Source organism: Humulus lupulus, chromosome 2 (genome assembly GCF_963169125.1).
Source record: "Humulus lupulus chromosome 2, drHumLupu1.1, whole genome shotgun sequence".
NCBI classification, from domain to species: Eukaryota; Viridiplantae; Streptophyta; class Magnoliopsida; order Rosales; family Cannabaceae; genus Humulus; species Humulus lupulus.
The window spans coordinates 257552663-257624751 of NC_084794.1; the positions used below are offsets into that span (position 1 = coordinate 257552663).

General features: G+C 36.2%; 3 protein-coding genes, 1 long non-coding RNA gene and 1 other non-coding gene across 7 annotated transcripts; 3 read left to right on the plus strand and 2 right to left on the minus strand.

Moving 5' to 3' along the window:
• Positions 1 to 15969: 15969 nt before the first annotated feature.
• On the plus strand, positions 15970 to 17683 carry LOC133816656 (transcription factor MUTE). The gene is made up of 3 exons (XM_062249031.1): positions 15970 to 16122; positions 16203 to 16637; positions 17398 to 17683. The coding sequence occupies exons 1-3, from the start codon at positions 16027 to 16029 to the stop codon at positions 17497 to 17499; spliced, it is 633 nt and encodes a 210-aa protein (XP_062105015.1). The 5' UTR covers positions 15970 to 16026; the 3' UTR covers positions 17500 to 17683.
• Positions 17684 to 22197: 4514 nt separating this feature from the next.
• On the minus strand, positions 22198 to 28167 carry LOC133819265 (uncharacterized). 3 transcript variants are annotated; one of them, XR_009886295.1, is made up of 6 exons: positions 27536 to 28167; positions 27364 to 27434; positions 23848 to 24030; positions 23551 to 23759; positions 22799 to 23087; positions 22198 to 22411 (listed from the first exon to the last, which is right to left on the minus strand). It is a non-coding gene; the product is annotated as an uncharacterized LOC133819265 (long non-coding RNA). The 3 variants fall into 3 exon arrangements; XR_009886297.1 differs by lacking the exons at positions 27364 to 27434; positions 27536 to 28167 and adding an exon at positions 25223 to 26481; XR_009886296.1 differs by lacking the exons at positions 27364 to 27434; positions 27536 to 28167 and adding an exon at positions 25223 to 26480 and having other exon boundaries at positions 23848 to 24026.
• A 2120-nt stretch (positions 28168 to 30287) lies between these two features.
• LOC133815411 (uncharacterized) lies at positions 30288 to 35371 on the plus strand. The gene is made up of 4 exons (XM_062248255.1): positions 30288 to 30482; positions 30660 to 32239; positions 34698 to 34804; positions 35181 to 35371. Exons 1-4 carry the CDS (start codon positions 30288 to 30290, stop codon positions 35369 to 35371), a joined length of 2073 nt encoding a protein of 690 aa, XP_062104239.1.
• A 21288-nt stretch (positions 35372 to 56659) lies between these two features.
• Positions 56660 to 56766, plus strand: LOC133820103 (small nucleolar RNA R71). The gene has a single exon (XR_009886536.1). It is a non-coding gene; the product is annotated as a small nucleolar RNA R71 (small nucleolar RNA).
• Positions 56767 to 69258: 12492 nt separating this feature from the next.
• On the minus strand, positions 69259 to 69918 carry LOC133815412 (secreted RxLR effector protein 161-like). The gene has a single exon (XM_062248256.1). The coding sequence runs from the start codon at positions 69916 to 69918 to the stop codon at positions 69259 to 69261; it is 660 nt and encodes a 219-aa protein (XP_062104240.1).
• Positions 69919 to 72089: the final 2171 nt, after the last annotated feature.

Here is a 72089-nt window from a genome sequence, read left to right on the forward strand (position 1 = left end):
GATCCTCAGAGTGTCTGGTCACGATCGTCCTCGGGTCATGTCGAGCTAGCATGAAGCTGGCAGAAGTTCAATTAATATTGGTTTCATCGTCACCTTGGCCAAAGGTGTTGGATATTTCCCCTGACTGAGCCCGACCTGGGTCATCACTTAGACTTCCCTAAGAATGGAGTCTATGCACCAATGACGCGACCTCCTCTTCCTCCTAGACCTTCTCTACAATGGCAAGGTCCGTCTTTTTAGGAGGACCCCAAGGTCGGAATGCCAAAGATTGGCCATCCCCGATCATTTTTCAAGCCAACATGTTGGCATATGTTATTATCACTCACTAGTCTTTTTCCTCGGTAGGGACGGAGGCAAGCTTCTGGTATTGGTCATTCTGGATGATAGAAGCTTCAGACCTCTTATATATAGCTACATAAACAAATAACACGATAAGAATGGTGAATATTGTGAAGCAGACAAAAATTTACAAAACCTTCAAGGTAAAAATACTTACGAGGTCGGTTGAAGTATTTGTAATCGCAAGTCGTGAACCCATTCGACATGAAGAATAGGTCCTTGAAATCGCTCAGGTGACTAGGGAGATCAATGATGCTGACGGTCTTAGGAAACTGGGTGAGGTAGTAGAATCCATCACCTCCAGTTTTAGTGTTAGGATTGGCCTTGAGGCGCCTCTAGGGTGGGGTCTTTCTATTCATTATTAAGAAATAAATATTTTAGCCTCGCGAGGAGGCGATACATGTTTGAGGGGAGCTAAAATGGGGCACACTTTACGTAATTTAGAAAATTCGAAAAGTACGTGCTAAGTGGAAGGAAAGCCCCCGCCTTCAGATGCTTGTCACTTCGAGCCCCAAAGTTGTCTTCTAAAGGAGTACAACTTCACTCTCCTTTAAATGTTGGGCGATCATAGAATTCTGAGTCCGTTTGGATGCCATGCCCCCTCATTATGCCATTAGTATGGGGCATGGAGGTTATCTTGGACACAATTTGCTCGGCCTTGTAAAAGCTGTATGCGATGACCTCGACCTCATTTTCCACCACTGGCCCAAAGTGGGGAATAGGGCTCCCGCGACCTTCTAGCCTTAAGAAGAAGAACTAGCTACATTCTTTGATTGACTCATTTTTATAATGTGATTTAGCTCACTTGGGCATAGTACAGTACTAACTATTAATGGGAGACCTAAATATAACTCTGGGATAAGGGTCAAAAGTATCAATTGAATTGGTCGTACTTAATAACCAGAGGTGGGTAACTCGACCTGACATTGGAATCAAATCCTACGACCTGGAATTCCTATAAGGTAAAATTCTACGAGCTAATACAGGTGTGGAACCCATGTACGTGAATCCAAGCGTGCCCCTAATTCACACTATCTAATCTCGGGAATCATTGTCACCTGAAAAATTGCGTTTTGGAAAGCGGGTAAGTGGTTTTAATGCAAAATCGCCTTGAAAATGTGGCCCCTAAGCTACTTAGTTTTAGGGTTAGAAACCCTAAACTTCGCCTAATTTGTTCTTGATTCAAACCCCCAAAACCCAAAAAATACCTAGAAAACTTGCGTATTTCGTTACTCTCACAATATACTTAACTAAATAACCCTATACTCTCCTTATAACCTATCATTATCTACTTAAAACTCTCGATAGAATCAGTATGCAAGAAAAAGTACCAACAGAGAAGCATTAAAAAAAGAAAGTATATAGCGAAAAAATATATATAAATTTGCAGCAAAGGATGAGAAGTTACTTACGATTATGATCGAAAGGTGAAAATTGAAGGATTGAGGGGACTGGGATGATGAAACCAAAGAGGAATCACCATAAAGTTTCTAAAATAGCTCCAGAGAAATGAGAGAGAAAATTAGTTTTTGGCAAATGATACAAATGTGGTAAGGATTGATTGAGGAGGCTTATATATAGGCTAAGCCAGGGGGTGATCAGGATCCGTTTGATCAAAGAAATTGTAGATCGAAATGCTAAAATTAAATAGACAAAACGACTGAAAAAAGGTGAAAAGACAACTGTATTTGTACTCGAAACTCAAACAGACGCCTATAGAAATCAGACACATGTTCAATACTCGAGAGGGTAAGTGGGCACATTTCCCATGCAGAAGTAGAAAAGCCTCTAGTGTGTTTGTCAGAAATAGGGATGACATCATACACGAGTAGAGGCTTGAGGGGAAAATGTTGTGACCTGAAAAACACGAGCTGAAGTGTCTTGTTCGCGGTATAGTAGGCAAGCATTTAATGAAGATTGTTCAGTCCTGAGAATTTAGTACATGTTCCCAAACGAGTAGCTCGAGTAGAGCCCATCTCAATTAGACATTAAGGAGATCACCTAACTGAGTCTACTAGATATCAAGGAGGTTGCTTAGACAAATCCTTAGATCGCATAAATCACATCTCAAGCATCTCAATGTTCAGGTCACATAGCCTAGAAACCTCTAGCTCACGAAGGGTGCATTCAACTCGCTGTAAACCCTTGGAATGCACATGCTTGAATTCCCGAAGACCCGGGAACGTTATTTGCATAATCATTATGTTGTAACCATTGTAACCCCTACTTGATAAACGTATAATATCAAGCAGTTAGTGTCTTTATTACATTTATTGATACGTTAGGAAAATTACTCAAGCTCGTATGTTACACTAATGTAAAATGGTCAACTAAATCTGTTCGCTGAACCTCTATAAATAGAGAGGTAATGGACATAATAAGGGAATGAATCTTTGTATACAAATATTCTACCAAAATTGTCATAACAATTTTCTTAGAGAATCAACACGCAATAATACATACTTGTGGACTAAGTGAATTTTAACCATTGAACCACGTAAATCATTGATGCTTTTCATTTATGGTTTAAATTAAGCCTAATTCTTATTCACGAATTTCTTAATTCACTGTTGGTGGAGACCACGCTAGGGGGTATAATCTAGCTATGAAGATACCGAGGTAGGGGTGTTTCTAGCCAACCTTAAAAAAAGATTCGACCTCATATGTTCAGAAGTGTGATAAGTGTTAGCATTTCTCTACAATAGCTTGGGCTCCATTTTGTCGAGCTTACCATGACCTCCTCTCCTTGACCATTTGTCATTTAGATTAGACTTAGTTAGTTGTTAGTTAAGTAACCAGTCACTGTTAATTACCATTTGTAACCAGCTGACTATTTTATGTCTTAGCCATTATTACCATTAGGATTCTTTTGTTCATTGTACTTGTACATAAAAGGGGTCCTCAGTCATATTGTAATGGTTAACTGATTCACATTGTTTCAGATACTCTCTAATAAGAACTAATTCAGTTTTATTCCTAGTGTGAGTTTACATACATCGGTGTGCTTGTGCGTGTTAGTGTTCTGTAGCAACTAAGAGCCTTGAGTTGTGGTGTTCTTGAGAGCTTCTTGCGGTGTGTGAGATCGAAGGCATTGACACAAATCTATAAAAGGAAATAAATATAATGATACTCTCATTAAGATATTAAAGGTTAAAAATATAAGCAAAATTGAGTACTTCCCAATGAGAGGAGAACATAAATATAGAATAGGTCACTAAGCCTCTACAATTTCTTCAAACAAACCAAAAGCAAATGGACGAACTTAGCTTTGAGTTGGTGTTATATGTATCATATCTCAAAGTGTCGCATCAGTAAATCGAATCATTTCTATAGTTTATAATTTTTTTTGCAATGGGTTCCTCCCATAATCCAATTTTAACATAGAAAGATTGTGTTCCTCTCCTATAACCGGTTTAGAATTAAAAGTCAATGGATCACTCAGTAAAACTAACATAAAATAGATACATTAGCATATAAATACAAACAATGTAAACTTCAAGAATTTTTGAAACAATAAAAGAAAATGAAATTAAGTGGGACATACCTGAATCTATAGGAGCCACAGTCCAAATATTAATATCTCATTTTCTGGAATAAATGAGTTATAACATGTTGACCGCCTTTTTTGCTATCAACTTAACAACATAACTTAAAGAAAATAATGAAGATAAACACCAAAGTTTTACGTGGTTCAGGTTATAAGACAACACTAATCCACGAGTCTGTAGTATTAGAGTTCTTGAAGCTTGAGATGACAAGCTTCAATGAGGGTTTCTCAGGCAGCGTATATATTGCTCTGAGTACAAAAGTTGCGAACCATTTTACAATGTTATCCAGGCCATATTTATAGGGGCTGAAGGTCATTAATATCATTAATTACAAATATTCCCCAATTATTTGGAGAGTTAATAAATCACTCAAATATATAAACTTTAAGCACATGGTGAATCAAAAATACCAAACAAAGTCATAGTGCATATAAGATTATCCTAACCTTCCTAAGAATGTTAGCCTATTATGCTAGACATTTTCATAAAATTCTAGAGAGAAAATATGAGAAATGAGACTAAAATTTGGTAGAGTTTTTCTACCTAAAAAATTACATTCCAAATGTGAAAGAAGATTCCCTATTTATAGAAGAAGCAAATGACTAAAAAGAAATTAAATTACAAATGGGGTTTACAAAATAAATCTGAAATATTAATAATAAAATATGATTTTGAAAAATCAAATCTTATTATTAATATTAACCTAGCTATTTTGGTGAATGATCACTTTGTCATTTTTCTAAAACACCACAAAATGTGAGCTTTAAAGCTTAAAATGGGAGGTTCAAGGCCCAAAGAGCACACAAAGTGGGCTAGAAAGAGGCTGGTGGCAGCTAGACCATTGACCTAGTCGTGGCCAATAGAGAAGCACCACTTGGACGACTGAAGCTAAAGGAAATGCTTGATTTGACCGGATCAACGCCGGTGGAGCGCGGGTCAGTAGGTGGGCACGCGGGCGGGTCAGCAGGCTGGGCTCGGGTCACTCACAGGTCAGAAGGGTTGGGCTGTTGGACGTGTGGCGCGAGCTGGATCCACCATTTGGCGCTGGGAAAGAGGGAGGAGGAGGAGGATGGCACGGGCCCAAGCCTTTGGATTGGGCTTCTTCTTTAAAAAATGCCACCCTTTTCTTTCTTTCTTTCTTCTTTTTTTTTTCTTTGTTTCAAAGTACCAAAAATACCAATTAAATCCTACAAAATAAAACAAATTAAATTAAGATTAAATATTTTTATTTATAAATTAAATCATATTAATTCCATGAAAATATTAATTAAAACTTAATTTATTTTGACTATTAAAATCAATAAATGTGTATTTTTGGGCACTAATCAGACAACGTATATATTGCTCTGAGTACAAAAGTTGTGAATCCTTTTACAATGTTATCCAAACACTATTTATAGGGGCTGACACTCATTAATATCGTTAATTACAAATATTCCCCAATTATTTGGAGAGTCAATTGCTATTTAACCACTCTGAATGTTCTAATAACGATTATGGTCCAATGTGTATCGCAGGGGGCCCAATTCGTAGGTTGCAACTCATTGACTTTACAGGAGACACGCTTCTGACACTGCCAGAGTGTGGCTGCACGTTTTCCCATGTCAGGCGGCGTTGTGGGAAATACCAATTGTCGAGTGTACGAACTCAGTGCTACTACTCGAGGCACCCAAAAAGCTGTCAGACAATCTTGTGGTGGCCCAACGCTATAGTGATTGACACCTGGCACCCTTTCCAACCCGAGGAAAAAGCTCCTAGACCTGGAGGACTATCAGATCAAGAAGATGGGAGGACCTCTAGGGTGGTCCTCGGAACGTGGCCTCACTTGGAAACATCCACGCTTAAAATAGGGAACTTGACTTGATGGGAGGATACTACACTCCGAGGAGCTTTGAACAAACTTTAAAGAGCTTCACCATCGTCTCGAGGAGCCTAATTATTTCTCTAATGACTGCCACATGTCCAAAGATGAAATCACGGACAACATTTTCCCCCTAAGTCTTCATTTGTCCTCGGACAGTGGAGACATTGTTAGAGATGAGTAATTTCTAGGGTCCTCAAGAGGTGACTCTTGAGCTCTTCATGGCGTCATACTCAAAAACTGTGAAACCACGTGTTGAGTCCTTATTGTTGGGCCCATCAATCAGTGCAATTAATAAGGAGTCTATTCCACTCCAAGACGTCCAATCCATACCCGAAGTGTCCTTTCGCCCTATATCTGAGGTTGCCTTTTCCCATGCTAATAATCATGATCCGTGCCTTGATAATCATGACTGTTGGACCACGTTTGAGTGCCTACCCCGTAGGTGATCAACGGTCGGGGTGGAGTTGCTTGCACCCCAAGCTATTCAAGTATAAACCTCCAGAACTACCCTTCATATACTCACTTTGGTCATTTGAAATTAGAAAAATATCAAAGCTCTCAAACTCATCCCAAAGCTTCACCACTCCCAGAGCCTGAAACCCCTCACCAGCACCTGTGTCTTCGAAGACTTGGACGGCTGGAGAGAATCCTTGTTCTTCTAGTTGAACAACAAGAAGCATTTTCGGGTTCGCACACAACACAACACAACACAACACCTACAGGCGCTTCATATCAAGTAAGTAGTTTTGGCCTGTCCTTGTTTGTAGGTTATGGTTTGACCTCTTTTTAGTCTTTTGAAGCCCATTTTGACATTTAAAATGGTCAATATGGCTTGTTCCGCACATTATGCATTTTTTCATGCTTTTGGGCATTGGACCGGAATCTGGAAAATTTCCAAATTTTGGGGAGGTTCATGACCTTCAGTGGTGTTCTTCGACACAAATCTGTTAGTTCCAAGGACACCCCAGTCCCTTAGCATTCTTTCTCCTCTCTTCCCCGAGCAGTAGTCTTAGGGTCTCTCGTTTGTGACTATTTTTCTTCTGGTCAAGGCGCTAACTACTTGGTTTTGTTTCAAATGTGCGAAGTTCTACATCACCTCCACCAACAAGGATTCTACTACTTCGATCACGAGATATTGGAAATGGCTTAGGATGCAGGACGACTCCCCGAGAAGAGAAAGTAGAAGGTTGCGGAGGAGAGCAGGGCCCTCCTAGTGAGGGAAGACAATACTTCGGCAGCTCAGAGCCCCACTTGAGTTGGCATCTCGGAGGAACAGGCCAACATCGGTCCCCTACCAAGGGATGAAACCTATATCACCGATGGCTTCGAGGTAGAGGAGTTCCTGAGTAAGCTGAGTCACCACAGAGATCTTAACAAGATCCTCTCCTACCACAGAGTGGATACACAAGACATGCTGGTGTGCTTGTCCCGGGAGAACGAGAGGGCGCACGATAGCGTTCACGACCTTAGAGCGTGGACCACCTCTCACCTCCAGATGGGAGCTATTTTACCGCTCCACTAGTACTATGCCGGCTTCTTGAAGGTCATCGGCATAGCTCCCCTCCAGCTATTCCCGAATGCATATCGGGTGCTATCAGGGTTGTTCTAACTATGAGGAGGCAGAACTGGCCTGCCCCTTCTCCAGCAGAGATCCTTTATGTCTATAACTTTTGAGCCTGCCCGAAGAGGGATGACCATTGTGGTGCTCAAGCAAGATATATATATGTACACACCGCCACCGAAGCTCTCCAACTCATGGATGGTCCAGTTTCCCTTTTCCCTTACCTGCACCACATAGCACCCGTGAGCCAAGGCTCAACAAGAAAACTTAAACATGCTCAAAAGCAGTTAATAACATATTACAAAATCATAATTAGCATGCCTAGCAGTAATAACACTGCTCATGCATCCATTCAATCCAGATAAGTGACTATAGAGTCACACCAGGGCTTGTTGCCCTAGGATAAGTGACTGTAGAGTCACCATGGGGCCCATTGCCCTATCCTTAGAGCTGGCTAAGCGTACCTAACGCTTTGTTTTTTAAGTGACCATAGGGTCGGTCAAGTGTATACCACACTCTTGGACAGGCCTAACCATATTGGCCAGCGCTCAGCGCGCTGTTGCCACCCTTGACTTATAAGTCAAGCCTTTCAATCAGATAATACAGAGAATCATACAAATTTAACAATTGTTCATATACAGAAAATTCAAGCATGCTTAATCAAATAATCAAAGGCATAATCATAATCAAGTTGATTCATAGGGGCCCGAGCCCTAATCATAACTCGGGGTGCAGTTTTCTTACTTCTGGTCCAAGAACTGGCTAAATAAAAATGACCATCGAGCACGTTCCCCTTCTGAGCCCTAGGGATACCCTAGTCACAACCATAATAGAGAATATCCATCAATATCAAGTAAATAAAGGCTTTCGGAGCGAGTCTTAGCCTCTGGGACCTCAAATTCTACTAAGCCAGGTAGTAGAATCCTTCCCAAGCCCTTAGGTTTGAGTCCCCGCAACTCGAAACCTCACTTGGCTAATCTTTTCCATTAGTGGCGATGCACGCCACAAAGCAGAGAGTCCTGGACCTATTTTCACTAGACACGCGCCGCGACGCAACCCACTAAGTGCCGCGGTGCTATGGAGATTTAGAAGAATCCCAACGCCCCTGAGTTCATAAGGGCCGTGACACTCCAAGAACAGTGCTGCGACACAACCCTGCGAACCCAGATTTCCAACATTTTCCAGCTATTTCCTCCGAACCAAAACCCCTAAAATCAGTTCCCAAACCTCAACCAAACCCAGAATTGAGTTCTTAACTCATAACAACACATCAAAGGTAGCATATTAATATCAAAAACTAAACCAAAACCTCACCACATCTCAAAATCCCAACCTTGGGTTTAAAACTCAAGAACACCACAACCAAGCCATAAATTTACAACAAAATAGAGTATGGGATCTTACCTCAGCTGTGTAATTCGACCCCTAAGCTGCTCCTAATTAAATTCATAGCTCCGAGCCTTCAGTTCAAATCAAAATCCCCCAAAATTTAGAAAAAAAAAACTTATCTCCAACCTAGGGAAATAAAGGGAAAACGAGAGAGAGAGAGAGAAACGAGAATGTGGTTTGTTGATTTCTGAGGGTTTCTACTAGCCTAAGTCTATCCAAGGTCAGGGAAAAGACCAAAAATCCCATAGCCTTTACTTAGTTCTTTAATGCCCTCAAGGGAAAAAGGGTATTTTGCCACAATTTCCCCCAATCTCAATTAACACCTCATAGTTTCCCAAATAGTCACCAAGTAACTTCCCATTACCCAATAAATCCCAGTAATGTACTAAATTATCAAAATACTCCTAGGCTCTATTATATTATTTTATAATATAATGTAATATTATATTATATTATAATATAATGTTTTAGATTAAATAAATGTGACAAAGAGTGTCACATATTGTAACATATAATAGAGAGTTACAATATTTAGATATATGAGATATATCCAAATAATGTAACATATTTGGTGTTACAAATTTGTAACTTCCAAATATTACCCTTTATTGTGTAAATTTGGTGTTACACAATATTGAGATGAATTTCATAAAGCCATTGAGAAATGGCTGTTAGAGATATGATTTTAACCCCAATAATGTGTTTTGGGGGTTACAAAATCATTTGGGAGGGTTTGGAACCGTTTGGAAAAACAGCACATTTTCAAGTGCTGAAACTGGGTTGTGGCTGCGGCCACTGAATGATGGTGGCCACGACCTGGGGACAGAGAGCAGTGGGCGCGGCCATTGATGTCCCTGGCCGCGGCCACAGGTGCATTTCAGGCCATTTTTTCAGTTTTTTCCAAATGTGTTAAACGGTTCCAAAAACCCGAATAACTCTCAAATCTCATTTTTAATTCCATATTAATCCAATTAAATATTGGTAATAGCCATGGGGGTTGGTGGAATTTGAAATTCAAAGGGTGTCTCTAATCTCTATAAATAGGAGCATGTAGCTCACTTGAAAGACACAACATTTCTATCCATTAGAACAGTTGGCTAGAAACACCTTGAGGCTTGATAATTCCAGAAAGCTTTTCTAATATCTGAGAGAGATCTCTTAGTGCTTGAGTTAGGGGGAAATAAGCTTTTGGACAAAGGTTTTAAACCTTGTTCAAGTTGGTGATCCCCAACCCTCTTCACTTAGGTTGTGTAAGTAAGAGTTTTCTTGTATTTCTCTTCTCCATTCTATTGTATTGTTTTCTTCTTATTCTCTTGTTCTTTTTACTTGTATTTCTTGTTCAAGAGTTGTAATCTTTTATTTTCTTTTGTTTCAAACACTTTACTTTATTTGTAACATTTTGCTTAGAGTTGTATTTTACTATTCTCTTCTTCTTCACCATCTTCTTCATTTTCTTTGTTTATTTGTAATTTTTAGTTATAGAGTTGTAATTTCTTACTATTTCCATTGAGGCGAATTTATATTTTCCTAACAGGCTCACCCCAAGCCGGGTATTTGACCCCGTTGTGACTAAACCACTAACTTGCTCACTAGGATCCTCTTGTGTCGAATAACTCAAATATATTCACATAATAATATGGTCTCAATCATAAAATACATATATTTACAAATATACCCTCAACAGGTCAACATTACGAAAAAATATCCTTATAATAAGAAACAGGCCCACATGCATGCTTAATACACCTAAACATGCTATAATACTCATATCATAATATAATTAACATAATTAACATAATCATGCATATAGTTCACATAAATCCATTTATTCCCTCATGGCACACTAATCAAGGCACTATGCCTGATTAGCAAATTTGGGATGTTACAATTATCCCCTCCCTACAGGAATTTCATCCTCGAAATTTTACCCGAACAGCTCGGGATACTGATCCCGTATATTTGACTCAAATTCCCAGGTCGCCTCCTTGACCTTGATGTTCCTCCATAATACCTTAACCAAAGGTATAGTTTTATTCCTTAGGAACTTGTCCTTCCTGTCTAATATTTGGAATGGATGTTCCTCATAAGATGGATCTGTCTGCAGCTCTAGATCTTCGTAATGAACATGAGCCTCATCTGATACATACTTCCGAAGCATCAAAATATGAAACACATTGTGCATTGTTGACAATGCCGGAGGCTAGGCTAATCTATAAGCCACCTGACCAATCCTCTCTAGGATCTCAAAAGGTCCTAAAAATTTAGGGCTCAACTGACCCTTCTTCCCAAACCTCTTCACCCTTTTCAATGGTGAAACTCCATGGAAGACATAGTCTCCCACTTGGAACTCCACATTCCTGCTCTTCGGATCTGAATAGCTTTCTGTCTACTCTGTGATGCAAGCATCCGAGGTCTAATCTTTTTGATAGCCTTATTGGTCATATGAATTGCTTCAGGACCCTAGTATTTCCTTCACCCATCTCATCCTAGTGAATGGGCGATCTACATTTCCAACCATACAACATCTCATAAGGAGCCACTCCAATGGTCGACTAATAGCTGTTATTGTAGGAAAATTCTATCAAAGGCAAATACTTACTCCAGGACCCTTCAAAGTCCAAAACGCATGCTCGAAGCATGTCTTCCAGTATCTGAATCTTCCTTTTAGAATGACCATCTGTCTGAGGATGATAAGTTGTACTAAATTTCAACTGTGTACCCATAGCTTTATGAAAACTTCCCCAGAACTTGGAAGTAAATGTGGGGTCACGATCTGACACAATCGACTTCAAAGCCCCATGAAGATGCACTATCCCTTTCACATAGAGATCTACATATCGATAAATTTTCTATTTAACCCATCTGAATGTTCTAATAAAGACTGTGGGCCCGTTCGTATCGCAGATGGCCCAATTTGTATGTTGCAGCCCATCAACTTTATAAGAAACATGCTTTCGACATTGTCAGGGTGTGGCTGCATGTTTTTCCGTATTAGGCGACGTTGTGGGAAATACCAATTGTTGAGTGTATGAACTCAGTGCTACTACTCGAGGTGCCCAAAAAGTTATCAGACAATCTTGTGGTGGCCCAATGCTATAGTGATTGACACCTGACACCCTGTCCAGACCCGAGGAAAAAACTCCTAGACCTGGAGGACTATCGGACTATCGGGTGGTCCTCGGAACGTGGCCTCACTTGGAGACATACATGCTTAAAACAGGGAACTCGGCTTGCTGGGAGGATACTACACTCTGAGGAGCTCTGGACGAACTTTATAGAGCTTCACCATCCTCCCAAGAGCCTAATTGCTTCTCTATAATGATTGCCCCATGTCAAATGATGAATTCACGAACAACATAACCCATTTAGAATTAAAAGTTAAAGTATCACTTGATAAAACTAACACAAGATATATATATATATATATATATAGGGAGCAACTACAACACATCACCCTTTTTTGCAACATCGGTGCATCATTTTTCTATTTCGGTACCTCAATAGTTATAATCCCAAAATTTTTTATATGATGGTGTACATTATAGCTATCTAGAACATCCTACAAATTTTCAAGAAATTCTGAATAAATTATGGTACCAAAACATGGTCTAAACTGTCTGTTGCATACGTGCCTGTTTTTTTGTGTACGCGTGTAAAATTTGACAGTTTGAACTCTGTTTTCGGCTTCGTAAACTTTTCAGAATTTTTTGAAAAATTGCAGGATATTCTAAATACATACAATGTACACAGTCATATAAATTTTTTTGGGATTATATCTATCCAGGTACCAAAATAGAAAAAAGATATATCGGTGTTGCAAAAAAGGGTGATGCATTGTAGTCGCTATATATATATATATAACATATAAATATAAACAATACAACTTTCAATCATTTGTAAAATAATATAAAAAAAAGAAATAAAGCGGGATAAACTTGTGGAGCCACACTCAAAATGTTAATATCTTAAATATTTCCCATGTTGCTGAAATGGAAAAAGTAAAAAAAAAGGTAAGATTAGTTTAGAACAATACCAACCAACAACATAATTTTATTTTTGAAATTGGGGTCTCCCATAATAAATAAATATATATATATATATTAGATACAAGTCATTTTTATAATATTTATATTAATGTCATATAAATTTTAAATAAATATCATATTTTAATTAAATAATTTATTTATTTTTGTTTAAGTTTATGTTTGTTTAGTTTTTGAATTGGGGTATGACAATAAGAAATTATATATTATATGTTTAATGTAATATTAAATATTATACGTAGATTTTAAATTTAAATTGTTTGGTAGTTTTTAAAAAAAAAACAATTTGTTGCTAATTGACAGTATATTATTTTATATGTTTAATATGATATTATTATAATAAGTGAGTTTAAGTTTAATTAAATTTTATTTAAGTTATAAAACATATGATTTTATAATTTTTAAATAATTATTATTGTAAAATATCTAAAAAAATATCCTATTTTAATTTGTTTAATCATTTATTATTTTTAAATAATTATCATTGTAAAATATCTAAAAAATATCATATTTTTATTTGTTTAATTATTTTATTATTTTTAAATAATTATTATTATAAACTATCTCAAAAATATCCATTTTTTTAATTATTTGAGTTTAAGTTTAATTAAATTTTATTTAAGTTATAAAACGTATGGTTTTATTATTTTTAAATAATTATTATTGCAAAATATCTAAAAAATTTCCTATTTTAATTTGTTTAATTATTTATTATTTTTAAATAATTATCATGGTAAAATATGTCAACAATATCCTATTTTAATTTTTTAAATAATTATCATTGTAAAATATCTCAAAAATATCTTATTTTAATTTGTTTAATTATTTATTATTTTTAAATAATTATCATGGTAAAATATATCAAAAATATTATATTTTAATTTTTTTAATTATTTATTTTATTTAAGTTGAAGTGTTTACAAAATACCGTTAAGTATAAATTTTTTCTGTTAACATTAAAAGAATAAAAAACCGTTAAAATCAAGAATTTTCGTTATCTACACACTTTTTATATAGAAGATATATATACATATATATATATATATCAAATTTCTCTAATATTGTCTCCCATATTGCTAAAATGGAAAAAGAACAAAAAGTAAGATCACTTTAGAAAAGGACGAAATAATACCAACAAAAAACATAACAAAATTAAAATTGGGTTTCTCCCATAATATTGATGGATTGAACTGAAACCACTAATGAAGAAAATGGCAACAGGACAGCCAACAGCTCTCCCCAAATTTTTATTCAAAGAAAATTTAGGGAACAATTGCTAAGAAGAGCGCAATGAGGGTATGATACGAAATTCATTCAAATTTTCTAGGGAATGACCATCAAAGACAGACAATAAAGATTGGACAATCCCAAATATAAAATATATTATTAAGACATCTATGCAGATGATGAAATTCAATCAAGAATATGATATACTAAAAAAAATAACTTTCTTAGCCATAGCATCATATTTTTAGCTGATAGTAGTGTTTAAGTAGCTCACCAACAATGTCTCGATCATGTAACTGTACAGGAAAAAAAATATATCAAAGAAAGGCCAATGGAATAAATTTATATGTTGAAGAGTTTGATATTTATGTTAAATACTTCATAAAACCAAAAAAAGGCCAGAAAACTAACTATAACAATAATTTATTATTAACAATAAAAAAAAAGTTTAATAACAACCAAAGAATATAACAAAGAGTATAACAATAATTGACCCAGTGTATGTTTGCGATATTTTATTATTTTAATTATATTAATCGGTTAAAAAGTTATAAAAAATTAATTAAAAAAATAGAAAAAATGAGAAAATAGTAGAATAGTTTGGAAATATTTTAGGTTGATTTTTTTTTTAATTTTTAAATTTTATGGGAGTTTTAATCGAAAAAAATGTTTAGAATAGAAAAAATAGTGTGCCAATAAAAGCTTATAAACATATAAGTTATAACCAAATAATTAATGTAAACATAGTGCAAATACTTACACTAATATAAAGAAAAATACCGATTAAAAAAATTAAATGAAAAATTATTCAAAACAAACAAACAAATACCCAGAGTATATAAAGTATTCAGATACACAATAAAGGGGGAAAAAATCCACCATTATATAACAACTCAGCTTAGCAAATCTATGTACATTTTCAAAAGACCAATGGTTCCTATACTTGATCAAATCCAGAAAAAGTAAACATAAAATTCCAACGATTATGAGAGAAGAAAATCTAACTTCTATAAAACAAAATCTTAAAAAGTATCCAAAATAAAAAATCTAAAATACAAAATAAAATCTTAAAAAAGTACCCTAAATCAAAACACAATTATCAACCATGTTACTATTTAACAAGTTAAAATAATCACTACAAATGAGAGAAGAAACTAGACATCAGAGTCATTTTGTCAACATCTTTTTTCAGCTAATTTTTCTTAATAAAAATGTAGAAAAAAAGAATGATTTGATTAATCTTTGCAAACATTAATATTATATATCATATCGATCGATTAATTCAATCAATTGATATAACATGGAAATATATTTTGATTTTAATCTTCGTCAAAATCAATCATTTTATGAAACGATGTTTAATCGTGTTCGTTTGAGTCTTGACCAAAATTGCACGTGTTACTTTATATCATATCTATATATCACAAGAAAAGAAGTAGTCCAGCTAATGTTTAAAGGGCTAGTTATTACATCGTTTCAACTTAATAAACTATATTGCATTCTTTTTTTTTAACACACAAACACATGTTTTCGACAAGAATTTCATCAATATATAGTGAGTTGAAGTTATAGATCAGTTGGGAAATTAGAAGAGAAAATAAATAAATGGTTGAGCAATATTGAAGAGATGAGCATGGCATGCATGATAGATCAATGCATGAATTAAGAAGCAGATAAATGTTGCAATGGATGAGAGAAATAAAGGAACAAGTATAGATAGCTAGTCCCCTTGCTCTAATTAACTCACTCGTTTGGGCACGTAATTGAGCCTATATAATAAACGTGAGACGTGTAGTTAGTATATGTAGGCAGAGAGAAAGAGAGAGAGAGAGAGAGAGTCCTCGAGAGAGAAACAAACCAGAGTTAGCTAGAAGTACCTCACGAGAGCGACGCATATAGCATTTAATACATATAAACCTAAGAGAGAAGTGTACAGTTTTGGTGCTTATAAATAGGGATAAGCTCAACTATATATATATTATTACTACTTCGTGTGTAGAAGTACTAAACTGGCACACGAACAAAGACGCTCAAATATCCAAAAATAAAATAAAAATGTCTCACATCGCTGTAGAGAGAAATAGAAGAAGACAGATGAATGAACATCTCAAAGTTCTACGTTCTTTAACCCCATGTTTCTATATCAAAAGGGTATATATATATGTACTTTATTCTTTGACATATTTATATGAATTGTATATTTATATATTGATTGCTTATTTCTTTTCTAGGGAGACCAAGCATCAATAATAGGGGGTGTGATTGAATTTATCAAGGAGATGCACCAAGTTCTTCAATCTTTGGAGTCGAAGAAACGAAGAAAGAGTGTGAGCCCTAGCCCTGGTCCAACTCCAAGCCCTAGACCACTAGTACTACAACACACAAGTAGTAGTAGTACTACTACTATTACTCATCTTGATAGCCCTTTGGGATTAGAAATAAGTAACAATCATGTAGTTAAGGAGCTAGGAGCATGCTGCAACTCCCTAACGGCCGATGTGGAAGCAAAGATCTCAGGGTCCAACGTCCTAATGAAGATAATTTCACGGCGAATTCCGGGTCAAATCACCAATATAATTAGTGTATTGGAGAGGCTTTCCTTTGAGGTTCTTCATCTCAATGTCAGTAGCATGGAAGACACTGTTTTATACTCCTTTGTCGTTAAGGTATATATATTCGCTATATATTAACGTATAGAAAACCTATTATTATTACTCACAATTTAACATCGAAAGAAACTAATTAAGTACATAATATATATATATATATATATAATGATCTAGCTATGTAGAGAAATCAAATCAATCAATTAATTAGATGATATATAAATTTATATGCAACTTCCCTGAAATTGAAGATTAAGGTATAATATATGTGTGAAATCATGACAAGATATGGTTATAGGTTAATTCAAACAGGTTTAAGTAGACCAGTTTCGACAATATACACATATATGTATGTGCTTGCCCAATCAAGTTTAGACAGTGGATACGACATTAATTAATATTTATTACGTAGTTTGTTTGTAGTAGTATATTCTGTATGCATGTGTGTATATATATAATTAGATAGATAGATAATGATCATCAGAGAATTAAGGTAGTGACCTAGCAGCTAGACTTTCATTCCTGTAAGTTAATAATATTCATGATGACAAGAAAAACGATCACTAACGTGCGAGTTAATTTAATAAGATGGCTAACTAAAAAATAATGGCGGCTTAGCTATAGGTATATATATATTTATATCCACATTTTGTTGCACTAGCCAGCCATATATAGTACATATGAGTTATTGCCTCAATGGATCAATCAGCTTTGATTGCCTGGACATGATGATGATCTTTTTAATGTATAAATTAATTAATGGATGTTTGTGTATATATATAAACATATATTTACATTTTGGATATATTCTGTATTACAGATAGGGCTGGAATGTCAATTGAGCATGGAAGAATTGGTGCTTGAAGTTCAACAAAGTATCCGTTCATCAGAATCTTCAAACGCCATCCTTTATGCAGAATAGTTACTTTATTATTTCGTTTTCCTGTTTCATAGCCAATAATATTATTCAAGCTTTTCTTTCTTTCTTTCTTTTAAATATTTATATAAATATATATATGAAATTTTTTAGGTTGGGGTATCACTTTTGCCACTATAGCAGAGCCGTTTTTAATTTGGCACTTGAAGAAATTACAATCTAATTTTTTTTGTATGATTGCGTTCGTTATAGTTATAACAGTTTTTCTGTTAATTTTTTAGAAATTCCAAATAATTTACAGTATCGAAATCAGAGTTAAAAAAGTCACTTGCACGCATATCTGATTTTTTTTATACACGTGGAAAACTGACTGTTTGAAATCTTATTTCGGCAATGTATATTATTTAGAATTGACTGAAAATTAACGTGATGCCTACTAAGTTTTCGTACAAAAAAAATTGTGTTATAAATTCTCTAAGTACTAAAAATAAAAAACACATCTACAATAGGTGCAAAAGTAATGCCCTACATAAAATCACCATTTATATATATATATATATATAAATAAGGAATTCTCCTATAGGGGCTTCACTTTAAGCTCTACCGGTAGGGCTCTCAGTGTTTCTCGACCCGTCAACAGTTTTCAGCGCGATTTTTTTATGACCGTGTATATTGTAGCTATTTAGAGCATCCTGCAAATTTTCAGAAAATTCTGAATAGTTTACAGTACCAAAAACTAGGTTCAAACATGTTTTCCACGCGCATAAAAAAAATTAGTCACGCGTGCAACAACATGTTTGAACCTAGTTTTCGGTATTGTAAACTATTCAGAATTTTCTAAAAATTTGCAGGATGCTCTAAATAACTACAACATACACGGTCATAAAAAAAAATCGCGTCGAAAAGTGTTGACGGGTCAAGAACACTGAGAGCCCCACCGGTAAGACTTAAAGTGAAGCCCCTATAGGAGAATTCCTATATATATATATATATATATATATATATGGTAATTGTGTCCTATATTGTACCTACTGCTGCTGAGATGTTATAGTATAGAAACATGTGTTAGGTACGTATAATAAGTTTTTAAGATTTAAATGATTGTCGTCTTGATCATGCATGCGATTTTTATAATATCGAAGCATATATTATAATCCTTATATACAGAGTAAAAGAATGCGCGAACTTGTAACTTCCATCATGTAAACTCTTTACTTGAGAGAGTTGAGTGAGCTGTCCTCAATTTTTTTTTTTGGGAAATTAGAAAGATGTATTCCAACAAAACAAACCATTTACAAACTAAGAGCACCTTAAAACAAAGGCCTGCACAAGGACTATACAAATATGAACCAAGTATGTAATTCAATAGTTTCTCAAACCATTCTATATCTTGCTTGCCAATATGCTTTGGCCAAACAAATAAAACTCTATTCTTACCAGTTTCAACTATCCTTTTTACAATTATATCGATTCTAGCTATTTTCAAGGACCAAAAAGCATCATTTCTAGCTTGCCAAACATGATAGACCAGGGCAGCAAGGCAAGCAGCGAAGCAGAGTTTCTTGAACTTGCTTATCCTTGCTCGAGAATTCCACCTAACCAACTGCTGAAGTGAATCAGTTGTAGCTTTCCAATTGAGCCAGTTTTTGACTTCCTTCAAACACATTTTGCTTACAGCACACTCAAAGAACAAATGGGCAGCAGTTTCCTTCTTAGTTCCACACAAAAGACAAGTACAATCCTGCACTATACTAAGATTAAACAACCTGTCCCTGGTTTTTAAACGATTTTGGATAGCTAGCCAAAAAATAAATCTGTGTTTGAGAATATTAAATCTACCCCAAACCTCCTTACTCCAGTGAAATCTATCAGCTTCTGGCCAAATGAGATTGTACCCCTGTTTTATCTTGTATTTGCCTGCCAAGAATTGATGCTCATCAACCAGATTTTTAGGATCATCCTTTACTGCAACCACCTTCTTCCAATACCAACTACTCTGCAACGGGGCAGCGTAATCCCACAAATTCTGGTCTTTTATGTACACATTATTGACCCACTTGACCCACAAATCATCCTTCGTAGATGAAATTGCCCAGACATACTTCCCAAGCGCTGCTTTGTTCCAGGCCAGAATGTTTCGGAAGCCAAGCCCTCCAGCCTGTTTAGATCTACAAAATTTCTCCCAAGCAATCATTCCCGGACTTGAACCAATTGTTGTCTTGTGCCACAAGAAAGCACGGCAAATAGCATTGACCTCCTTCAGAATTTTTTTCGGAATAAGAAATAATTGACTCTAATATGAGTGAATAGAGATGAGAACCGAATTAATAAGAGTGATCCTCCCAGCAAAAGAAAAATTTCTAGTGCTCCACCGTCTTATACGCCCAGTCATTTTCTCAAGGAGAACTGCACACTCCTTGACTGAGATTTTTTTAGCACAGATTGGCACTCCCAAGTATCTGAAAGGCAAGAAGCTTCTCTGAAAACCAGAAGCATCTAATAGACGATGCACCTCATTTTCTTCCATGCCACCACAATAAATGGCTGATTTCGCTTCACTTGGGAACAGACCCGAGGTCTTAGAAAATAACTTCAACCCTTGCAACATGTAATAGACCGATTTGAAGTCACCATTGCAGAATAATAATACATCATCAGCAAAGCTAAGGTGGTTCAACGTAAGCTCCTCACATCTATCATGGAACCTGAAATCAGTTATCTTCCCAACCATCTCCATAATTCTAGACAAGTATTCCATGCCTAAGACAAATAAAAAGGGGGACATGGGATCACCTTGTCTCAGCCCTCTTTTTGCTTCAAAGAATCCATGTAACTCACCATTAAACATCAAGGAAAACTTAGGTTTTTTCCATTCTTGTATGCGTAATATAAATGTATTTATAGCTATGTAACAAAGCTAGGTTTTTTCGAATATAATCATGATCTGGCTATATTAGAATTAATGTAGAAATTAGTGCAAACATCAAAATTTAACATGATTGTCTTTTTTCTCTATAGGAAATTTAATATATATTTATATCTTGCTTATATGCTATTAGACGGTAATTGTTGTGGCTTAACATAATTGTTGTGGCAATTGTTAGTTTCAACAGAAATAGTTAATTAACTATTAAGAAATTAAGTTGTGACTCTTCACAACATGTGATAGCTCTTCAAAAGGTTACAAGCAAATATAATTAATTAATAACTAATATAAAATTAAATTTGTTAAATATATATAAGGAGATAGATCTAACGGAATATTATAAAAGAATATAGTATTTATCTAAAATAAACAAAATCTTCGATTGAATAGATGTGAGAGGAGAAAAAAAAAACTCTTCAAATCATTGTATTAATTGGTTCGGTGGAAGATGCCTCACAATCACAAAACACACACCTTTTTAAAAGTTATTGGAGAAGAAGCAGATAACAAGAGACCCAAAAACCAAAACTTTTCACCAAAATGATGAACCGGTTTTCCATGTCAAGAAAACCATTTTTTGGAACAGTTGATCGTCTCTTCAAAAAATCATCGATCAAACACAACCAAAACAACAATAGAAAGCGCTAAAGAGACATGGTCATCTTCATCATCATCGAGCTAACACATTTTGCTCATCTTGTCATTGATAAATTTTGGTCACGATCCTCATCGATCTTGCCATCAGGAACAATTAATATTTGGAAAAAGAAAAAAAGTGGACAAAAGACATCCTCAAGTTTTTATTTTGTGTTTCCAAAAATGAGCAGTACTATAAAAGACGAGGAAGAAGCATGCAAACAACATATTCGGAGCATCAATTATCATATCCCACGCAGACGCCAAAATGAAGAGGAAGAGGAAAAAGACGATGCCATGAGTGTTGTTTGAGAAATGTACCATGCAGACAAAGTCCTTCCTATTCTTAATGGGGACTACTACACAGGACAATGGTTGGACAACTTTCCTCACGATTGAATAAGGCGAGTACCTCTGGACTGATGGTTGCATGTACGTGAGAAAGTGGTTCATGAACTTTCTTCACAAACAAGGCAATATGTCAAATGGCAAGTACCACTAGGTACTAAATATGTAATAATTATGTTTGTTTATGTTGAAATTGTAAATACATATGAATTTTGGATATGTTATAGAAATAGAGGAAACTCTACCCATTTCATTTTACAATTTATTAATTGAACATCACTACAAAAAAAATAGTGTTTTAGCTACCAAAAAACTGGTAGCAAACTATGTCTTTTTGGTAGCTAATACCCTTTTTGCTACCAAAATTTTATGGTAGCTGGTTCGTAGCTAAAACCCCGTCGCTAAAGGTTTCTTGCTACCAAAAAAATTTGTAGCTAATTGTTCTTATTTGCTACTAATTTTTTAGTAGCTAAAAATATAAAATCTAGTAGCTAAAACACCACTTTACAAGACTACTAGAGGTTTTTTGATACTGTAATTTGGTAGCCAATTGCATTTTATTTGGTAGCTAAAGAATTTGTATCATTAGAATTTATTTTATTTTCAATCCACCAAAATCATTTTACTACCACAATTTGGTAGCAAATAATCACAAAATTAGTAGCAAATTATTTGTTTTATACTTGAAAATTCTATACTTTTGCTACTAAAATTTGGTAGCAAAATTAATAATAAATTAAATAATATTTTTAATATATAATTTTATTAGTTTTTTAATATAATTATTTTATCAATTCTATTTTTTATTATAATATTTACAAAAAAAACATTAATAAAATATCAAAATTAATTTTTATAAAATAGATAAACAAAATACAACCTTAAAAAAAAAAAATTTAGTACAAAATCAATATAAAACATAATACAAAAATCTATACACATGTCAAAAATTGTACTTTTAGTTCATATTTACATATATAAAAGTTGGCAGCAATTCCACTTCATGCTCCCTCTTGAAGGCTCTTTTCATTCCAACAACAATCATTCCTAAAAATACACCAGGAGCATTCAGAATTCTAAAATATTAATTTTGTGGACAATTGCAAAGAATTGCCATCCAATTTCCCACAAAAGAACTGAATTTTGATAGAGAAAAAAAACTCAAAACCTCTCTTAAAGCAGTTCTTCTGAGTAAGTGGCTCTTGGTTTTTCACTTGAAAATAAACATGGATTATGCATATATATATATATATGAAAGAACCATAAAGACCATAAAGACCAGACAAGCATTAGCAGAACCATAAAGACCAGACAGAGTGTATTTCTAGCATGCCAATATCTTAAAAACATAAAATATGGAAGGAGACAAAGAACAAGATAATGAAACTTGGTGATTAATAACTAATAACAATAAAAGTGCACAAAAAATATTACCTGTACACTTGCCACTCATATGGAGGACCGTGACTGAAGCCTTTACTATTTTTATGCTCTAACTTCAAAGCAACCCACAAAAGGTTAATGGGATTGCCATTAGCAACATAACAAACTTCCTTAATAACTGCACAAGAGTGAAACATGCGGGAGGGGGTAAAACCTCAAAGGCATCAGGCCCAGTTCCAGCGATACCACCAGCCACTCTTCTTCCCACGAATACTTGTCCAAAACCCCCCTTCCCCAGCTTTCTATCTAACTTGTACAGTGGAGAATTGCCAATCTGCACCTGAAGATGTATTTAAAAAACATTATTAGTATTACACAACAAGCTCAGTCCACAAACTACATGGAGAAGTAGCCTTTTTTTGGAAACCACAAAATTCATACATATCTAAAACACATAAATGTGAAACAGAAATCATGTAGTGTAAAAAGAAACAATTGCACATTGTCAATCAAATAGCTGCAAAGGTTATTTAAAGGTTCACTTAGCAACAATACATAATTATTACAAAATACTCTAATCAAATGAAAACAGAAAACTTCTGCAACATGAAAGAGGTGTATGCAACAACTACAATGGTGCCATTTCAAACCAGCAAGGAAAAAAAATTCCAAGAAGTGATAAACGCAGCCAGTTGTTGACTGTTGTTCCAGTTAAACCATTAGGTTTCTTTTACTCAATTAATTTTCTGAACGCACTATTGCTAAGTTCTAAAAATAGGTTGAGAACAGAAACAAAAAAGTACCCTCTCAGGAAGCGGACTTGTGCTTCCTTCATCGTCAGCAACAACTAGTTTTTCTGCACTTTTCTGAACTCCTAGCTCACAAACAGAAATTAAATTTCCTACTGGCAAGTCTAAACCAGTATTTCCATGAGCGTCGATTCCAGCACTAGTCAGCTTAACATTTTTACCTTGATTCATAGCTCTAAAGCCTCTCCCTCTTCCTCTGCTGGCTGGCATTGCATTTTCAAAATAAGACGATGATGAATTAGCTGAATTTTACAGATAAAATATGAAGATTATGATTTTTAGAGCCTTTACCTATTCTGGTACCTGGGCAAGCAGGTGGAACTAAAACAGCAGGATTGTCTTGCACATTATTAACCCTCTTTGATCGTCGAACTCCACTTCAGGGATCAGCCATTCTATTTCATAAATAAAACCTCTCTCCTTTCCTACTCCACCACAATTTTTTTTGAAGAATCAAAATCCGAAGACTTCTGCCTACCACATAAAACCAAAATGTCATTTTGCAATACAAGCTTTCCAAAAGAGACAATAAGGTCATGATCGGCAAGACCCTTTATGACTTAAACTTCAAACACAGAATATCACACCAGCATAAATCAGAAAACAAACACTTGATGATCACAAATTCGGGCTGAAGTTAAGACCTTTTGTACCTATTGAGCAAAACCATGAAACACACTTAAATTGCTAAATGATTTCAATACTATTCAGATATGGCAAACAGACGTTTATGATGACCATTCTACATGAAATGCAGATTTAGTTGTCACCCACAGTTTACATAGTTCAGTCACTTGTATCAAATGAAAAGAATCCCACTATTTTCCCTTCAAATATATATTTCATTCTACGATCATCTTAAAAGGTGGATGACACAATCAGCATAATGTCTCAGAGGAAGCATCAAACTTTGAAGATTAATTAAGGTAATGTACTGTCATCCATGCTTAATTATCTATACTTAAATATTTTTACTCATTAATGGGAATACACCAGAATTGAACAGAATCTCTACTAATCCTTGAATTAGAATTTAAAATAAAGCCTAATTGGCTAAAAATTATTATCCCAATAGTATAAAAACAGAACACATATAGCCTATTTTCTATCCAACTACTCAAGTTCATATGAAGAAAAATTGGACCTAAAAGACACCCCATAACTTAAAAAAATTCCAACATAAATGCACTCAATGCAGTCACTTTATTCTTTTCCTACCAATTTTTAACAAATTATACATAAACCAGAACAGAACACCCAAAATCAGCTTTCTTAAAAGCCAAGCTACCAAATACTCACTCACTTGTTCCATTACATAGATAGAAAGAAGAAGTAGAAAACAGATGAAGAAATTTCAAATTAAAGTTTTCAGAAACTAATAGAATTTCCATCCAATTTCCCACAAAAGAACTGAATTTTGACACACAAAGATTAAAAAAAACTCAAAACCTCTCTTAAAGCAGTTCTTCTCAGTAAGTGGCTCTTGGTTTTTCACTTGAAAACAAACATGGATTATAATACCAATAATGAAAAAGATGTACAAACAGAATCCTATAAAGTTGAATTCAGGAAGCAAAAAAAGATTATTCTCTCTTGATTAGCAAGAAAAAACTATTAAGCTATACAAACCAGGGTGGTACAATAAGTCTGACAACTGAAATTTTACCCAGTGCATGGAGGAGCTGTACTGCTGCCATCACAACCTTTCCCACTTTCACCATGCTTGTAAATTCTTCTCCAGACACAAACAATGAAAAGCATGTAAAATTTTGGTACAAGAGAAATAAACTACATATATGCATTCCTCTATATTAATCAATTGGTGACTGTAAATAGCCACAACTAGTAAAACTTTAAACCTTACAGAAATAAGCAGCCTTTGCTTCTTGAATCTTGAATAATTCTTTATACACATTCAATAACAACTATTTGACAATACAAGTGAACGAAAAACCAAAATCCTTGTGGACTTTTCAAACTCATCTTTGACATAAAAATTATGTTTCTTGCTTTGAATGTCTAAAACTATAACCAAGTTTATAGGATTCTGTTTGTACACCACAGAACCAAAAAAGGAGCACAAAAATACTAAGTAAGAAGCATAAAGAAGAAGAATACTTTGTTCTTCTTCTCAAGCTTCAAGATTGATTTTTGAGTGAGAGATAGAGAAAAAAAAGATAGAGCTTTAAATCAAATGGGAATTTTAGTTTAATGGCCTGGAGTTGGAGGGGAACTTTTGCATCTTCTATGGAGTTTTAGAGATAAAAAAATCAAACCCACCTACTAAAAACTATAAAGCAAAGAATATATTCTTTTTGGGAGAGAAACCATAGGGAGAGTGACTCTCTCCACAAACAAAGAAAGAGAGCTCAGTAAGAAGATGATCAAGAGAGAGAGAGAGAGGGCTAAAGCCTAGAGAGAGAGAGAGAGAGAGTGCGGACCCAAAGAGAGAGAGTGCATGATTTTTGTTTATGTTCCGATCAAGTTTTGCTTTGGTGGGTTAGAGTGATTACAGCCAAATTCAAATATATGACTCAACAAAACTGATTCCTATGTATGGGTCAATAATACAAATATCTTTAACATAATTTAAAAAACTAACCTATTATATATATGCATATTCAATTTTTTAATAATTAAAAAATATTTTACTTAACTATAACCACATATTTAGGAAACAACAACCATTAATTATAAAATGTAAATTTATTTTTTATTTTTCCTAACCGTGTAAAGTAGGAAATATAATAAAAATTAATGATAAAAAAACTATTTAATATTTTCAAATTTTTATTTCATAAAATATACATATCTCTCTATATACGTATAATCAATCAGCCACAAATATAGGAAATAAAAGTATTAATTAAAAAAAATTACAAATAACTAGTTTGAAATTTAAATTTTAGTTTTTCGAGGAAGATACTATCTAAGAAAATTAATATATATAGTATCTCTTTTTTTTTCTCTAGTTCATCGATATTTTGTTAAGGTATGTATGCCATATACTGATTTTGTTAAGGTATGTATGCCATATACTGATTAAATATCATGGCTTTATTGATTAGATTGTTTGATTAAAATTTTTTCTTTAGGTGCTCCAACTGGGTGTAAGGAGAAGGTAGTGACAAACAGGTTTTTATTCTCTAAACCATATTTCACTAAAACAATTGATCACTACATATACTTTCTTGAAGATTCTCTGTTTTTTTAAAGATTCTCTGGTTTTTCTTATGAATGTTTTATACTTTCTTGAAGATTCATTAGGTGTTTTTTGACATTTTGATCACACAAATCAAACATTCTTTGATGGAAATCTATAATCAAAGAAAAAAATACACAAAGAACAAGTAACTAGTTCACTTATCTTGTATGATATGCTTGTTTATTTAAAATATATTTATTTCTCTCTATTTCAGGTGCTTCAACTGAGATATAGAGATAGATCTGGAGAGTTTTTGGTGCTTCAATTAAAACAAATATAGAAGGAACTAGTACCAAATATCAATATCAGGTTTGAACTCCCTACTATATTTTTTTACTAAAACAATATCCATTGAAATATGATCATTATTAATAAAATATAGAGTGGTTCTGCCTATATCTGTTATGGTATCACAGCCTTAAATCGATCCAATTTTTTTTTTCTCTCATGGCCACCACCACTAATACCAGTCCAACCTTGTCCAACCATTCTCAATACAACTGAACCTAACAATCAATTAATTCTCTATGACTAGAACAGATCAGAAAAAAAAAATTGAAACCAAAGTCAAGCCTACCCAAGAACAGAACACGAAAAATTACCTGTGTCAAGAGGACATTGCTGGGCTTCAGATTTCCCCATCGTAGTTTGAGAACTCTGTATAGGGGATCCCCTGGCGATTCCTTGGATTAGTTTAGAACGAGTATATTAATAAATTAATGACTGAAGGAATATGATTTTGTGTTTGTGTGTGTATGTGGAGATTTCTCTTACCGTGCATAAAAGCTGTCGTACTCGAAGACTAACAGTTTCTCCACTCTCCACCGAACCGCCTTATCTCGACGTCGAACGCCACAGACAGCCCAAATGACCACGGCAACCTTATAGGCTGACCCTAACCCGCCATTACCAACCACCTCCACCGAAACCTTAATCAAATCCGACAACCCAACAAAACCCTATTCATCTAACAATTATCAAATTAGTCATGGACCCTCAACTTCGAATGAGAGAGATAGAGAGAGCTAGAGTGAGAGGGAGACATGAATATGAGAGAGAGGGGAAGAATAATGGGGTCTGGGTTTAATTTTTATTGAATAAGAGGGAGCTAGATTTGAGAGTGTATAGGGGAATATGAAATGAAATGGGGCTTTTCTTTTATTGGCTATGGTAGCTGTGCGAAAGGGCGAGAGACAGAGGGATTAGAAGACAGAAACTTAGAATCAGAGAGAGCTAGAGTGAGAGGGAGACAGGAATACGAGAGAGAGGGGAGGGTCCGGCGTTTGATTTCAACAGAGTGATAGAGAGGTTAGAGTGAGACGGAGCTAGGGCTTTGTGAGTGAGATGGAGCTACGGATACGAAGAAGAAAGAAGAAAATGGAAGCTTTTCGATAGGATGAGGTGTATTGGCTGAAGCCTTCCTTTTAATTTAGAAATAAAATTAAAAAGAATCATAAAATACTCAGAGAAAGGAAAATGAGTAATAATGATTTAATATTAATTTAATAAAATTACTTATTTGCCTAAATAACATAACTCACTTTGTATTCTATTGATAGAAATACCCCGTTTTAATTCATAAAATTTCAAAGTTAATTATGTGATGGTATATTTTTTCTATTGTGGAATGAGCTTCTTTATTATTAATTTTTCTAAAAAAGTATTTTATATTGTGTACAAACTTTATCAACTTTACTGTTGTGAGACATTCTATTCATTTTTCCTTTCTTTTTGATAATTTTTTTAATTAAAGTTGGAATTTAAGAAATCTTCTAGTGTTTGTAAAAAAAAATTGTAGCAAAATTACCCAATATTTTTTTATTAGTTTAAGTATTCAAGAATTTTTTCGTTGAAACAACTCATGTATCCAAAAACTAAGATAGTAGTCACTCATTCTGGAATTGAGATAGATTTAATACTTGTTGACTTGATTTTGTGTCAATTACAAATAAACCAATAAAGCATAAAAAAAAAAAATCAAACACGTGATATGTACGGGATTTAGGTTGTTAATTAGTCCTAGTGCACGAGTTAATTGTATTGAGAAATAAGAATTTGCAAAACTTAAGAGGGTGTTTGACACCTTAACTAAAAAACTGTTTTTTGTTTTTAAAAGCTAAAAAATGTTTTTCGAAAACAAGTTGGAGTGTTTGGCATTGTTTTCATAAAACAATTTTTAAAAACAAAGTTACAAAAAACAGAAAATTTTGAGAACAACAAAAAGTTGTTTTCTATTGTTCTCAAATTTTACTTCTTAACTTTCTCTCTTCTTATTTTTCATCATTTTTTCTTTCAAATTATTTTATCTCATTATTTATTACAAACTTTTAAAATATTTTTCTCTTTGTAAATATATTTGTTAATTTTTTATTTATGATTTTAACAAAATAAAACTAAAAAAAATTGTTTTCATAAAACATTAACCAAATACCTCTTGTTTTTTGAAAACTACAAAAACAGTTTTCTGTTTTCATTTCTAATAACAAAATTTTGAAGAAAAAAACAGAAAACAATGCCAAATAGGCCCTAAGTTCTTTAGAGATTTATTAGGTCACATTTTTGCATGCACTAAACAACTGATACTCTAACCTTATTTATAGGTAGTTGAGAGGATTAAGCCCATTAGTGTCTGATTAGAATAAAATTCCCTTAATGGGTTTAAGCTTATTATTTTGGTTTTGGTATCATTGAACCTTATAATTCTATATATTTAATTATTTTAAATTTGAATTTATAGTAGGATTTTCTAAAGTTTTTTGGTTTTTTATTTTTATTTTAATTTAGTAATTAAATTTGTTTCATGAATAATAATTTTAGTATTTATTCTTTTAAAAATAAAATTTTAAAATTTTTGTTAAATGATTTTTAATTTTTTTTATTATATTTTATATAAATTTTTAATATTTGAATTAATTATTTTAAATAAAAAAATAATGGCATGTACCAATTAAAGACTTACACATATGTGTCTATTTGGCACTTAAATTAAACACATTTATATAAAAAAAAAATATGCATGTAATAGAGTAGGACAAGAAACACTTATACTAATATCCTACCCTATACGTGCATCAAATACATGTTTTTTGTACCATAACTCTATCATACCCTATAACTACAATTCAAGGGCTAATTAAGTATTTAATTTTTCTCAATGTAGTATAATCCATCGTCTACTTGTTCGAAAGATAATAGAGAAATGATAGATAAACGTTGGATTTTCCAAAAGAATAGATTATCAATGGAGTATTTTGATGGACTTAAGAGTTTTATTAAGTTATCAACTTTGCATTTAAATGGTGAAAATAAGATTCGATGTCCATGTGTTTCATGTATGAACTTATATTATCATGACTTAGAGACAATTGAGCGTCATATATTCGTAAAAGGATTTTATACCAAATATGTTATGTGGGAGTTTCACGGGGAAGATATCACAGAAGTAAACGAACATCAAGAAGAAGTATAATCAAACAGTGAAGAGGACATACCATATGACAGTGATGATGATGAAGACAATGACGATATGAGACCAGCATTAGAAGATTTAGCTAGTCAATATCATAGGAAGAGTGATTTTGTGAACCTTGGAGATTCAAATGAGCACAATGATGAAAGGAATACATTGCCTGACTTATTTGCAGAAGCAGAAAAGGAGCTATACTTTGGATGTACAACGTTCTCAATCTTAACATTTATTGTTAATCTAATGCACATTAAAGTGATGTGTGGTTGGAGTAACAAATCATTTGATTTGTTGCTCGACTTACTTTCGAAAGCATTTCCCAAAGACAATAAAATTCCATGATCTTATTATGATGCTAAGAAAATGTTGCGTGATCTTGGTTTAGGGTACGAAACTATTCATGTATGTGAGTATGATTGTGCTTTATTTTAGAAAGAGAATAAAAATGCTGAAAGATGTTCTATATGTGGTCATGAACGATACAAATCCCAAGGAACTAAAGGCAAGAAGATCCCACACAAAAAGATGCAATATTTTCCTATAACTCCACGACTACAGAGACTTTTTATGTCACGCCATACATCATTTGATATGAGGTGGCAAAAGGAAGAACGTGTTGATACAGAAGGTGTACTTAGACACCCGGCAGATGCAGAGGTTTGGAAGGATTTTGATAGACAATATCCAGATTTTGCAAAAGAATCTAGAAATGTAAGGCTTGGATTTGCAACAGATGGGTTCAATCCATTCAGTGATTTATCAAACTTGTACAGTATGTGGCCAGTGTTACTAATGTCATATAACATGCCGCCATGGAGATGCATGAAACGAGAATTCTTAATGATGACATTATTGATTCCTGGACGTCGTGCTCCAGGAAAAGACATAGATGTCTATTTACAACCTCTGATCGATGAGCTGAAAGAACTATGGGAAAATGGTGTACGTACTTTTGATATTATTGATAAAGAATATTTTACAATGCGTGCAGCAATATTGTGGACGATCCATGATTTTCCAGCATATGGTACTGTATCTGGGTATAGCACTCAAGGTTATAAAGCTTGTCCTGTTTGTGAAGATGACACATCTTCATTTCGAATAAGAGGAAAAACATGTTTCATGGGTCATCGTCGATATTTGTGTCCGAACCACCAATGGCGCAATGATATGGAGTATGATGGTACAATCGAACGACGTTCACCTCCAAGAATTTTAACAGGAGATGAAATCTTAGATAAATTAAAAGGTGTATGGAAATGTAGGGCAGGTAAAAATGATAAGATCATTAAGGACGATAAGCAACAAATGAAGGATGCATGTTATGAAAATAACACGAACTGGAGGCGAAAAAGTATTTTTTGTGAGTTAGAATATTGGCCTAAATTAAAACTAAGACATAATTTGGATGTGTTGCATATTGAGAAAAATATATGTGATAGTGTAGTTGGTACAATATTTAGTATTGATGGGAAGTCTAAAGATACTGATAAGGCAAGACTTGATTTACAAGATTTAAATATTCGTAAGCAGCTACACATGAAAAAGAACGGGAACAAATGGTTCAAACCAGTAGCATGTTATACATTATCAGCGAAGGAACGACAAGAATTTTGTACGTTCATAAAGTTCGTAAAATTTCCTGATGGATATGCTGCAAATATTTCTCGGAATGTTAACATGAAAGATGGAAAGTTATTTGGGTTGAAAAGTCATGATTGTCATATTTTATTACAGAGGTTGTTACCTATTGGTTTAAGGCCATATTTGAAAAAAAAAGTAATGGATGCTATTGCTGAGCTGTCGTTATTCTTCAAAAAGCTATGTGCGAGGACATTATGTGTGAAAGACTTAGACGAATTGGAAAAGGGCGTTGTACTCACGTTGTGTAAATTAGAAAGTATCTTTCCTCCTGCCTTCTTTGATGTAATGATTCATCTTATGGTTCACTTGCCATTAGAAGCTAAGTTAGGTGGTCCAGTACAAATGCGATGGATGTATTCAATCGAAAGGTAACAAAATCTATAACTTAAGTTTAAAAAATTAAATAATCATTGAATACAATTCTTTATTACTATATATTGAAAACATAATTAATTTCAGGGAATTAGGTCATTTGAAAAAATATGTGAAAAACAAAGCTAGACCTGAAGGTTCTATTGCAGAAGGATACATTATTACTGAGGCACTAAACTTTTGTTCAATGTATTTTCGTGGAATGGAAACACGCTTTAATCGTCCTGAGCGCAATCCTGATTACCTTGGAATTAGAAAACAATCGACATTGTCAATATTCAACATGCCTACAAGACCATTTGGAAGGCAACCATCCATCACACTAACTCAAGATCAACGAACCCAAGTTCAATGGTACATTTTGAATAATTGTCCTGAGTTGGAACCATATTTAACGTAAGTTTATAATTTTATTTTTTAAATTCTAACAACATTTAGGTTTTAGCATAAAAATAATATTTCATAGTACTTATTGTGAACACAGAGAACATAGATTATTCTTACAATCTCAAGGAATTCTGGATATCAATCAAGTGCAAAAAAATGAATTTTCAACATGGTTTGAAAATAAAGTAAGTTTAAATATCAATGTTTGATATTCTAAATTTTTTATTTGTCTTGATCTTACATTTATAATTTTATCTGCCATCACAGATAAAAAAAATGAATGAAACAATATCTGGTAAAGCACAGGAAGATTTGTATGCAATTGCAATGCAACCAAGTTTTTTGGCTTGTACATATGCTGGTTGTATGGTCAACCAATTTTTAGAATTTTTCCAAACAAATTGTAGTGATTTGAAAAGATCCATGTATAGATTGTAGTAATGGATCAAAAAGAAATATTACTATGATAAGAATCATGTATTTTTTCGAGGATTTGATACAAGTTATCGTACATGGTATTGGCATGGGGAATCATTGAAAAATAATAATCCTTATCCATTCGGGAGGCAAGGGGTTGATGATTTGGGTTATAGTGATTTTGACGATCATCTTATGGAATTGCTCAATGAAGCGCAAGAAGAGTTTGTTGATAATCCTTCAAAATTCGATAAATTAGTTAGAGATGCAGATAAATCATTATTCAATGGTTGTCTGAAACAAAGATTACCAACGATTGTGAAATTTTACAACATAAAAGCAGAAAATGGAGTTAGTGATAAATGTTTTAGTCAATTTTTAGCTGCTTTTAAAGAGATTTTTCCATCAGATAATTACTTCCTTGTTTCTACGTATGAAGTGAAGAAAACTTTAAATTGCATAGGGTTCAAGTATGAGAATATCCATGCATGTGTGAACGATTGTGTGTTATATCGTAAAGAGTATGCAGACATTGACACTTGCCCAGAATGTGATTTACCCCGCTACAAACCTAATAAGAGTAAGGAGATTAGGAAACTTATTCCTCAAAAAGTGATGTGGTATACTTGCCTTTGATTCTGCGGCTTAAACGGTTATATCGAAGTGCAGAAAACTCTAAAAACTTAATATGGCATGAGACTAGGCGAGTGAAAGATGGTAAACTCCAACATCCTGCAGATTCGCAGGCCTGGAAAAAATTAATAACTTAAATCCAGAATTTAAAACTGAAGCAAGACATCTTCGTCTAGGTCTAGCTATCGATGGTGTAAATCCACATAAATCTATAAGTAGTAGCCATAGTTCATGGGCTGTTTTCCTTGTTATGTACAATCTTCCTCTGTGGTTAGTGATGAGAAGAAAGTTTTTGATGCTCACGTTAATGATTTCAGACCTAAAACAATCGCGAAACGATATAGATGTTTATTTGGCACCATTAATTGATGATTTGAATGATTTGTATGAAAATGGTGTTGATGCATATGACAGTTTTAAGAAAGAAGTCTTTAACTTAAAAGTTGTGTTATTGTGGACTGTAAATGATTTCCCGGCTTATGGTATTCTACTAGGGTTAAGCACAAAATGTTACCAAGGATGTCCAATATGTTGTACTAACACAAGGGCTCTTTGTCTGTCGAATGGGCACAAAATGTGTTATATGGGTCATAGACGATACTTGCCCCTAAATCATCGTTATAAGAAAAAAAAAGAATTTGATGGTGATAAAGAACAAGGTGTTGCTCCTTTGCCACTTTTGGGGCAACAAATTCTTAAAGAAGTAGAGATAATTGATTTCAAGTGTGGAAAAATGAAGCAAAATAAGAAAGTAAATGGATGTTTCCAAAGGAAATTAATTTTTTTTCGTCTCTCTTACTGGAAAGATTTACTTGTTTGATAGTGTTTAGATGTCATGCATATAGAAAAAAATGAGTACGTAAGTATTATAGGTACATTACTTGATATTCTCGGTAAAACTAAGGATATTTTAACTAGTCGTTTAGATCTTGTCGAAATGGGTATACGAACTAATTTATCACTTGAAGAGAAATGTAAATGCACATATTTACCTCCTTCTTGTTTCACGTTGTCCAGAGAAGAGAAAAAAGTCATATGTAAGTCATTTACAGAGATAAAAGTGTCTGATGACTATTCATCCAACATCAGAAACTTGGTATCCATGGGGGATTTGAAGCTGATTGGTATGAAATCATATGATTGTCATATGTTAATGCAACAATTACTTTCGATTTCCATCCGATCAGTCTTACCGAAAAAAGTTCGAGATTGTTTGACAAATATTTGCATATTCTTCAATCATTTATGCGGAAAAGAATTATAAATGAAAAAATTGGATGCATTGCATTGTAAGATAGTGGAAACTCTATGCAACCTTGAAATGTTTTTTCCGCCACATTATGATACATTTAATGGTTCATCTAGTAAGGGAAACCAAGTTGTGTGGACCAGTTTGGGCGAGATGGATGTATCCATTTGAAAGGAGTATGAAGGTGTTGAAAAGTTATGTGCGTAATCACTATCGTCTTGAAGCTAGTATGGTTGAATGTTATATATCAGAAGAGGAAATAGAATTTTGCTCAGAATACATGAGTGGAGTTCAGGGAATCGGAATCAACAAACCACGGAATAACTCAGATGGGGTTGATAAAGGACTACGAGCGAGCAGAACAGTGATCACCGTATCTAGGGTAGAATTAGATCAAGTTCAATTAGTTGTGATGCAAAATAATTTCGAGATTCAATCATAAATGATGTAAGTAGAGAATATATTTCAATCATATATATTAGAGTAATGATTTTCACTTTGTTGTTTAAACTTGTTTGTAATCTTTTTTATGTTTTAGTGATCATATGGAGTTATTACAGTTGATGATTCAAAAAAAGGTTAAAAATAAACAAAAATGTGTTATAGATGAGCATAATAAAATGTTTTGTCGGTGGTTGAAGAATACAATTGTTTTACGCCCAAAATGTGCATCCACTAAGCGGTGGTTGTAGTATAGATCGGGCAGTCGATTCCACAAGAAGACAACAAATTAAAGTTAATCAATAAATAAAGTTTAGGGATAAATAATATGAGGAAAATAGAACAAGTGATATTTTTGTTTTTTTTGAGATTTAAAGATTAGAAATAAAGACAGACTAAAGTGTGATGTAAGAATACGTAACAAGTAGGAATGATCAAGAGTCACCAATATGCATACTTATTTGTTTGGATCTTTGATTCACAAAAATTACACAAATGGGTAGTGTAACGACCCGAATTTGCTAATCGGGCTTAGGGCCTTGATTAGTGTGCCTAGAGGGCAATAAATGCTTTAATATGTTAATGTGTGAATTAATGTGAATATATGATAATGATGCATGTTTAGTTGAGTTAAATGTGCATGTGGGCCCCGTCTGGATATTAGGGGCATAAATGTGATAAATGCGATATATATGTGATATGTCTGTGCAGCACGATCCGAGATAGTTCTGGGGAGCGGATAGCTAGAGAGTCACAACGGGGTTGAGATTCCGACTCGGGACGAGTCAAGGGGTAGTTCGGGTTTTAGATGTGTTATTGGGTTATCGGGTTGTGGAAATAAACATTTGGAGATATATTTGAGGATAGAATGTCTAGGAGGGAATATTGGGGAAATTTATCATTTTGCCCTCGGGGACGTTTTGGTACCCCGAGCCTTGAGGTAACCACATAAACATAAGTTGAATAAAACAAACCTTAGAATTAAACAGAACACTCAGGAAACCGACTCATTCACTCTCTCTAAGCAAGTGGATATCTTCTCTTTGGAAGCCTAGGGAGAAATTTGGAGGAATTAGCTAGAAGCTAGAAGGATTTTAGCTGAGAAATCTTGGGAGCTAGGAACTTAGGGATTAAGGATCAACTTCAGAGATTGAATTCAGCAAAGGTAAGCTTTAATTATGGGGATTATGTTTGGATTTCAGTTGTGTTTTTAGGTTATGCATGTAGGTAGAACTTGATCTGTTTTTGGGTGTCTTAGTTGAGTTTTGGAGCAGATTTTAATGGGGTTTTGATGTTGATATTGAGCTGGAATGCATGTGCTAATTATCTGGGTTTGTTAGATAAGCTTTGAGTGAGCTAGCTTGCGGAAAATGCAGGGAAGGTGATGGAATTCTGGGTTCGGAGGTGAGGGCCGCGGCCCGTGTACGCGTGCGGCCGAGGGAGGTCGAGGAGTTCATACGCGCGTCGCGGCCCGTGTGGGTGTCAGTGGAAAGCTAGCCTCTGTTTCGAGGCTAGCCGCGGCGCTTGAGGGTGGGGCCGCGGCTCTTAGTACTAGCTTGTGTTTTTTAAGGGAGTTTAAGCTTGGGAACTTAATGGTTAAGGCTCGGGATGGATTTTATCACCCGGAATGATAGAATTCAAGGTCCCGGAGGTTAGGGATATGGCTTAAAGTTATTTATTGGATTAGAACTTGATGGATGGATGTTGTTAATGTGTTGTGACTAGGGTTTCAGAGAGGCTCAAGTTAGAGGACTGTGCTCGGGATATCGATGCTCGGAAAGCTCGGGACTCAGGTAAGAAAACCCTTGTTCCCATAGAGCTTGTATGCAGGGTTGAGCCCAATGTATTTGAATAGAATTGGTAGGTAGGGCTGAGCCCAATGTGTTTGAACTGCAGGGCATAGCCCTTTGACTGAATTTGCTAAAATTCTGTATTTTCTTATTATGCTATGATTGCTATTATGTGAATGATCGGCAAGAGCCGGGAACGGTGTAGGCTGAGGTCGGTAGGAAGCCGGGAATGGCGTTAGGCACGTTGGGTGCAAGGCCGAGTACAGCAAGGGGCCGGGAGCAGCGTTGAGCACGTGGAGTACGAGTCCCTAAAAGGATACCTGGGATATCCTCACGGCGTGGTCCGCGAACCCAGGGCTTGGTAAACGCCTGGGATAGCTAGGCCGTATGTGTTTAGCCCATTGGTGGCCTGTTTATATGCTTGATATATGTGTTGCATATGTTATCTGTTTGTGGGTTTTCTTGCTGGGCTTCGGCTCACAGATGCTCTGTGGTGCATGTAAGGGTAAAGAGAAGGCCAACCAACCATGAGTGTAGCAGGCGTGAGGCGGCGTGTACATGTTGGGCCAGCCTGGCTGCCACAGCCAGAGGATTTTGGGAGATGTTTGTAAATAAACCTAGATTTTGTCGTTTAGTCGACTTGGTTCAGTTTATATTATGTAAATGTTTATAAACTGTATTTTGGGATCCCAAGTGTAAAAATTTTATGATTTTCTATGGAAATTATTATTTCTAAAGTTTTTCCTCTGTTTATGGCTAAATTACACTATTTGACCTAAAACCTCGATTAGCGAGTTGAAAGCACAGTTTTAAACTCACTTAGTAACGACTCTAAGGTAGTGGGACGTTACAGGTAGTTCACATCCCAACTATTCATTTGGAAGATTTAACATTGAATTACAAATATATTTCACAAAAATGTATTCAAGTAATTATTATTCTTTACCATGGAAGGATGAGATAAATCTTATGAGAAATCTTAAAATTACATTATACCATTGGTAATAATGTAATAAAAGATTGGACATAAAACCTAACACAAATATTACTTTTACTATTTATAAAATACATAGGAAGAGCATGACTAATTCTATATATATTTAGCAAAAGTAAATATATATGAATGAGATGGAGAAAATGATAAAGATATTATCTATATTATTTTCACTAATTTGATAATACATAGAAAGTGTTTGACAAAATCTATATACTATTAGTAAACATAAATATAGATAACAAGATGAAGAAATAGAGATGAAAGAAAATAAATCACTCATATGTATAAACTTTAAGCACATGGTGAATAAAAAATACCAAACAAAGTCATAGTGCATATAGGATCATCCTAACCTTCCTAAGAAGGTTAGCCTATTATGCTAGACATTCTCATGAAATTCTAGAGAGAAAAAATGAGAAATGAGACTAAAATTTGGTAGAGTTTTCCTACCTAAATATTACATAGAAAATGTGAAATGAGAGTCCCTATTTATAGAGGGAGAAAATGACTAAAAAGAAATTAAACAATAAAATGAGGTTTACAAAATAAATCTGAAATATTAATAATAAAATATGATTTTGAAAAATAAAATCTTATTATAAATATTAACCTAGTTATTTTGGTGAATGGTCAATATGCTCTTTTTCTGAAACACAAAAAAAAGTGAGCTTTAAAGCTCAAAATGGGAAGTTCAAGGCCCAAAGTGCTTAAAAGATTAGGCTGGAAGCACTATGGCAGATGGGGAAAATTTGGGCTGGAGTTGGTTGGGAGAGTGAGCTGCTGCACGCAACCCGAGGCGTGCACATAGCTGCTACAGGCGGCTGCTGACAGACTCGTCAGGCGTGGCAGGCGCAACTGGCAGGAAATAAAGGTGCGTGGCTCGGCGTCAAGCGGTGGGCTTGGGGAGGAGACGGGCCTGGGCTGGGGCCTTCGGATTGGGCCCTTTGTTTCAAGAAAAATGTCATTTTTCTATTCTCTTTTTCAGATTTAATTATTTTCTTTTCTCTTCATTTCAAAGTGCCAAAATACAACTTTAATTCCTACAAAATAACAATAAATTAAATCATAATCAAATATTTTCATTTATAAAAAAAATCATATTAATTCCACAAAAATATTAATTAAAACTTAATTTATTTTGACTGTTAAAATCAATAAATGTGTATTTTTCACCACTAATCAACAATTTTGACGAATTTGGGAGAACAAAATCATGGAGTGTCGATTGAGTTGAAGCACATATCTCTTGGAGCAAACATTGATGTAATAAAGCACCAAGCTTACATTGTCGAGGGGAAATGCAATGCCCTAAACTCCAGGGACCGTTACAGTGTGCCTTTTAAACAACGCTAAACTCACCAATCGAGTCATTTGGTCATAATCGTGAAACTAAGTATGATTAGAAATTTAGGGATTAAAATTTTTGGTTATGATATAACGTTTAACTAAAACGTTTACTGTATACTTTGGGATCGGAAAAATATAATTTAAAGGTTCATTACAAGAAAATATTTACAACCAGCCAATCTAAGCGGCAAAACAAGGTTTAACCCTAGTTTCTCTTTCAACCCTCGGCCGTGGCGGTCGAGCAGCTGCATATGTACACATCGTCACCTAAGCTCTCCAACTCAAGGATGATCCAACTTTCTTTTGCCTTTACCTACACCACATAGCACCCGTGAGCCGAAGCCTAGCAAGAAAACTCAATATGCTCATGAACAGTCATATCATGACATCAAATCATATATGGCATGCCTAGCAAATATAACTCTATTCAAGCATGCAATTAAGTTCAGATAATTCCGGGGAATCTAGGATAAGGAATCCTGCCCTCCTAATTGGGTGACTATCAAGTCAATCCTAATCAGATGAGTGATTTAACATTGGTGGTTCCATTAACCATAATGAGTGACTGACAAGAAAGTCACCACGGGGCTCAGCACCCACAGCCATGCAAATGATGATCATTATGATCATACAAAGCGTATAGCCCTGAACGGATGAGTGAATATCACTTCGAGATTCTGTTTAACCATAATGAGTGACTGACAAGCAAGTCACTACGGGGCTCAGCACCCATAGCCATGTGACAAAGCAGTCACCTGGGCTTTCTGGCAATGGCCCTAATCAGATGAGTGACTGAAGAACAAGTCACTACGGGGCTCGGGACCCATAACCATGTGATGAAGTAGTCACCTAGGCTCAGCACCCATATCCATGTAACTAAACAGTCACTGGGGTTCTCTGGCCCTAGCTCCAATCAAATGAGTGACTGCTTGGTAAGTCACTCAGGCTCAACACCCATAGCCATGTGACTAACAGTCACTGGGGCTCTCTGGCCCTAGCTCTAAGTAACTAGCCTTTGGCTAGACAAGCGCTTATAATTTTTATCGAACTTGAGGTCGGTCTGGCATTAATGCTCATTTGAGTCATTCCATGCAGATGTCGATTAGATCTAATCTTTTATCGGCTCTGCATTAATGATGCTTATGTCGTTCTTGACTTTTTAGTCAATACCAGGTGACCAGTGCTCAGTACTACTGCGAACTTGACAAGTAGGTCACAACTTCACAGCTAATACTGACACCATTGCCAATTCTGACTAGTTAGTCAGTGCCACACACAAGTAAGCAATGCTACCAAGCATATATCATATGTCAAATATCCAAATGTAGGGCATTCAGCATGCTTACTTAACAGTTGCTAGCATAATTATGATCATGTACAAACACAGAGACTCAAGCTCTGATCAGTCTCATATTCAATATTCATGGCATGCCTTAATCACATGTTTCTCGTGCATCACATGCATCACATTTAAACACTCGGCATGGCTTAATTATAACCATACACAAGTGAGCAGGATTGCTAAGCATTCAAAATGCTATCAATGTCCACATTTAAACATCCAACATGCATCAAGAATAACCATGCATGTCATATATGGGGTGCAGTTTTCTTACTTTTGGTCCAAGCACAGGTTACCAATAAACAAGCCACAAGCACGATCCTAATTCCAAGCCCCTAGTGATAACCTATTCACAACCATAATATAAAACATCATCAAAATGAGTAATTAAATACTTCCAAACCTAACCCAAGCCTCCGGGATGTCAAATCCCACTGAACACGGTAGTAGGATCGATCCCAGGCCCTTAGAGTTAAGTTCCCATGACAAAAAAACAAATCTTGCAACTTTTTCCCTTAAGGGCCGCGACCCTCCATGCACCATGCCGCGGCCCGCCCCCTTGACAGAGCCCTCCTCGTTCTTCAGCAAGCTTGGGCCGCGGCGCCCTAGAACAAGGTCGTGGCCCAACCTCGAACCAGCCATTTTTCCTTGTTTTCTCCTTTTAAAACCTTCCCAAAACCTATCCAAACATCTCCAAACTCAAAAATCAAAGTTCCCAAACATCCCTATGATCCAAAACCAACAAAACCCAAGTCTCAAATCAATCAAAAACTCATCAAAACACAAAGTCCAATTCAAGCTTAAAAACTTTAAAAACTTAGAACTTAAAACTTGGATTACCTTCGATTAAGTTGTTTCCCAGCTAAATCCTCCTGCTAATAAGCTTCTAATCTTCCCTAGGATCGCTATGCCTTGATCCTCGCTTGAATTCGAGTCCTAGAACTCAAGTTTCCTTCGAAAATGCGACCGGGAGACGAAAATGGAACTTCTAAGGAGAGAGAACGTACTGAACGTTCTTTTTATTTCTTAAAAGGTTACTTCAAGCTTAAGTAGCCTCAAACAAATCCTAACGCTCAGGGTCCCAAAAACGTCCCCGGGGGCAAAATAGTCAAAACCTCCATAATTTCCCCCTGATCTTACTAACTCCCAATTTATCATCAAATATTTATTCCCATTACCCAATAACCCGATAACGCTCTAAATTAACTCACTCCGAGTCAAGTATAAATCCCGTTGTGACTATTCCACTAGCTTACCTCCTAGGATCGTCTTGTGTTGAGTGACCCTAGCATAACCAAATAATATCGAAGCACCACACACATTTCACATATATGCCAAATATGCTCGAAATGGCCAAAATATGAAAATTACCCAATTAATCGAAAATGGGTTCACATGCATATTTAATACACCTAAACATGCATATAATAATTTAATAGTATAATAAATCAATTATGGCCCTCCCGGCCTCCTAATCAAAGTCCTAAACCTTATTAGGAAATTTGGGGCATTACAGGAAACGATTTCATACTAAGTCAAAAGATGATGCTCGACTGGTTCAAAATAGTGGAGTAAGTATAGTTGCAGAAGCTGTACATTTTTTCAGTGCGAAAGATAATAACCCAATTTCAGGCACAATGACATACTACAGGATTGTTGTAGAAATGTGGGAGCTAGATTATTCATTATTTCGTATTCCTCTTCTTAAATGTTCTTGGGTAGACAACAATATTGGAGTTAAAACTGACGAACTTGGATTCACTTTGGTTGATTTAAGTAAGAAGGGAAGCAAGAACGATCCTTTTATCATAGCTGCCCAAGCAAAACAAGTGTTTATATAACTAATCCAGTTAATGATAAATGGTCAATCATCTAATCAGTTCCCGAGAGGAAGTTCTCAGAAAAAGAAGATGACGAGGAAAATGATGATTTATATCATGACTTTCATTGTTGGACAATCGATACATGAACAAGTAGAGAATATTCATGATAATGATAATGGTAGTGATAACGATATCAATGATCGTGATTATCTTAGAAACGACACCGAGGAAGGAATATGGGTCGATTGTGAATCGACCAAAAAGAAAATAAAAAAGAAAAGAAAACATGAATCTTACGTTATATAATACTTCTGTCTATTTATTTGTGTAATGCATTCATACTTGTGATTATTTATTTGTGCAATATGCATTAATTTAAAATAATACTAATTGATTTATATGTTGTAGATGACCGATAAATGAGATGAAAATGAGCAACAACAGGGTCGTGGTAAAACAAGAATGAGTTACATGACCCAACAAAAAGCCAAAGGAATCAAGAAAGTTCTTGAATGGAACAATCTGCAACAACCAATAGGTGATGTGTATACAAATATGATATCATATCTTAGATCTAGAGTACGATTTATGATTTCTATCAACTCAGGTGATTGAAGGAAGGTTCCACAAGATCTGAAAGACAATCTATGGGAGGATATCATTGTAAGAAAGTATGATTATGATATTTATGTATTTCTGTGTGATATTCAAATTTAATAATTATTTCTCTTGCTTATATTCTCAGTGTAATGCCCCACGTCACTATGGTTGCTTATTAGAATGACGACTAGCCCTGCAAACCAACACGAGTCTTTCCAGCATGCTTTTTCCTCACTCGCACGCTTCATGGGAAAACTTCCCAGGAGGTCACCCATCATGAGACTACTCCAGGTCAAGCATGCTTAACTTTGGAGTTCTCAAGTGATGGGCTACCGAAAAGAAGATGCATCTTGTTGGCATAGGTAGTACCCATCAATCCATTTAAGCCATCTTCAACTATGTAGTATTATACCTACACAGTCTTATAATCATCACACTTGACCTTCCCCCAAGCGATGTGGGATTGTACAGATTTTACCTGGTGTTTCCCCCTGTGGATCACAGGATTCTAACTATCACAATCACCCCCCTTAGTGATCCGACGTCCCCGTCGGCCACACTTCAGGCTGGGTCAAGCATCTGATACCATTTGTAAAGCCTCACATCACTATCGTTGTTTCATGGAATGACGACTAGCCCTGCAAACCAACATGAGTCTTTCCAGCGTGCTTTGTCCTCACTCGCACGCTTTCTGGGAAAACTTCCCAGGAGGTCACCCATCATGAGACTACTCAAGGTCAAGCACACTTAACTTTGGCATTCTCAAGTGATGGGCTACCGAAAAGAGGATGCATCTGTTGGGATACCTTATACAAGATCTTTATTTATTTTCATGTAGATCTAATATTAAACAAATTAATATGAGATAACCTAGAACATGTTTCTAAAATTGAATTTAAAGAGAAACAATGATAAGAATACTTACAGTATACGTAGCAGAATGAATGATTCTTTCCTTCAGGTTCTCTAACCCTTGTATAATTTACGTCGCAGAGTATTATCAAGAAACTGAATCGATCTTCAATTTTCTTCACAGTCTTCCAAAGTATCCTTGGAATCACCTAGACTAGAGTGGGCAATTCTCAACACATGAGATAGATAAAGAGAGAATAAGAGAAAATAACAAAGAGGCTTAGAAAAAGACTTATGTTTAGAGAGAATCTAAAAACTATCAGAAAATTTGACTTGTGACTTATGTTTTCTTCTCTCACTTAGCACTCCTTTTATACACTCAATTAAGACATTTAATTTAATTAAAAAATAAATAAAATAATAGCCAATTAACAGGCCTAGGTCGAAATTATCATGAGCTTTAGGCTCGTGAAATTTCCCATTTGATTATAAGCCCATTGGACTTAAAATCAAGGCCTGTATTATTTTCTATTGATTTAATTAATTAAATCCTTTATCAAATTAATTATTTATAATTTGAACCTTGATTTAAACTTATTTATTAATTTAGATACCAATTTATCTTAATTAATAAATCTGCCCTAATTTCTCTTTTCTTCTCAAAATTACATAACTCTGTGAAACTATCCAACATTGACGTGGTCAACTTTGATAATTCTTATTGATAATTAAATCAATAAATTGAGACTATCTAGATGATTTTATCTAAGGTACAATGGGGACCATGGGCCTATGAAATCAAGCTTCAATAAGTTATCATAAATCTAACAAATAAATTTACTAACTTATTAATTCTTCGTGACTCCACTAAAGACTCGGAATTGTACTCTTGAATTCATAGAACGCTCTATAAAAAATATAGATACGCACCTAATTATCCATTGCTACAACCATAATTGTCACTCAATAATCTATAGACGGTCTACAATGAGATGGGACTAAAATACCATTTTACCCCTCATTGTATTTTATCCTTAAAACACTTAGTTCCTTGTAAATGATATATCATTAAACTAATTTAATTACTGAAATGAGATCCCTATCATTTAACACCTTGAACCAAACTAAAAGGAAACCATTGTTTCACTACTTCATCAGAGGCTATAGATGTTCATATCTATGATTAACACTCTCACTCAATTATACTACCGAGTTCCCAAGATGTAAGTATGAGCTAGTCCGTAGGGTAAGCTGGTAACGAACAAGTCAAAGAACTCAAATAATACAATTAGTTGAAACTCAAATGATTTATATTCCTTTATTGATAATAAATGAGATTACAAAGAAATTGGGTTTTAATTAGGGCATAAAACCCCAACAAACTCCCACTTGCACTAATTGAAACTAATGCCTTAATTCTACTAATCCCATTTCCTTGATATGCTTATCAAATGTAGCTTCTGGTAGTGTCTTTGTAAATGGATCTGCAAGATTGTCTTCAGTTACAATCTTCAAAACCTTCATATCTCCCCTAGCCACATATTCTCGAATAATGTGATACTTCCTTTCTATATGCTTACTCCTCTTGTGACTACGAGGTTCTTTCGAGTTGGCTATCGCTCCTGTATTGTCACCAAACAACACAAGCGGTTTATCCATTTCTGGAATAACAGCAAGATCCGAATAGAACTTCTTTAGCCAGACTATTTCCTTAGCTGCTTTTGACGCGACTATGTACTCAGCCTCCATGGTGGAATTTGAGATTGCAGACTGCTTTACGCTTCTCCATATCACAGCTCCACCCCGAAGAGTAAACACCATTCTAGAAGTAGACTTCCTGTCATTGACATCAGTCTAAAAATCTGAATCAGTGTAGCCTATAGGGTTTAGAACACCACCCATGTAGACTAACATATAATCCCTAGTCCGCCTTAAATACTTTAGGATATGCTTAACTGCTATCCAATGTTCTGGTCCTGGGTTTGACTGATACCTGCTCACTACTCCCACTACATAGCAGATATCTGGTCTAGTACACAATATGGCATACATCAGACTTCCAACTGCAAACGCATAAGGAACTTTTCTCATTGCATCTTTGTTGTGAATTTTCTAATGATTAAAATATGCGCAAGTATACACAATCGACAACAAGTAATACAGTGATAATGTATCAAAGTTCGTCTCCACAGGGACTTTTCAACTAAATTAATGTAAAATCAACCAAAAACAGTTTATAATACAGTAACCAAATCAAGAGAAAGGTTGTGTAATTAATTATGAAAATAAATGTAAATGAGAAAATTAATTCAACTAAAAATCAGAGATTAAAATGAAAGAATTCTGGGTGGATTTCAGATATGAGAAAAATAGATTTAGGTGGTTAATTCCCCTCGGTTCGTTCCAGTTGCTACAGCAATGGGTCAGCAATTTATGTCACAGTTAACAGATTTCGTAAAACCCAGTGAGTTTTTCCCAAAACTCACTATCTATTGTTTATAACCTCCCTCAATACATTCCTGTAATAAAACAGACTATAAACAATCCATCAAGCACCAAATCTTTAGGTTATGCAAAGCAGCAAAATAGTCCTATTCCACTACTAAAAATCACCTAAAACTAGGTAAGTTTCTTGCATCAATTGAATGGGTTCAGCTAGACTTCCCTTTTCCAAGTTAGATCTAACTTAATAAATGCTAAATATGGCCAGTAATTAACATTCAATTAACATTACAGCACATTCAATTGAACTATGACATAAACAACTTCACCATGCATTTAGAAATTAGTTCATATATAAGGGTTCATAACCACCCAAATCTTTAGAGTGTTAGTTCATGGCTGAAATTATAAACATAAAACCAGTACAGAATATTTCCATGGAGTTTGAGTAGAAATTGAGATGAGAAAATAATACAAAATTAAAGAGAGATAGAGATTAGAGAGAATTGAGTGTTGAGCTCTAGTCCCCCTTAGGCGTCTGTCTTCTTTTTCTCTCCTATTTCGTACTCCCTTCTTCTTCTTTCTTTCTGCTTCTCTCTGTACTTTGCTTAGTGAAAAATATTTAGAATTCTCCAAAATGATCCCCCTCCTTCAAATTTTTCGGCTGGGCCCTCTTTAAGGGTACTTGGTTTACCCTAATTAGCAAGTCAAAGTCAATCTTACCCCCCTGTCCTTTGCCACACCATCCAGCTGACTTAATTGTACAATATTCTCGCCACCTCAGCGCCACTTATGTCTCATTAAGTCCAACTGGCATTTGTCACGTTTTCTTCCTGGGCTCTGCCAATTGCTACGGTATGTTTGCTACAGCATTAAGAGTACAGCAACATGCTCTTTCCAGAATTGTTCCTCTTCATGATCCAAAGTTCCCAATCACCTGTTTTAGCCTCCTTTCCTGATTAACATAAACACGAAACTACATAAATCACTAAGAAAAATATGATAATACAGATACACAGTCCCTTGATACAAATATACACTAAATGGACACAATTACACTACTTACAACTCATTACTCTTTTGTTTTGGCTTGAAAATTAAGTTTAAAGATGTGAAAATAACTCTAAATCCTAGAGTTATCAACACCCCAAACTTAGCCTATTGCTCGTCCTCGAGTAATGATGACACCACAGTAAACACAACAGTAAACACACACAACACACACACAACCGATGAGAGATTCAAAAGAATTCAAAATGGCCTAGTGAACATTGATGCTCTCAGAAAAATGGAATTAAGTGGAATAAAGAAATGTTTCTTCCTTAACCGTATATGCTACCCTTTCAAATTTTTTTCACTGGATATCACTAACATCTCTCTAGAGTCCTCTAATCAATAATGTATAAAATCACATCCCACCGAACTTTGAATTTCTCTACAATCACCCTTTGATTTTTCATTCATAATAGCTCCATAAGTTGAATTAGTGCACTCCTCTCCACTAATGTAGTCTCAACTTATCCCCTTGATCAATAGGACTTTACTAAGCTTGTAATGTAAGGCTTAGGCTAGGGTATGATAAATGATATTTTTTTACTAGCTTAAACCTAACCACCTCACTTGTCAAAAATTTAGCCTCTCCCTCATGATTTCTCACTCTTGATTCACTTCCCTATAATTATTTTTACTCACAAGGACATGTTATTGTACTGTAATTCTCTTGCTATGTTTTCTTCTGATCTCCTTTTTTTTTTCTTTTGCTTTTCTTTTCTATTTTTTTTTTCTGATATTTCATTTACTACCATTATATATATATTTATATATATATATTTTTTTAGAACTACACAAATTCACAACAAAAAGAGAAAACTATATGATAAATAGCAAGAGAATATGCTTGATATTATATAATGATATTCCTTGTGAGCTAATTCCCCACCCCAAACTTACAACCCAACATTGTCCCCAATGTGGCTAAAATACTGATAAAGAATTAGCTCGCCACAAGCTACACTCACCACACTCACCCCAAACTTAATATGAGAAACAATTTTTGACAAGTGATAGCAATTAAGTTGGGAAACATATGGAAAATGTAATATAGGGGAAGATGGGATGCATGATCGGGTTAAAAAAAAGAATAGGCTCATTGGCTCAAAATTGGGTGACTAAGGGAACAATATGTTTATTAGGAAGGCTAGAAAGGCACAAGCGTCCAAGGATGGCCTAAATCATATCTTAGGGACAAGTCGAGCTAGGATTTCGCCTCAAGGAACTGCACTAATCAATTCTAGATGCTACAACATATACTTAGCAATCAGTAAAAAAATGCAAAGTCTGGTGGGAAAACAAAATTATACTGTATTGAAAAGAGACTAAAAAGACACATTCATAATATCCAGCAATGAAATAGTCAGAGACAGCATATAAAGCCAGGCAGTCACAGAAATGGAGTGAATGGAAAAATATCATCATCGAGCGGAACACTAGGCCACAGGAATATACTTTAAATCTCTCAACACACACTAACACGAACAAAACAGTACAAGACACTACAGACATAGAATACGAAAAATATAATCTAAAACATATATAAAAAAAAACTAACATAAGAACATAAGCGCAGAACAGGAATTAAAATAGTGAATAGGATAAGGAAACCCCCTTCACTTGGAGTCCTCGTTAGGAGCATCCGGAGTAGGCGCAGGTGCTGAATGTGTAGTCCATGGGTCAAGAATCTGCTGCGGGAATGGTGGGAATTGGGGAACAACTCGCGGAGTGAGCTTTTTGAAGGTCCGCTCCATGATGCCATCACGCTGCTGCTCATATTGCCAAAAAGAGTGCATACGGCCACAAAGCTCTTCCTGCCTGCGATGCATTTGTTGATGCATCACTTCAAACTGAGTGAACCGCTCCAAAAGGGCATCGTTGACCGGGGCAGCAGGTGCCGATGAAGAGGCAGAGTTGCGGGGGTTCTTGGCGGCTCGGGGTGGGCCAAAACTGACAGCTGGTCTGGGATGTAACAAACCTTCCTCGGGCAAAACAGGGACTCCAGCTTCACGGCAAAGAGCGGTGATGGTGGCGGGCAGAAACAATTTCCCTTTTCCGCGTTGGGAACACTCGAAGATCTCTTGAGCTAACACTGTCCCGACATCTACTTGGAATCCCTTTTGCAGGCAATAGAGCATGAAGGCGCGAGCCTTGCTCACCGTAGAATCATGCGAAGTAGGGCAGAGAGTGGTCTGAACAAATGAGTACAGACATTTAAGATCATGCTCTAATTCCGTCCTCCGAAAACGTAAGTTGTCATGCTCATCCACATCCCAGGTAGAATCATGCTGAGCTATTGTTTCCATAACTTCTATTAGTGCGTCCCCTGTCACCTCCCCTCGGCATGGGGTAAAAGAGCACTGAACTGATTCTAGTTCAAACAAATAATTAATTGCTTCAGCATTGAAAGGCACCTCAACTTCTCGCACAATGACTGTAGTGGGCCACTCTTGAGACAGAAAGTTCGCATAGAACTCTCGAACAAGCTCGGTTACTGCGGGTTCGGGCGGCACCACAAAATTCTCCCAACGCCTCTCACTGATTGTGGAACGTAACCACTCAGGTAACTCCGCTATTCCAGCTTTGTCGGCCACCAAACCTCTCTCAATATACAGATCCCGACTAACCACTTGGTTGTTGTATTTTGCTTCGGCTGTTGGACAATAGAGTTTCTTTACTGCATGGAAGGGCTTCTTCTTCACTTTATGTGCCACTCTCTTAGTTCTTGGCATGGTTGAAATCTGTAGAGTGCCCAAATGGACGACAGCAAAAGGGAGGCAGCACAGAACAGTACACCAATAGAGACAACTAAAAACCCCCAATAAGAGCAACACAGCCACAAGTGTATATTCTGAACAAAGGACTATTACCCCAATTGGTGTCACTGAGTCGAGATGTCCTTGGCGGAGTAGAGGCAGGCACGGTCTGGGTTGTTGCCGAGATTCTTGGGCTGGAGAGAAATGGTGCTCAACTGGGACACACAAAGCAGGGGTGCCGTAGGCGTGGGTCTCGTCTGACCACAATGGAGGCAGGGACTCTCGAGATCACTGGAAAGGCCGCCTGGGGTCAGTGCGAGGGGGAGAGGCGGAGCGATTACTGGGCTGAGTCCGTCTGGTTTGCCGAAAGTGGCTGTGTGTTAGTGGTCGGGTTGTGGGGGAGGTATGGGCGGTGGCTGGTGATGTGAGGTGGAGAAGGTGATGGGATGGCTTGGTGGCTGTTGGGATGGGTCAGATGGGTTCGGCGGTGTGATGAGATGGGACGGATGGGATGGCTCGGAGTGGTGAGAGGCGGAGCTGGATGGCTCGGGCGAGTGGTCGGCTGAGGGATTTCGGAGGTTGAGGTTGGCGAGGGCGGCGGTCAACGATGGGGCTGAGGGGTTTCTGAAGTGTAGGTTGGCGAGGGTATACGTAATATAAAAATATATATATAGAAACATAAGAGACTTATATATATATATATATATGATAAAAGTAAAATACTAATATAATGAATATAGCAGAAAAGTGACATATGAATAGATATATATATATAATAAAATAAAAGTAAAAGTAACCTCTATATATATATTGTTATTATTAGAGAAATATCTATATATACATATTAAGTATACCCTCAATGTGATGCGATGTCAGGTGCATTTGTGGGCTAATGTGAGGTGGATGGGTTGACTACACATGGGGGCCCAGTTGACTTACTCAAAAAGCCCAATAAAATAAGAGAGATAGATGGACCCTTTCCCATGTAAATCTGCTCGGCTTGCTGGGTCCACAAAGAGCCAAAAAGATTAAAGGCCAAATGATTGGTTGGAATACTAGGAACATGCCTAATGATTGCCCAAGTATTTTTTTTCTATTTCAGCACGTGCCAGCTTCTCACTTTTCGGACCAACCAGCCTCGATGAAACCCCGATACTTCTATTTTTTTTTTTCAAGACTCATTTAGTTTCTGCCCAGTGAGGCTGACTGGTTGCTATAGCAACTGAGCAGCAACTCTTTCCCTGCGACCCTGCGAAATGCTGAAGCAATGATATAGCAGTCCACCATTCCAGAAAAATAACGCCTCTGCCCAGACTTCTATTTTCAGCCTATTCCCAGCTTTATCAACTCCTGGCTGACCTGCTGCTTGATGCTCTATTATTATTATTTTTTTTTTTCAAGGGGTAATACACCCCAAACTTAGTTACATCCATTATTTATTTACAACTATCTCTTTCACTCATGGGTTGCCCAAATGTGCTACAAGAAATGCATGGCAACCCATAGCCTTTCTCCTTCAAGCATCCTTCAGATTGATGGAGGTTTTTTCTCTGTCAACCTCCCCACCAAAATAATGCTTCAGCCGCTGTCCGTTAGCTGTGAATTCTCTTCCCGATTTTTCATCTTTCACCAGGACAGCTCCAAATGGATACACTTCCATCACAGTAAATGGTCTAGACCAACGGGATTTAAGCTTTCCAGGAAATAGCTTCAGCTTGGAGTTAAACAGTAACACTTGCTGATTCTTCTCAAATACTCTTTCCTTGATCCTGCTGTCATGCCATTTTTTCGTCTTTTCCTTGTACAGCTTTGCATTTTCATAAGCAAACAGCCGCATCTCGTCCAATTCATTCAGCTGCAGCTTTCTTGCTTCTCCAGCCACTACAAGATCCAAATTTAACTTCTTCAACGCCCAAAATGCCTTATGCTCTAATTCTACAGGAAGATGACATGCCTTCCCATAAACTAGGCGATAAGGTGACATGCCTAGTGGAGTTTTATAAGCTGTCCGGTAAGCCCAAAGTGCATCGTCTAATCGTTGGGACCAATCCTTCCTACTGGGATGCACCACTTTTTCAAGAATTCCTTTAATTTCTCTGTTCGAAATCTCCGCCTGCCCGTTGGTCTGCGGGTGATATGCCGTGGCTATTTTATGCTTTACACTGTACTTAGCTAATAAGGCAGCCAAGACTTTGTTGACAAAGTGCGTCCCCTCATCACTGATTAGTGCTCTTGGCGTCCCAAATCGTGTAAAAACATTTTTATGCAGAAATTTCATTACCACTTTGGCATCATTCGTTGGACTAGCTACTGCCTCCACCCATTTTGATACGTAGTCCACAGCCACTAAAATGTAGAGGTTTCCAAAAGATTGGGGGAAAGGCCCCATGAAGTCGATGCCCCACACGTCAAACAATTCCACCTCCAAAATACAATTAAGAGGCATTTCATTCCTGGCTGAGATGTTACCCACTCGCTGACAGCGGTCACAACGTTGAACAAAATCGTGGGCATCCTTAAAGATAGACGGCCAATAGTACCCTGACTGAAATACTTTGGCAGCAGTGCGTTGCCCACCAAAATGACCACCATATGGAGCTGAATGACAGTGTTCCAAGATGCTGGAAACTTCAATTTCTGGTACACATCTTCTCATTATATGATCTGGGCACTGTTTGTATAGGTACGGCTCATCCCAGAAATAAAATCTGATGTCATGTAAGAACTTTTTAAGCTGCTGTTTGGTGAAATCAGGTGGATGTACACCCCCAACTAAAAAGTTTACAACATCCGCATACCATGGTACCTGTTCTTGCTCCACAACCAGCAGCTGTTCATCAGGAAATGAGTCTTGAATTTGTAATTCTGCCTCTAATTTGCTGCTGTGAGTATTAGTTTCCAGCCTTGATAAGTGGTCCGCCACTTGATTTTCTGTCCCTTTTCTGTCTCGGATTTCCAAATCGAACTCTTGCAGCAACAAAACCCAACGTATGAGCCTCGGTTTAGAATCCTTTTTGGCTATCAAATACTTGATCGCAGAGTGGTCCGTGTACACAATAGCCTTAGTCCCCACAAGATAAGCTCGAAATTTTTCAAATGCAAAAATCACAGCCAGCAGCTCTTTTTCTGTTGTAGTGTAATTAATTTGGGCATCCACTAATGTTTTACTGGCATAGTAAATAGAATGAAAAACTTTATTCTTCCGCTGCCCAAGAACAGCCCCAATAGCAAAATCACTTGCGTCGCACATAAGTTCAAAAGGTAGAGACCAGTCAGGTGCTGTAATCACTGGTGCAGTAACAAGGGCTGACTTCAACTTCGAAAATGCCTCTTGACATTCATCAGTAAACTCAAAAGGTCTATTCTGCTCCAGCAAGCTGCATAAAGGTTTGGACACCTTAGAAAAATCCTTGATAAAACGCCTGTAAAAGCCCGCATGACCGAGGAAACTTCTAATGCCTTTTACTGTGGTAGGAGCTGGTAGTTTCTCTATAACTTCCAATTTCGCTCTATCAACTTCAATCCCCTTTTTTGACACTTTATGCCCCAATACAATGCCCTCTTGCACCATAAAATGGCATTTTTCCCAATTCAACACTAAATGGGTTTCCTCACACCTTTTTAAAACTCGTTCTAGATTCACCAAGCAGCTGTCAAATGAGTCCCCATACACAGAGAAATCGTCCATGAATATCTCCAAAATACTCTCAGCCAAATCGGAAAAAATGGCCATCATGCACCGCTGAAATGTGGCTGGTGCATTACACAAACCGAAGGGCATTCTTCTAAAAGCGAATGTGCCGTATGGACAGGTGAAAGTGGTCTTCTCTTGGTCCTCCGGCGCTATAGAAATCTGATTATACCCAGAATACCCGTCAAGAAAACAGAAGAACTCCTTTCCCGCCAAGCGGTCCAACATTTGGTCGATGAAGGGCAAAGGGAAATGATCCTTTCTAGTGGCCTTGTTGAGTTTTCTGTAATCCATGCAAACCCGCCATCCGGTGACTGTACGAGTGGGAATAAGCTCATTGTTGTCATTAGTAACTACTGTAACGCCCCCTTTCTTCGGAACACATTGGACAGGACTCACCCACTTGCTGTCAGAAATTGGATAAATAATCCCATAGTCAAGCCACTTAATGACCTCTTTTCGAACTACATCTTTCATTACTGGATTCAAACGCCTTTGCTGCTCCACAGAACTAGTACAATCAGATTCCAGCAAGATTTTATGCATACAAAGCGCTGGACTAATCCCTTGAATATCAGCCATTGTCCATCCAATCGCCCTTTTATGCTGCTTCAGCAGTTTCAGCAATGCCTCTTCAGCAACAGACTCCAGACAGCTAGATATTATCACAGGTAAAGTATCATTGTCGCCCAAGTACACATACTTTAAATGACTTGGCAGTGGCTTTAACTCCAGCTGGGGTGGTTCTTCAACAGATGGTTTAGGGGCCTGAAAGTGCTTTTCTGGCAGATTTAGAGCTTCAAACACCTTACTAAATTTCCTGGTTGGTTGGCAAGAATCTACCCATGTAATCATCTCCTCATCTTCACTGCTATATTCCTCCTCATCTCCAAAAATCTGGGTTCCCATAGCAGCTTTTTCCACCCTTTTATTGAACTTCTCAGCTACCAAAGTATCAACAACGTCAACTCTAGAGCATTCTTCCACTTCATCTGGGAATTTCATAGCTTTAAACACACTAAAGGTGATTTGTTGGTCATTCACCCTCATGGTAAGTTCACCATTTTGCACGTCAATAAGAGTACGCCCTGTAGCAAGAAGAGGCCGACCCAAGATTATAGGTACCTCTCTATCCGCTTCATAGTCTAAAATGATGAAATCCGCCGGAAATATAAATTTATCCACTTGAACTAACACATCTTCAATCTTGCCCTCGGGATGAGCCATAGATCTGTCTGCAAGTTGTAAAGTAACAGTAGTGGGTCGTGCCTCACCAATACCCAGCTTCTTGAAAATTGACATAGGCATAAGGTTGATACTAGCGCCTAAATCGCATAATGCTCTTCCCACATCTCTACCTCCAATAGAACACGGAATCGTGAAACTGCCAGGATCTTTTAACTTAGGAGGGATCTTGCTTTTCAACATCGCACTACATCCTTCTGTGAGAGCCACAGTCTCAAACTCCCCCAATCACCATTTCTTTGTCAAAATATCCTTTAAGAACTTGACATAATTCGGCATTTGCTCCAATGCTTCGACCAAGGGGATGTTAATGTGCAACTGTTTCAGTACATCCAAAAACTTTCTGAACTGACCATCCTGTTGTTGTTTCCGAAATCGCTGCGGAAATGGAAGGGGCGGTTTAGGACCAGAATTTACTAGAGCAGTTTGCTGACCCTTTGCTGTAGCAACTGGGCCAGTTTCAGCAATTTCCTGGGCAGTTTTGTTACTTGTTTCTCCTTCACTTTGGATTGAAGTGGGCTCTCCACTACCCTGTATCTCCTCAGAATTTCCCAGATTTTTACCATTCCGCAGCTGAATAGCTTTACAGTGTTCTTTCCCATCTCTCCTTGGATTTTCTGTATCACTAGGCAAAGATCCTTGCGGCCTAGTTTTCATTTCATTGGCTAGCTGGCCGAGCTACATCTCAAGATTACAAAGAGAAGCTGCTTGGCTCTGTATTACTGCATCATTCTTAGCCATATACTCCCTCATTAGATTCTCCAAAGAGTTCGGCTGGGAGTTTTGAACATGTTGTGAAGGTCTTGGCTGCTGTGAAAAACCTGGTGGATATGCTTGTCTTCCTTGTGCTGGTGCTGTGCTTGAACTTGCTCCTTGACCCCCCCATGACAGATTAGGATGATTCTTCCATGCTGGATTGTAAGTGTTCGAATATGGGTTGTTGTTGCGGTTGAAATTCTGATTTCCCACATAACAAACTGAGGCTGGATTTGAAGGGCAATTCTCAAAAGTATGCCCGTCCCCACAATACACGCATGACACTTCTGCACTTTGAATGGCAGCAGCTGGCTGAATACTTCCTCCCAAACTCATATTCTTCAAGATGTTGGTCATTGAGGCCATTTGAGCTGTTAGAGCCGTTAATGCATCTACTTCAAGAACTCCCGCCACCTTCCTACTTGTAGGAGCTCTAGTGTTTGACCATTGATAGTTATTACTTGCGATCCTTTCCAAAATCTCAAATGCTTCGTTGTAAGACTTGGAAAGAATGGCTCCATTGGCTGAAGCGTCCAATACCATTCTAGAAGCTGCATTGAGGCCATTATAGAAGGTCTCCATCTGTATACAGTGTGGGATACCGTGGTGTGGACATTTTCTTAAAAGCTCTTTGAATCTTTCCCACGCGTCACTAGTGGACTCATCTTCCAGCTGCTGAAATGACATAATCTCACTTCTAAACTTTGCATTTCTGGTGGGAGGGAAGTATTTTCTCAGAAATTTCTCAGCCAAGTCATTCCAATTTGTAACGGAATCGGGAGGCAAAGTGTTGAGCCATGATCTAGCTCGGTTTCTTAATGAGAATGGAAATAGCTTCAGCCTTAATGCTTCTTCACTCACTCCTTGAAGCTTAAAAGAATCACTCACCTCCAAGAATGAACAAAGATGGAGATGAGGATCCTCCGTTGGCATCCCGCTGAACTGCCCCACGGTTTGGAGCATTTGAAACATCACTGGCTTGAGTTCGAATTGAGCTGCTTGTATTTCTGGCCTCACAATGCCTGGATTTAGCTCATTAAACATAGGGGCAGCGTATTCCCGTATTGCTCTAACTCTGTCATCTGCCAAAACAATGGGATTAGTAACTTGCTGGCCATCCCCCTCATCATCAACACGTTCAGCCATAGTGCCTCGGCTTTTAGCCTTTTGATCCTTTCTCCTTTTTCTGAAAGTTCGTTCGATCTCGGGGTCAATAGGAGCAAGTTCACTGTCCTCTTGCTGGTTCATACACTGTAGGTACCTGAGTTTGCACAACCCGAACCAACAAGGTTAAAACAATGAAAATAAACTGTAAAATAGTTGATAAAACAGAATTTAATTTTAAAGTCCCCGGCAACGGCGCCAAAAACTTGTTGTGAATTTTCTAATGATTAAAATATGCGCAAGTATACACAATCGAAAACAAGTAATACAGTGATAATGTATCAAAGTTCGTCTCCACAGGGACTTTTCAACTAAATTAATGTAAAATCAACCAAAAACAGTTTATAATACAGTAACCAAATCAAGAGAAAGGTTGTGTAATTAATTATGAAAATAAATGTAAATGAGCAAATTAATTCAACTAAAAATCAGAGATTAAAATGAAAGAATTCTGGGTGGATTTCAGATATGAGAAAAATAGATTTAGGTGGTTAATTCCCCTCGGTTCGTTCCAGTTGCTACAGCAATGGGTCAGCAATGGGTCAGCAATTTATGTCACAGTTAACAGATTTCGTAAAACCCAGTGAGTTTTTCCCAAAACTCACTATCTATTGTTTATAACCTCCCTCAATACATTCCTGTAATAAAACAGACTATAAACAATCCATCAAGCACCAAATCTTTAGGTTATGCAAAGCAGCAAAATAGTCCTATTCCACTACTAAAAATCACCTAAAACTAGGTAAGTTTCTTGCATCAATTGAATGGGTTCAGCTAGACTTCCCTTTTCCAAGTTAGATCTAACTTAATAAATGCTAAATATGGCCAGTAATTAACATTCAATTAACATTACAGCACATTCAATTGAACTATGACATAAACAACTTCACCATGCATTTAGAAATTAGTTCATATATAAGGGTTCATAACCACCCAAATCTTTAGAGTGTTAGTTCATGGCTGAAATTATAAACATAAAACCAGTACAGAATATTTCCATGGAGTTTGAGTAGAAATTGAGATGAGAAAATAATACAAAATTAAAGAGAGATAGAGATTAGAGAGAATTGAGTGTTGAGCTCTAGTCCCCCTTAGGCGTCTGTCTTCTTTTTCTCTCCTATTTCGTACTCCCTTCTTCTTCTTTCTTTCTGCTTCTCTCTGTACTTTGCTTAGTGAAAAATATTTAGAATTCTCCAAAATGATCCCCCTCCTTCAAATTTTTCGGCTGGGCCCTCTTTAAGGGTACTTGGTTTACCCTAATTAGCAAGTCAAAGTCAATCTTGCCCCCCTGTCCTTTGCCACACCATCCAGCTGACTTAATTGTACAATATTCTCGCCACCTCAGCGCCACTTATGTCTCATTAAGTCCAACTGGCATTTGTCACGTTTTCTTCCTGGGCTCTGCCAATTGCTACGGTATGTTTGCTACAGCATTAAGAGTACAGCAACATGCTCTTTCCAGAATTGTTCCTCTTCATGATCCAAAGTTCCCAATCACCTGTTTTAGCCTCCTTTCCTGATTAACATAAACACGAAACTACATAAATCACTAAGAAAAATATGATAATACAGATACACAGTCCCTTGATACAAATATACACTAAATGGACACAATTACACTACTTACAACTCATTACTCTTTTGTTTTGGCTTGAAAATTAAGTTTAAAGATGTGAAAATAACTCTAAATCCTAGAGTTATTAATCTTCCTCTTCAGGAGTCTGGGGAGACTGCTTCTTTGAAAGATGAATTCCATGGTGGGACGGTAAACGTCATTTCTTGGAATTTGTCATTGAGAAATGTTCAAGCACTTTATCTATGTAAGCTGCTTGAGATAGAGCTAAGAGTTTGTTCTTTCTATCCTTAATGATCTGGATACCTAGAACATAACTCGCTTCACCCAAATCCTTCATTTGGAATTGAGTGCTCAGCCAATTCTTCACATCTGATAATTTCTTAACATTGTTTCCAATGAGTAAGATATCATCTATATAAAGAACCAAGAATACCACTATTTGATTTGCCTTCAGTTGGTAAACACAGGGCTCATCAATATTTTGTTCAAATTCATAGGTTTTGATTATTTCATCAAACCTAAGATTCCAGGAACGAGAAGCTTGCTTAAGTCCACAAATGGACCTATTCAACTTGCAAACTTTTCCTTCTTGCCCAGCTACTTTAAATCTTTCTGGCTGATCCATATAAATGACTTCATCAAGCTTTCCATTAAGAAAAGCTGTCTTGACGTCCATTTTCCAAATCTCATAGTCGAGAGCGGTTGCTATGGATAAGAGGATGTGACTGGACTTGAGCATGGCTACTGGACTAAAAGTTCCCTCATAGTCCACGCCTTCTCTTTGGGTATAACCCTTTGCCACTAATCGAGCTTTATAAGTCTCAATATTTCCATCAACAACTCGTTTCTTCTTGTAGATCCACTGGCACCCAATGGCCCTAAAGTCACTAGGTGCTTCCACAAGATCCCAGACAAAATTTGAGTATATGGACTCCATTTCTTGTTTCAAGGCTTCGAGCCATAGTTCCTTTTCATGGCAAGCCATTGCCTGTTTGAAAGACAACAGATCATCATCACTAGTGTCACCAACAACCATATTGGTTTCACCATCCAATCCATAGCAAACTGGGTTCCTAGAAACCCTCCCACTACGGCGAGGCTCCGTGACTGTTTGCTCAGGAATAGTGGTACTTTCTTCATTTAAATCGACTTGTGTTGGTTGGACACGAAGATTGGGAATTTCATCATCAACTCGCGTTGATGATGATGGAACATTGGTTGGAGTCAATTCTTTAACCATCTCCTCTAAAACTACTTTGCTGCATGGTTTGAAGTTTTGGACATAGTCATTTTCTAGAAAAGTAGCATTTGTAGAAGTAAACACTTTCTTTTCTGAATGACTATAGAAAAGTCCACCTCGAGTACCTTTAGGATAGCCAACAAACATGCAAACTTCAGTTCACGGTTCTAGCTTTCCTTTCTTTTTCCTTAAGATGTGGGCGGGACACCTCCAGGTTTTATAATGGTGTAAACTAGGTTCACAACCATTCCAGCGTTCTAAAGATGTTTTGGGGATTGATTTAGACGACACGACATTGAGAATGTCATTCGCGGTTTCAGTTGCATGTCCCCAGAACGAAGTTGGTAGAGTTGAGTAACTAAGCTACACCATTTTGTTACGGAGTACCTGGGGTAGTAAGTTGTAATAAAATCCCAAGTTCAGTTAAATGATCTTGGAACTGCATATCCAAATATTCTCCACCCTTATCAGATCGCAAGGTCTTTAACATTTTACCTAATTGGTTCTGAGCCATTCCTAGGAATTCCTGAAACTTTGAAAATGGTTCTGATTTCCTACGCATTAGGTAAAGACATGAATATCTAGAGTAATCATCAATGAAAGTGACGAAATACTCAAAACCACCCCTGGCTTGTACATTCAAAGGTCCACAAACATTTGAATGAACAAGTCCAAGTGGTTCTTTGGCCCTATCATCGATGGTTTCATTAGATATCTTAGAACTAGACCTTTGTAGAGAATGGACGCTTGGTGTGTTTGCCTTCTAGACAAGATTCACAGACAGGTAATTCACCTAAGGTGAGTTCCCTCAAAGGCCCGTCCTTTGTAAGTCTTTGAATCCTATCATAGCCAATGTGACCTAGTCTTAAGTGCCATAAATATGTCATATTATCGTTATCAGTCTTTTGATGTTTATTGGTCCTAGGTTTAGCTACTTTGAATAAATCATTGTTAAGAGCGAGAGGTTCGATAGGTCGTAGAATATAGAGCCCGTTTTCCAAACATGCAATACACAATTGTGATCCATTGAAAGAAATAGATATATTCGAACTTTTGAAAGTCATAACAATTTGTTCTAATTGCAACATGGAAACTGAAATTAAATTTCCACTAAAATCCGGAATAAAAATACATCTTTTAAAATTAAGTATTTATTTCCGAACTTCAAACGAGCTCTTCCTATTGCTTGGACCGCAACAAACGCTCCGTTCCCAACTCCAAGCTTTAAGCCACCTCTGTCCACTTCCTCCCACAATTCAAGAAGTTGTAAAGAGTTGCAAACATGGTTAGTAGATCCAGAATCAATAATCCAAACAGATTTATCATTCTCTAAAACACATGTTTCCAAGATAAATGAACTATAATCATTACCTTTGTTTTTCGCTGCTAGAAACTTAGGGCAATCTTGTTTCAAATGCCCATTCTCTTTGCAGTGAAAGCACTATTATCTTTACCTTTCTTGTTTTTCTCATTTATCCCCGTAGATGTCTGTGCACTAGGTTGTGCACTTGTCCTTGAAGCCTTTGCAGGCTTGGGGTTGTTGTTTTGTCCACCTTTCCTCTTGTTTTCAGCTTTCAAAGACGAAGCTTGGTTAGCTTCAGTCTTAGCTGGATCAGCAGCAACAACAGTAGTCTTATTTTCTCCTCCTTTACTAGGTCCACCCATGATAGACTTTAAAGTCTGATGATCATTCATGAGCTGCGTCAGACCATATTTGAGTTGATCATGAACGTGCAGACATGGTGCTATTCAAGCATTCACAGTGTCATCACGCATGTGCAAAGACGGTGCTATCCAAGCATTTACGGTGCCATCACGAGCATTGATAGTGCCATCACGAACGTCCGGACACGGTGTTCGTTATGGGGATTCCTCAATCATGAAGAATCCAGAGTTGTCACCAATAAACTCTATGATGATATTCTGCTTCCAATTAAGGAAGGTTTCTTCAGTGAGTTTCTTTATTGAAAGTTGAGAAAGGATGGGAGTAGACTCAGATACTACTTAACTTAAAACTACAAATTATCAGTAAAATATAAATCAATCACATTTTCTCAATAAAACTACTATTCACACGAATTTCAAGAAATAACACAACATATACCAAAAATATGTAAGATATGAGAAAAAAATACCAAAAACAATCATGTCTCTATTTCTTTAGGTTTTTAACTAATCTATGATATCCTCGTCCCGATTGGCGAGATTAAAAAATACCACTAGTTAAATAGAGTTGTAAACTCATTTAATAATGGACACCACTATTAACAACCTATTATTCAATCAAAATAAGAAAATAAAACCTCTTATTTTATGAGCTAGATCCACGATTTCGATAATCATAGATTTAGTCCTAGTAGTCATCATAGGGGTGAGTCTAGTAGAATTTGACCTATAATTATCTATCTTTTGAAATCTAACCTTGTCAAAATAGCTAATGAACACCTTCCGTAGGGAGACGAATCAAAGCGCCTCGAGGCCCCATTAAGCTATTGACTATGTTAAACAAATGGTGGAGATCGAATAAAAATACTTAAAATAGCTCATTATAAAATTTAAAAATAATATTTTATTATTTATTTTTAGAAAATTAATGACTATGGTTTTCCAAATTTTTTTTAAAAGATTAAATTTTTAAAACCAAAGTCCTATAATTTCCTATTAATTCTAAAGTGTCACATTGAAACAAATTCAATTAATTTAGAATCAATTTGTTGCTAATCAATATTTAGGTTTAACTAATATAATGAACCTATACAATTAAGTCCAACTTAAGTAAATGGACCTTAACAATTGGGCTTGTATGGAGGAGGGCTGGGTCTTGTATGTCGTTCCCACTACGAAGACTCCCATATCTTCCATATAAGGTCCAAAAGACAGGAATTTAAACCTTCGTTTTATTAATTGTTATTAATTGATTAGGTCCACTATAGTCATGCAAAGCAAATGAGCCTTCACAAGTGGAATCACCCACAAGAGATAAATTTAAACTTTAGATTTTCTAATGGGCCCAAATAAAACCTATCATTTTATGAATATTTTATTTGGCAAAATCCATATATCTAACAAACATATGGGCCACTATATGCATCTAAGCCCAATTGCAAAAATACCACATATAGTGCAAACAAACATGTTATATTTGGATGGGCCTAATCATGTTACTATATGAAAAATTCTATGAATTTATGCAAAAAATACCACAATTTACTTCATTTGCAAAAATATCACAATTAATTTCAAGAATTTATAAAAAAATTCAAATTAATTAAATTTTTACAAAAAATTGTCAATTTAAATGAAATTTATCAACAATTAACAATATTTAATTTAAATTTCATTTATCAATAATCAACTTGGTTTATGTTAATTTGAAAAAAAATATTAAATTAATTTAAATAGGATTTATCAACAATCAACCAAAGTTAATTTAAATCCCATTTCATTAAAAAAAATATTTATTAATTGGTTGAAAAAAATGATATTTTTCAAAATTTAACAAATTATAAATTTTAAAATCAATATCTTAACTATTTTTCAAAAATATCTTATGTTGTTACAACTATAAGCAAATATTTTAACCATTTTTAAAATAAATAATATATTAATTATTATAACAACCCTAAAATATCTTAAAACAGTTAAACAAATTCAAATATCCATGAAAATATCTAACTAACAAATTTCAAATAATTTAAATATTAAAAACTATAGAATAAACAGATATTTATATTTCAAATAAAGATTTAATAAAAATATTAAGAATTTAAAATCAAATATCTTAAATATCTGATTTCTTAATTATAATATTTTAATATATTAAAATATTTAAAATTAAGTTGTTAGTCTATTTTTAAATTTGAATTTGAATCTTTGTAGAAAATATCTAATTATTTAAATCTCAACTAACAAAAAAATCTTATTTTAAAAAGAAAATTTAAATGATAAAACAAATCTGATATTTTTTGTTTTGATTATAAATAATTAATTTTCACAATTTTATTTTTCTTTAATTTAAAAAAAAATTCAGATGAACAGTATCCAGTACTGTTCATTGCGTGCGCGGATGGCTGGTGCGCGTGGGCGTGCGCGAATGCATGGGCAGCCAGGCTAAAAAAATTTCAGAAATTGTTTTTGTGCAATTTTTCAAACCAAAACCATTTTCTAATTAATTTTTAACAAGTTTTATACAAAAAAAACATATATAAAAATTAGTGTAGAAAATACAACAAAATAACATAAAAATTGCTAATAATCACATAAAATCAATATGCTTTGTAAAAACATAAAAAATCATCCAATTATTCAAACACATCAAATAATCCAATTTTTAACATGTTCATGCATGAAAATAAAGATTACCAAAGGCTCTGAGGCTAGTTGTTGGGATACTTTATACAAGTTCTTTATTTATTTTCATGTAGATCTAATATTAAACAAATTATTATGAGATAACCTAGAACATGTTTCTAAAATTAAATTCAAAGAGAAACAATGAAAAGAATACTTACAGTATACGCAGCGGAATGAATGAGTCCTTCCTTTAGTTTCTCTAACCCTTGTATCCTTTCTGTCGCAAAGTATTATCAAGAAACTGAACCGATCTTCAATTTTCTTCACAGTCTTCCAAAGTATTGGAATCACCTAGACTAGAGTGGGAAATTCTCAACACATGAGATAGATACTGAGAGAAGAAGAGAAAATAATAAAGAGGCTTAGAAAATGACTTGTGTTTAGAGAGAATCTAAAAACTATCAGAAAATCTGACCTGTGACTTATGTTTTCTTCTCTCACTTAGCACTCATTCTATAGACTCAATTAGACCATTTAATTTAATTAAAAAATAAATAAAATAATACTCAATTAACAGCCCTAGGTCGAAATTATCATGGGCTTTAGACCCGTGAAATTTCCCATTTGATTATAAGCCCATTGGTCTTAAAATCAAGGCCTGTATTATTTTCTATTGAATTAATTAATTAAATAATTATTTAAATCCTTTATCAAATTAATTATTTATAATTTAAACCTTGATTTAAACTTATTTATTAATTTAGATACCAATTTATCTTAATTAATAAATCTGCCCTAATTTCTCTTTTCTTCTCAAAATTACATAACTCTGCGAAACTATCCAAAATTGACCTCATCAACTTTGATAATTCTAATTGATAATTAAATCAATTAATTGAGACTATCTAGATGATTATATCCAAGGTACAATGGGGACCATGGGCCTATGAAATCAATCTCCAATAAGTTATCATAAATCTAACATATAAATTTGCTAACTTATTAATTCCTCGTGACTCTACTAAAGACTCAGAATTACACTCTGAAAAACCTAAGTTTTAGCCTATCTTTCCAGTTTTACAATATTCATCTAGGTTTTATCTTGATTTATGCTTGAACATTAACAACCAATCATAAGAGTTGACACACGAAATTACAAGCTTCGTCTACACTGAAAACTCATTCCAGCCGACTAGTGCTTGGGTTTCCTGAACCAGGGTAATAACTCTCACTATATTCAGAAGTAATTTTACATTAACCAGTTCAAGAATCAATATGTAAAACTATACAATCTATTTCAAAATACAGTGAAGCTTTTTACCCTAAACAACCAAATCCCTTGGTTATAGATGCAAGATCCCCTTGCTTCAATGTTGAACTCCCTTCAACAATATCTCATATCTGAAAACCTTCGGATCTATAGCATCAAGACCCAGCTGAACTCCTTCAGCAATCACGACTTGATTCCAGAGCTTGCACAGAAACCTTCAACCATCTTCAATGGAGTTTCTGGCCAAAACCTGCAAAAATCAAAAGAAGAAAAAAGAAAAGAAAATCCAAAACACACAATCCAATCTATCGATCAAAGAGAGTTGGTTATAACTAATTAACCAGGCCAATATATATCCTTAGCTGCAATTAGGTATAAACCAGAACCAACTAACAACTGTTACTCACTAACAACCTTGCTTTACACACATGCTGACGTGGAGACTAACTAAAAACGAATAAACTCCAGACATAACATAAGACCATTCCAAACGCGACTGGACCTAATTTGTTATACTGAAAATATTGGTCCATACAATCTCCCCCTTGACAATTATGGTCAATGACAAAAAAAAAAAAAAACAGTGTAAATCAACAGATTAACTATGCAACCAACAATAGTCTGGACAAAAAGTAAACAGAGTCTTAAACAGCCAAAATACGAACAAAATATAAAAGAGTATGTGGAATCAGGAAACAAAGTTTTAAACGACCAAAATAACAAAGAGTAACACATGAACAAAACAACAAAAGAAGTAATATAAGTTCATCTCCCCCTTCATTGAGCATAATCTGTGACCACAATCAATTGACAGCTGCATCAGATTGCTCCCCCTGGAGAGGTGTAGTTGAATCAGGAGCCTGAGGAAGGGCATCAGGAAGCGTTGGTGGAACTGATGTGTCCAACTCTATGTCAGCAGGAGGCACTGTAGATGAGACTGGAGGCACCTAAGAGGAAACCTGAGCAGGACTAGTGAACTCCCCCTTAATAGGAACAGAAGACTCAGGAGCCCCAGAAGATTCGCCAAAGGAGTCCCGATGAAATGCTGGTGGAGAAACATCAATCGAAGGGGATAACTGAGAGCCATACTCAGACTGAACAACCAAGGTCTTGACCACTTGAACAAGCTTGTACATAGATGCTTCAAAGGCCATTTGCCACTTCTGATCTTTCTTGTAACATTTAGTGAAGGCCTTGAACTCGGTATATAACTGTACATGCCAACTAGAATTAGACAGACCTTTAAACAAAGGAGCTTTGAGCCTAGACGGCTGCAAAGAAGAAGGAGCAGTGGAGGAGACCTTCTTGTTGAGAGTTGCCAGAAAACTTTTAGACAAAATAGGATTCGCAACCTTGAAGTCATGAGTGGTCAACGACGGTTTGGCAGGCTGAATAATCTTCTAAATTAGGCTTGGATAGGGCAGCTTGTTACGAGTACCAGTAGAGGAGGCGACATCAAAAATTCGATCATAAATGAGAGTAGAGAGATCAATAGACACGCCAGTACCCACATCATATAAAAACTTCCCAATCTTAAGTGTAACAGATGAGAGGTGAGAATTGGGAAACCAATCATATAAGGCCACTCGATGAAGAACCCGATAGAAAGGAGTCAACTTTGTGATAGAAATATCATGATTCCCCCAAACATAATCAGGCAGGCCAGTTAGAACTTGGCCCATGGTAGATTGATTTGGATTGAAGAATTTATTATAGGCAGGTTTAAGTACTTTTGGAATCTTGAGAGCACGAGCAATAGTGGATGGTGCAAATTTTATACGACTACCCCTTACAAAAGCAGTAAGACAATCCTCATTTCGCCCATCTAAAACAGACCTATCTAAATTAGCATAAAACTCCCTAATGAGAATGGGATGAGGAGACACCAATTTGGACACGGTATTAACCCAATGCCTAGACTGTAAAAGTTCAACTAAATCAGGAAAATCCTCCAAAACAACAGAATATTCAGGCCACAAGTCTCTCACTGCAAACCATCTTTGATAATGCAAGGCCTTGGTAGCATCAACAAAGTATTGGATAGAGGATGGATCAACGAAAGACACAGAATCCTTAGGGCTAAAGGCACGCTTGGATTTTTTGGGAGAAGGTTCAAACTGAGTGACTTTGGGCTTACGTTTTGGAGCCGAGGATTTTCTAGGAGGTGATGAAACAAGCATTTTACCCTTTCCTTTGGACTGCACAGGAACATGGGGTTTGGGTTTGGGTTTGGGTTTGGAGGCAGACCGTGTCTTGGGAGTTTTGGGTAAGGAATGCTTACACATAGAAGACGACTTGGGAGGAGAAGGAGAAAGTGGGTTTGGGTTTGGAAATGGAGAGGACGCACCAGGTGAAGACGCAGACACGACAGAGGAACGAGTAACACGTTTAGGAGAAGATACAGAGACGGGTGGAGAAGACTTACCAACTGAACAAGGCGGACGGGCATGGAGTACATTGACCGAGGGACTGACTGGAGGAGCAGACACAGTCACCACCTCGGGAAGGGACGGCGACGGAGGAGATGGAGACGACTCCACGACGGTAGGCGGAATCGAAACGATGGCCATAGCCAAACTAGGATCAAGAGTAGGGGACACAACCCGACCAGGCGATGTGGTGACTGCAGATGGCTCAGATGCATCCACAGAAGAAGGGACAACCACCTCCGGAGGAGGAGAGACATTCGCATCAGCGACAGGAGAAGGTCGGACACTCGATCGACGGCGATTGGCTCTTTGCTTCATAGTGCCAAACTCGTTTAGGGTTTTTGCAATTGAAACACTGTAAACAAAACTCACACAAGCTCAAGTGATGTTATACTTATAGAAAGACCTTATGAATTCCCCTACAAGAAATTGACCGTGCATGAAAAAAAAATGACAAAGCCTATTAAAAAAAAATAACCCAAACTAATATATGAAAGACCAAACATGACATTTGAAAAAAAAAAAAGAATCAAGAATAAAGTCTAAAGAGCCAATATAAAAGAAATAGTCACACTTGAATGGCAGTAGAGATTTATGAACAACAACTTTGATAAGCTCAACATGGATACAAAAAAAAAATATCTGGTCAAAATATACGCATCATGCTTACCAAAAAAAAAAAAATAGAAAGTTTGTAATAGATACACTCTTAAAAACACTACCTAAGTAAACACACAAATTTTTTCTTAACACGAGATTTGAGCCATTATTTTCATTTGTGTGTGCAAAAAGACCTCATGTGGACCAAGAGTCATCAAGAATCATTAACTGGTCCACTCACTCAAAACTAAAAACATTTTTTGATGTATTTTTATTTGATATATCCTCTTTTGACAACAATCACTCTGAGGTTTCCAAATACCCAGCACTGGCTTTCACTCATCATCAGAGATGTAGCCGTCTCTTTTCTTTTAATTTTGGTCATCAAATACAAGGAGGAGGAGCAAACTCCTCAGGGCATATGATGGTACAAAGGAAGCTCTTCCCATTGCATCCAATAATGGTAGCCTTTTGAGCTGGAGAAAATAAGGGCTCAATTCTAAATCTTGGAAAAAATAGTGTGATTAAGAAGTAGTGAGCAAGAAAGAAGTAATTCACACAAACTTAGGAAAAAATTTGGTAAAACATGAAGAAAAAAATGTGACCAGACGAAACACCAAACCTCTCAGATGGTGCAGAGACCAATGTTGGTTCGTAGATGTGCATAAGTTTGAGCATCAAGAGCTTTTGTAAACAAATCTGCTAACTGTGCATTAGTGGAAACATGAGAAATTGTTAGCAATTTAGACTCAACCATGTTTCTAATGAAATGATAACGTATGTCAATGTGTTTGGTCCTTGAATGTTGAACTGGGTTTTTTGAAATGTTAATGGCGCTTGTGCTATCACAAAAGAGGGTCAATGACTTTTGGGGATGGCCATAATCAGTGAGCATCTTATTGAGCCAGATGAGCTGAGTACAACAGCTGCCAGCCGCAAAGTACTCTGCCTCAGCAGTGGAGAGTGAAATAGAATGTTGTTTCTTGCTAAACCAAGAGACCAAGTTGTTCCCTATATAAAAACAACCCCGAGAAGTACTTTTCCTATCATCTAGAGATCCTGCCCAATCAGAATCACTATACCCCACCAGGGACATATTTGTATCACATGAATACCATAAACCAAATTCAATAGTCCCTGCAAGATATTTAAAAATACGTTTGATAGCAGTAAGATGAGATTGTTTAGGATTGGCTTGATAACGGGCACATAGACCAACACTAAAGGAAATGTCAGGACGACTAGGTATGAGATACAACAGGCTTCCTATCATGCTACGGTACATGGTTGGATCTACCAGGTCACCAGATTCATCTTTATTTAGTTTAGAGGTGGTGCCTATAGGAGTGCGTGCATGTTTGACTTAAGTGAAACCAAATTTTTCTAACATGGACTTGGTATACTTAGACTAAGAAATAAACATTCCCTGATCTGATTGCTTAATCTGAAGTCCTAGAAAATAAGATAGATCTCCTATTAGACTCATCTCAAACTCAGTTTGCATAAGTTCCACAAACCTAGTAACCTCACTCTCACAAGTTGACCCAAAAATTATGTCATCCACATATATCTGTGAAACAAATATTCCATCAGTTAGATACCTGATAAAGACAGTATTATCTGCACTACCACGGGTGAATCCATTTGACACAAGATAGGCAGTAAGTCTGTCATACCATGCGCGGGGAGCTTGATTTAACCCATATAGAGCCTTTTTCAATTGGAAAACATGGTCAGGGAACTGAGGGTCCTCAAAACCTTGAGGTTGCTTCACATAAACTTCCTCTTGGAGAATCCCATTCAAAAACACACTTTTTACATCCATTTGATGCAATTTTATTCTCAGATGGCATGCGACTGCAAGAAGTAACCGAATAGATTCCAACCTTACAACTGGGGCAAAGGTTTCTGCAAAGTCAACTCCTTCCATCTGATTGTAACCTTGGGCGACTAACCTTGCTTTATTCCTTATGAAAGTTCCAAACTCATCCGAATTATTCTTGAAAATCCATTTAGTTCCAACAACATTAGCTCCTTCAGGCAAGGGTACTAAGATCCACACATCATTTCGTTTGAATTGGAACATCTCATCTTGCATAGCAGCAAGCCAGAACTCATCTAAAAGAGCATCCTTGGCACTTTTTGGCTCAATCTAAGATAAGTAACAGGCGAAAGCAATTAGGTTTTGTAATTTTCTTCTGGTGACCATGGTAGCATTTGGATTTCCATTAACAATATCAGGGGGATGAGCCTTCTGAATCCAGAAAGGGGGTTCATTTTTATAAAGCTTTGCATGTTGAGACTCCTTTGGCAGAGTACTGGTGACTTCCTCATCACAATTGGAGCCGCTAGGACCTGCTTCTTGGTCCTTTGACGCGGTTGGTTCAGTATGAAGTGATCCAGACGGAGTGTCAGGAACCATTTGGTTTTGTCTAGCTGTGACTAGAACAGGTGTAGTTAATACTGGAGCTTCATCATCTGCCACTGGTTCTTTAGATTTTTCCAAGTCATCAAATCGAACATGGATGGACTCAGCCACTGAATGAGTTCTTTTGTTGAACACACGATAGGCACGACTGTTAAGTGAATACCCAAGAAACACTCCTTCATCACTCCTTGGATCAAATTTTCCTAAGTGTTCTCGATCATTTAGGACATAGCACACACATCCAAAAATGTGCATATGACTAACATTAGGAGTCCTTCCTTTCCAAAGTTCATAGGCAGTTTGTGCCGCGCCAGTTCTAAGATGAACCCGATTGTAGATATAACAGGCTGTTTTAATTGCTTCAGCCCAAAAACATTTAGAAATTTCCTTAGCATGCATCATTACCCGAGCCATTTCCTGTAAGGTCCTGTTCTTCCTTTCAACAACCCCATTCTGTTGAGGTGTTTTTGGAGCTGAAAACTCATGTTTTATTCCTAATTGATCGCAGAAATCGGAGAACACAGTGTTCTCAAACTCCTTTCCATGGTCACTTCAAAGTCGATAGACTTTCCCAATCTTAGATTCCTTTTCATTTTGGAGTTTGAGAACTAAGGCTGAAAAGAGTCCAAAGGTGTCTGAATTTTCTTTGAGGAAATCTACCCAAGTGTACCTAGAGTAATCGTCAACAAGAACCATGACAAATCGTTTACCACTTAGACTTTCATTCTGCATGGGTCCCATTAAATCCACATGAATCAACTCCAACACACGGGAGGTGAGTAGCATGTTTACAGGAGGATGTGAGGCTTTTGTCTATTTTCCCATTTGTCAAGGCCCACACAACCTATCTCTAGTGACTTTCATCTCAGGTATCCCTCGAATAACTTGTAGTTTCACAATTCTCTTCAGGTCTCTAAAGTTCAAGTGCCCTAGTCTATAGTGCCACAGGTCTGGCTTATCAAGAAAGGATCTGTTGCACAAAACTTGATTGCTTAGCACATAGCAGTTGTCGCTGGTTCTACTACCTG

Bases quoted from the DNA above. Each gene is read 5' to 3' on its own strand.
- LOC133816656 (XM_062249031.1), top strand. From the start codon at position 16,027: ATGTCTCACATCGCTGTAGAGAGAAATAGAAGAAGACAGATGAATGAA. The intron at 16,123-16,202 runs GTATATATATAT...TTTCTTTTCTAG, and splicing joins CATGTTTCTATATCAAAAGG to GGAGACCAAGCATCAATAAT. The intron at 16,638-17,397 runs GTATATATATTC...TCTGTATTACAG, and splicing joins TATACTCCTTTGTCGTTAAG to ATAGGGCTGGAATGTCAATT.
- LOC133815412 (XM_062248256.1), bottom strand. From the start codon at position 69,918: ATGTACCGTAGCATGATAGGAAGCCTGTTGTATCTCATACCTAGTCGT.
- LOC133815411 (XM_062248255.1), top strand. From the start codon at position 30,288: ATGAGACCAGCATTAGAAGATTTAGCTAGTCAATATCATAGGAAGAGT. The intron at 32,240-34,697 runs GTAACAAAATCT...CACGTTGTCCAG, and splicing joins TGGATGTATTCAATCGAAAG to AGAAGAGAAAAAAGTCATAT. The intron at 34,805-35,180 runs GTATGAAATCAT...GTTATATATCAG, and splicing joins GGGGGATTTGAAGCTGATTG to AAGAGGAAATAGAATTTTGC.